The sequence below is a fragment of the Dermacentor silvarum genome, chromosome 1 (assembly GCF_013339745.2).
Source record: "Dermacentor silvarum isolate Dsil-2018 chromosome 1, BIME_Dsil_1.4, whole genome shotgun sequence".
Lineage (NCBI taxonomy): Eukaryota > Metazoa > Arthropoda > Arachnida > Ixodida > Ixodidae > Dermacentor > Dermacentor silvarum.
In genome coordinates this window covers 76828393-76900481 of record NC_051154.1, presented here as the reverse complement: position 1 = coordinate 76900481, position 72089 = coordinate 76828393, and the positions used below count along the sequence as shown (strand labels likewise).

Sequence of the window (72089 nt, the reverse complement as noted above, 5' to 3'; positions counted from 1 at the left end):
CTTGCTTTTTCTCTCTCTTCTCGCTTTCTCTCTACAAGAGATGTGTAAAATTGACATTCACAATAATGTTGGGGCCTGAAATTTCGTTTCCTTAGCTGCAGTTTTTTAATGCTCTCCTGTGGCTTTCTTTTTTTCCCCATTGCAAGTAGGCTGGATGCTACAGGGGCAGGCAGGACTGTAATGCCCGACCACTCTTGTGTAGATGCTTCACCTTTTTAAATATTTATTTATTTTTATGTGCTTTTGAGCATGGGCTATTCTTCCATAAAATGAAGTGGGCAGTAGTAAATAATTAAATATGCCTAAGATTGAAGTACAGGAAAGGGCAGACAAGGGTGCTATACTTTCCAGCACTTTTGCAAGGCAGTACTGATTATGGCTCAGATAAGATTGAAATGTTGTTTGACACAAATGCAAGAACAATGGCAGAAATCGGCTCATGTGATCAGCAGTTACTCAACCAAGAAATTGCCAAAATGCAAACCAACAAGAAGTTGTTGGTTTGCATCACCATTATTACTCGCCTACTATCAGCTAATGCCAAGCACCCATCACATACATGTGTAGAGGGAAGTTCACATGCCATCATTGCCTTTTCATTGTTGTATGTTTCTACAGGCGTTGATGGCACTGTTGCCACATAGTCACAACAACCATGTCGAGTAAGCTAAAAGAATGTTTAAACATCAGAAGTGAGCACTTGCAAGAGAGGACAGCTTGTGGGAGCCACTTTTCTTTCCTGTCTGGTTCTCACACACCTGCTCATCTCCTCTGGCCATTCTAGCCATAGAGTTTCCTACAGAAGTGACTTAAGAGAACTCTGGCACTGCGATCATTCAGCTGCCATGGCAGCAATGGGTAATATGCATGGATTTGTGCAGTCTTTGTGCTTGTGGCTTCAGACATGCTTGTGACGTTTTTTTACGCTTTGCCTTTCTCAATTTCCAAGCAACCATAGTTTTGTAAACTTTGCAAGGAAGTAAGTCATTGTGCACATACGTAACCATAGTTACATAGTTACATTTATAATACTTTGGCTGTGTTCCAATACTCGCCGTAGATGGCAAAGTAGATGGCTAATCTTAAGTCTTGTTCCAATTCTCACGAAGACGTCAAAATAGACAGCTTCGCCAAGACAGAATCCAAGTCAAAACGATGCAGGCTACTTTCCTGCCCAAACAAGATGGCGGCTGAGCGGGCTGCTTGGAAAGCCGACAGGAAGTATGCGCACAAGAAAATGCAGACACACTTTCCTATGCCCTTAATGTAAGTCACATTGTGTTTTGCATAGGTTCCGGGCGCAAAGACCTAAAATGCAGAAATAATCTGTGCTTTTCTCAACTTTTTCTTGTCGCTGTGAGGTGGCGTCAAGTTGCAGACGCATGTTCCATACGCCTTCTAGACGGTTCGAAATGCTTTCCATTACATGGCCTCGGAAGTTGTCTCGGCTGTCTGCTTAGCTGTCTACGTAGGCTGTCTCCGATGCTGGCCAGTATTGGAACACACCCAATATAGTGTTAAAAATTATCAATTAGCAAGTCACAAAGCGGTTAGAAGCCAGAAGGATGAAGTTGAGGCAAATCCATTTCCCGCTCATCATTTCCAGGCTGGTTGAACCGGCATGCTTGCGGCTCCCATAGACACTAGTGCCAGAGTTCCCTCTAGTAATGTTTGTAGGAAACTGATATTCTAGCCACTCAGCCTTCACACCACCCATGTGCTCTTCCTTCACTGGGTAATTCGATTCATTTGGAGGAGGTCATCCCCAGTAATTCAGCGAAGATGTAACAAAGCCCACTGTGGATCTACCAGAGTATCATTTGCAACCTTTGTAATACTGAGGTTGAGAGAGCATTCCACAGCCTGCTTTTTCCCTTCAGTTGTTGCAGGGTACACTGAACCCAATGAGAGGTTGTGTGTAGGCTTGATCGTGGCTGTGAAGTTGTGTTGCATGGTTGTTACAAGACACAAAGAAACATGATCACACACAGAGAATCCTGTGTGTGTGATGGTGCTTCTTCACTCCTGTCTTGTTACAATTATGCAGTGTAACTTCACAGCCATAATAATTTACAGCATGAACCCATTTCACACCTAACCCACCTTCACATTCCAATGGGCAGCTGCTCTATTTGTGCAACACTAGTTCACCTAGTTTTGCTGCCACCGAAGGTGCTGCAACTCTGCACAGATTTTGTTAAGTTTTTTCCCTGTTGACAATAACAGGTGCATTTTTCATGGCTGGGGCCGTATTCTGAAATGATTCACTTCGGCGATAGTATCGCCTCGGCAATAATATCGCCGTGAGGCGCTGATTGGCTGGTTGAGAAAAATTGGATGACGTCGTGCTAAACCAGCCAATCAGCTCATAAAATTTTGCTAAAACAGCCAATTAAAGCACGCCTTTGGCCAAGGCAATAGTATCGCTGAAGTGGATCGTTTCAGAACATGGCCCCTGCTTTTGTGCACATGCAGGTGCACTTGTCTGATTACGAGTGCAAATGCAGTTGCATTTAATAAATGGCCACTTGTGCTTTTAGCACTGCACTGCACACACTCTTGCTGCCACGTCTTTTCCGAGGACAAAATTTTTGGCGACTGTGCAGCTACCATGCTTACCAAAAAAAAAAAGCCATCTTAATAGAAAGAGCTGAATGCAGCCTTGGATTTCTTGCTACCCATCACGATGGTTCAGTGGCTATGGCATTCTGCTGATCAGCAGCATAGTGGCCTCCTATAGACACCCTGCCTTGCTTTCGTATGTTGAACCCCAAGATTCAATCATTGCCTGCTAAGCCCATGTAGGCTAAAGGCTGAGAGGTCGCATAGATGCATTTTTCTCATCACTTATGTGTGGTAAGGAAACCTCGCATTTATTTTGCTTCCTTTTAGAAGCTGCCAATAAGAATGTGCTATGCACACAGTCCTTGTTAAATCAAAAGAGTAATGCAGGCTTACTTTGCTAAACTAAGAAAAAGAATGTGTGCTTGTTGGAGTTTGTTAGACCACAATTTCATTGCATTGAGGTTCATTATGTTGAGGTTTGACTGTGTCATGCCTTGTATTTTTTCTTTCCACCAAAGATGCATTATGTATAGATTTATGCACATTTTTTTTTTTTTTTTGCAAGATACAAGAGATAGTGATTGAAGAGATTGCATTCCGTAATTTGTATGCACAAAGAACATGTTCCAAGAAGCATGTTCAAAATTCGTAGTCATGACAGTCTTTCACAAATTGTTGTTGGCATAAATTGTGGCCTGTAGTGCATTTATGTGTACAGTATAAGTTCAGGAAAAATGCCCATGTTTAGGCTACTATTGTTATGCGGTAGTTTTTATTTCCCAGCTACATTAGTGGACAAAACTTTTATTTTCAGAAGCTTCCTTTGAATGGGTGCAAAAGCTTTCTTTTCCACCACTTCACTGGTTTGATCTTCATGGCCTCTGGTGGAGGTGTTAATGTGTTGTGGAACTGTGTTGGTCTACTACACCTGGGATGCCTTTATTTTCTGCATGACTTTTTCAGCATTTCTATATCCAGACAAAAATTTTATTTCAAGCACAGATTTAATACTCTACAATGTAGCTCAGCCTGTGTTAGTTGATGCAGACAGCTGGGTTGCAGTTTTAAAATCTTTTGGATTTAACCTTTTTGGGCCTGCTTTATAACATTTATATTTTTGTGGTTTTTACCCTGCCAATATTTGTTACCCAATGTGATATTTGTTTTAAATAAACAGTATTTTGAAAGAATGTGTAGCTTCATTTTGTGATGCTGTACCCTTAAGCTGTCAAACCCATCTCACGATGAATGTCAACGTTAATGCATTAGCGTTGAAGCATTGTGGCGACCCTTTATGGTTAACACTGAAATGTGTATGCAGCTGCACTCCTCTCTCGCATTTTCCACTGCACACGCTGCGTCATCTAGTGCTGCCGCCACGAAATCCGCGTGTGGCAAGCGTTTGTGCCAAGCACCGGATAAATTTTAAGAATCTTTTTCAGTCACTGAAGAGCAGCACATACGCATTGGCAAATACCCAGTTACTCAAATTGGCGTCAAAGAGGCTAACTGAAGAGTGGCACATACCCAGTGCACCAAGTTGGCATCCAAGAGGTTTATTGAACAGCGGGGCATACCTAATGCCACATACCGAGTTCCCCAAGTTGGTCTAGCAGATTGTTGCGAAGTCGCCAAGCAAGCCGCCATCGCCCTCGCCCTGCTAGACTGTCGTGGGTCTGAGATCTACAGCGATTCCAAAATGGCATTTAGGGCTTTTCAGAAGGGTCGCATCGCCGAGCAAGCTGCTCGTCGTCTTAGCGTTTCCAATCCGGATGCTCTCGCGCATCATTCGATTCACTGGTTTCCCGCTCACGCAGGTTCAGCCGAGGGTGCTCCCCCAAACCTCAATGAGTCGGCTCACGAGGCTACGCGCGACCTCACCGACCGCGCTTCCTCTGTAAGGAGAGCTGACACCCCTTCCCGCTACGGCCACAGGGATGCTCCCGCTACTCACAAAGAGGTTACAAAATTCTTCTACATGTCTAGAAGGGTCTTTCCACCCCCTCACCCCAAATTGAATAGGGCGCAAGCTGTTTCGCTTAGACTTTTACAGACAGGCACATATCCGTGTCTGGCAGTTCTGCACTAAGTTTACCCAGACGTATATCGCGACGACGCCTGCCCGTCCTGCGGGCAGACCTCCACTCTAGCACACATGCTCTGGGAGTGCGGGTCGAGATACCCCAAGTTCAACAAGGATGAGTGGGACTCGCTACTGCGTAGCCCTGCTCTAGACAAGCAAATCCTGGCTGTCCGGCGTGCCTGCGACCGGGCCGGTGGGCTAGACTTGCCGGTCCCGACGTGGGACTAGCCGGGTGCACGACGAGTTCGCGTCCTCACCGGACCTCTAATAAAAGTTATTTCACTCATTTCGAACCGTCTCCTCAGCACAGAAGCCCAATGTGCTACCCATTAGACAATGGACTACCTACCCAGCAACTCAAATTGGCGAGCAAAAGGTTAGAGACATAGGCAGGCAGACAGACAGCCCCCCAAAGGTTTGCAAGTACCCCAAGAATGCTAATTGCATTAAAAAAAAAACCTAGGAGAGAATCAGTAATTAACACTTTTAAGACCTCAACTTAGAATATTCGGTGCTGTGATGTGGAGAAAACTGGCCTCTGATGTCCATAGAGCATAAAAATGCATGGTGGCCTGCTATCAACACGTAACACTACACCTGTTACTGTTTTTGCTTCATGCTGAAACATTTAAATTTTATTACTTAATTATTTTGTCGCATTATATATATATAAATCGAAACTTTGAATTTGGTGATTTGAGGAGGTATGGCCTTGAAGCAACTGGCAAGGTAACGCTGACAGAGTAGGGAAGAAGCAGTGGAGTGTTGCAATGTAGAGAGGCATGCGACAGCAGGAGTGGCCGCAGTTTCACAGGTGTGTGGAAGCCATACTAGATTGTTGAACGCTCTTCACCACACTGCTCTGTATTGAGGTAGTAATGGTAGCGGTGTTCACATAAGTATGCATATGGTGTTTCAACTAACTTGTGTACATGCTATGCAACTAACTCTAGTGTTCACCGCCCTCTTGAGCAATTCAACGCATTTTTTATTATGAGCATAAGTCCTTAACAAAAATTAACAAACTTTTAAAGTGTTGGTGTAAATGAAAAACCTTCAAGAGAGAAATTGTGAGCCTACTGAGAAATATCCGAGTGATTTCTTTCAATGGAGACAGCTGCCGTTTTTGTTTTCTTGGGGCTCCAAGAAAAGCACTCGAGATCTAAAGAAGTTAAACCTCGATATAACAAAGTAGATAAAATTGGTAGTTTGTTATATATAAATTTCGTTATATTGAAATTCGACCTTTGTGCAAAGTACAGTAGCCGACGGATTTTTAATTATTCTTTTTTACATGGAAGGGGCCGTAGAAATTCCATAATTATCAAGCATCCAGAAAAAACATTTGAATCGCCCCAAAAAAATGTCATTTTATTGAATTTGAGAGTCGGCGACCAAAGATGCGGCTTCATGCCATGTCGATGATATCTTCACATTGGCAGTACAATGCGAAGCCTGCAAAGCTTTCGTGTCCACTCCGCCGCTGCAGCTGATAGTGTCGCCCACAGTGGAATGAAGCTAACGGACCACTCTCCAGACCAGTCTGACCAGTGCAGCTTCAAAACCCATTGGACGCCACAAAGAAAGGTTCGCTTTAAAATCTTAAGTAAGCTAGGTGACGGGTGACTATCTGTTGTTCACAGCCGCCATGTATGTTCTTGTAAATTGACGATATTGTGTGGCGCATGGAGGAAGGACAAAGTTTGTTGGGCAACAGCGGAAAGATGACAAAGTGCACTGTTTCAAATTTGTTTCATTCATGTTTATTTATTCACAAAAATAAAACTGCAACAAGCAGCGACACGTCCAATGAACCTACCAAATTACTTAATTGCAAGTTCCTCCAACTCATCTTCAAGTTCTTCAAGATCTTCCAAGTCATCATCTTCAAAGAGTTTCTCGTCAATTGGTACAGAAGTAGCCATAGAAGCTTCTGAAATGACAACAAATGCTTTTGTGAGTGCCAGCGAGGTCGTGCACAAACATGCATTAAGTGTCACAGCATAAATGAAAAAATCAAAATCATGAAGGGAATGTCGCTGAAATTGACTTCTGTAGCACAAAATATTACCACACACACTATAAGATGTACCTCACTGTACCCTCTGACACCCACATAACTGGAGCCAGGCTTTTAAACAGTCGCAACAGCTGAATGGGTGAAACAATGCTGTGTTCGCTGTCGCCTTGTGCAAGTCGGTATTTTTTGTGCCCTGCTTAATTTAGTTGGTGAATGGCTAGCTTGCGGGGTGCAGGAGCAATGCTTCAACCCTATTGCAAACAAACAAGTCGGACCTTTTTGACAACATATAGCCGCATCAAAGCCAAAGGAATACCTGCCAACTCTCCCGATTTGTCTGGGAGACTCCGGAATTGTGACCAATCCTTCCGATTGTACGAACACAGCCATAAATCTCCCAAAAATCTGCCTCTACTCCTATGAAAAAATTTATAAATAAACACGCAATGCAGCACAGTCGCATCATGATTGCCATTATGCGCTAGGTAGCTAGCGGAAGTCATATTTAAATTCAAGCCATTTGTGTGTAAGTGGTGTCGGCTAAATCAGTTCGCTTCATATCAAGACATGCATTGAGAAGTGCGCTTGAGGCAAAGGTCTAATACAGTGCAGTCTACTTATATACCGATTATAACGATGAGTTGACATCAACTTATGCTATGAAGAAAAAAAAAAAAAAAAATTAGGGGCAGCTTTACACTAGAGTGGAGCGAAGACTGGGCAAACAGCGGAGCTGGCGACCCCACCTAGCTTTATCTCGGTTCGGCCAAGTTTTTGCGAGATTATGCTTCGAGACTCGTCCACGTTTTGCGAAAGATCACCCCGGAATTACCGACAGCCCCAGGAGTAATGAATACTCGGTCATTAAAGTATCTGGATGCTTCTGGACGCTCAAACACGTTTGCTCGGTTTCGCGGGCTCGTAACTCCAGATCTTCTGCGAATCACCAACGTGGCGGCGCGATACTCAGGATCGGACCAAAGTTGTCTCACTCGCTCTCAAATAGCGCGGCAGCTTTTGCGCCGCGCTTCCTCTTCTTCGGGAGTGACGCTCTTCTTCAGCCACCCCATTTTCGCACTGATGTGCTTGGCGTGGAGACGGCGGGGCTTTGGTGTCGCCGCGGCAGCGACGTGGAGCTACATATCCCGTGCGTCGGCGCAGTGACGTCACGGCTTAGCTCCGTGTCTGCACAGCCACGGCAACCACTCCACACAGCGCGGTAATGTCACGGCTCGGCAAAGCTAAGGGAAAGCGATGCGGTGCGCGCGATGACATCACGGCTCACGCAGCTGTGGCGAGGCTGGCGTGGTCGGCGCAGCTGGGGCAAAGTGTTTCTAGGCGACGCAAGGTGGCGTTATCGCCAGGCAGAGGATTTTGTGGTGTAAACTCGACGGACCATCCTCGAGTTTAAACAGCTTCGCTAGTTCACATGGGTATGTGCCACTGCGCTTGGACCCTTTCTGCACTACCTGCAGGATCAGCCCACATTTTTTGTTCACACTACGTGGCCTAACCAAGAGCTTAAACAGCTCCATTGTTAAAACATATACAGGGTGTTTCAGCGAACACTTTCAAAAATTCTTAAAGGTTGCCTGTGGCAGATAGCACAATTCTAGTTCATGAGCAGGTCTACTCGAAGAGGCGGACATTACTTGCACAAGAAATTGAAATGCATAATCGAATAATTTTAAAAAATTCACTAATTAAGTTTTTAACTAATTACCTGATGGCCCATATTGCAATTTATAAATTGTAGTCGTGGAGTTCGCAAGGCGATCGGATCCACTTGGAATTAATTCTCGGGATGGCTCCAGTTTCGAGATATTAATCCCCGAACTTTGCGGAGAAATGCATTGGCGTTTTTTGAGCTTCAATGCATAAAGTGACATTTTGCTGAGAAACTAACTAGAACGCCAATGCATTTCTCTGCAAAGTTCAGGAATTAATATCTCGAAGCTGGTGTCATCCTGAGAATTTGTTCCATGTGGATCCGCCTTGCTAACTCCACGGCTACAATTTGTAAATTGCAATATGTGCCATTAGGTTATTAGTTAAAAGCTTAATTAGTAAATTTTTGTTAATTATTCGATTATGCATTTCAATTTTTTGTGCAAGTAATGTCAGCTTCGAGTAGACCGGCTCATGAACTAGATTTGGGCTATCTGCCACAGGCAACCTTAAGAAAATTTTGAAAGTGTTTGCTGAAACACCCTGTATATAGATATGTTATGACCACATGTCGGATAGAACGATCAAAATTTTGCCTTCTGGACAGCATTTTCTATGCGGACTGAGCTTGCCACTTGCTTTTCTAGGTTCCCCTTAAAGGGACCCTGAAACGATTTTGACGATTTTGTACAAACGTACCGAGTCGGTAGAGTAGGCCCTTCTGATCATTAATTGACGCATCTAAGTGCTCCACGTAAAGCGTGTAATTTATTATAAGGTGTTAAAAAGGTACATCGCTACCATCGCAGCACGCCAAGCAGCTGAGTTTTGTGATCAAGTGACGCGATTTGACCATAACACGTCACTGGGCCACCTATCCGATTGGCTGCCCAAGGCGCCAATCGATAATTTTTTCAACATGATGGGGAACAAACGTTGCTCGTATTAGTTTAGATGTTAGTTAATTTGTTTCTATAAGAACTAAGTAACAGAAAGAGAATTCACTAGGACACGTATCCCTACACTAAAAGCACTTCCGGCCGACAGCAAGTGTCGTCTGCTTGTGTTAAAACGTGCTCCGTGTTGACGAGAGCTGCGCGGTCAGTGTTGGTCTTGTTCTTTCTTTTCGCAAGCACCATGGTTCGCCCTTGTTACATTTTGGGCTGCAAACATAGCGATCGGCGACATGTCAGCTGCGACATTGTGCCCCGCTGCAAGGCAGCAGACGCATCGGACTGTCGGTATCCAAACGGCGCCAGCATCTACACGTTTGCGACCATCGCTTCACGTCGAAGAATTGCCACAATAGAGTTTAGCGTGTCCTGTATTCAGGTAAACGCAAGCTCAAGTGTACTGGCCGTTTTACCACGTTTTACGTGATGAACGGAGGCGCAAATGTGAAATGCTTGCACGGTGCAGCCACCTGGCGGCACAAAGCTCAACCAAACACACAGTTAATACAGCAGTAACCAAGTTTTAAATGCGAAGAATTTCTTGGTGAACATTTGCTACTTTGACAGCATCTATATATTTATCTATCTATCTATCTATCTATCTATCTAGCCACCTACGACTTTGTGCTCTCATTGTCGTTTCGTTAACTTGGTATGTACCAAAATTGGCGAACCATGACAAGAGTATATGACGAACACAAATGATATGTCATGTCATGTAGGTCATGAAACAGCCGCCTACATCTTGGTGCTCTCATGGTCGTTTCGTTAAGTTGATAGGTACCAAAATTGGTATAGTATGACAGGAGTGTATGACGAACATAAGTGATAGGTCATGTAGGTCATGACAATGACCCAGCGAAAAAGATTAACACTCAAAAACCACTGAAGTGGGTTCGGACGTGGGTACTAATGAAGGAAACACTAAAGCATGATGGTCGAAGTCAAAAGTCATGAGCATGACTCAACAAAAATGACAATGAATCAGCGAAAAAAGTATAGCACTCAAAAACCACTGAAATGGGTTCGGCCGTGGGTACTAGGGGAAGGAAACACTAAAGGATGCTGGTAGAAGTCATAGTCATGAGCATGAATCAGTAAAATGACAATGACTCAGCGAAAAAATATTAACACTCAAAAATCACTGGAATTGGTTCGGACGTGGGCACTAAGTGAAAAAAAAAAAAAAATTATGGGGTTTTACGTGCCAAAACCACAATCTGATTATGAGGCACGCCGTAGTGGGGGACTACGGAAATTTGGACCACCTGGGGTTCTTTAACGTGCACCTAAATCTAAGTACACGGGTGTTTTCGCATTTCGCCCCCATCGAAATGGGGCCGCCGTGGCCAGGATTCGATCCCGCGACCTAGCGCTCAGCAGCTTAACACCATAGCCACCGAGCAACCACGGCAGGTGGGCACTAAGTGAAGGAAACACTAAAGAATGATAGTAGAACTCATAGTCATGAGGATGACTCAGCAAAAAAATATTAACAATCAAAAACCAATGGAATGGGTTTGGATGGGGTACTAGGTGAAGGAAAAGGCTAAGGTTGTTGGTCGAAGTCATAGTCATGACCGTGACTGAGCAAAAATGACAATGACTCAGCGAAAAAAGATTGACACTCAAAAACCACTGAAGTGGGTTCGGACGTCAGTGCTAAGTGAAAGAAACACTAAAGGATGGTGGTAGAAATCATAGTCATGAGCATGACTGAGCAAAAATGACAATGACTCAGCAAAAAAACATTAACACTCAAAAACACTGAAGTGGGTTCAGACTTGGGTACTAAGTGAAGGAAACACTAAAGCATGGGTTCTCAAAGTGGGTTCCGCCGGCCCCTGCACGGGGTTCCGCGAGCCACTGATAAATTTTCCGTGGTCCCGCGCTAACCAAGTAGCTAAAACGGCGAAAATGAGGTGCGCTCGATCTACAGAACCTCCGTTACTCACGCCCGAGTGTCCAAAAGCACTCACAGCGCGTAACGGCAACGCGCGAACTGAGTAATAAATTCGCAAGCCGCTTGTAGCCACCCAACCTCCGAAAACGGGCATTACGCCTAAGCTTTCGCACTTAAATCTCGGAGGCCGTAATTTACCAATATGCGCATTTCTGCCGTTTGTAGATAGCGTAGGTGCCGATTGCGTGCGCACTGACGTATACGTTGGAGGAATAAAAAAAAAATGAAGAAAAAAAAAATGCACGGAGCATCGCAAATACGCGCCGCAGAAGAGCAAGAACGGCGCTAGCGCCCAACCGAAACGAAGCGGCGCAGTCCGCATCGCCACGGTCCTCAGTGGCAAGCGTGCGCGGCACGTGATTGACAGGAACGCCGGAGCGCTTCGTGCCTAATTGCGCCCTTAAGACTTTATTCTTGCGTTTATCGCCGCGCGTAACACCGCGTTGGCGGCATGCCGCGTGCCTTCATAAGTGCGTAGTTGCGATCCATGATCGCATCGATAACCACCGCAGTTTCGTCCACAGCAGTTGAGGCAAACAGTAGTTTCGTTTTCACTCGGTGCGCGCGTCGGCTGCGTGCCTTCACAAATGCGTAGTCACCAACCATGGTAGCGTCGACAGCGACCGCGGTTTCATCGGCACTTCTTGCAGCGAACGGTAGTTTCGTTTTGACTTGGTGCGTGCGTCGGCCGCCTGCCTTCTGAACCGCAAGGTCGCCGTCCATGATCGCGGCGGCCGCGGTTTCGTGCGCAGCGGTTGCGGCAAGCAGTAGTTTAAAGCTGTCGAAGATTAAGAGCCCCGGCTACATCGCGATGGGCGGACAATTTGTTGGCGAGCAGCTGACTGGCGAAAAAATAATCGGGATGTACGCGCGCGAGGCCTTCGCCGCTGCTAGCGCAAATCAGTCATGAGATGCCGAGAATTTCAGCTTCTGCACTGGTCTTGTGCTAAATAAATATAAACAGAATTTGCTGATTCATTGAGTAAATAAAAGCGTGTTGATGTAGTTAAGCATTTGTTTATTGTTTTCTTGATACCCTCGATAATTCGACATTTGGTTAATTAAGACATTTTAATTCGGTTAACTGGGGGGGGGGGGTTCCTTGGCGCATCATGGAGCTTATCAGGGTTCCCTGGAACGAACATGCTTGAGAACCCCTGCACTAAAGGATGGTGGTAGAAGTCATAGTCATGTGTATGACTAAGGCTCTTGCCCCAAGGTCTCTTAGGTGTGGCTAAAGGGACTCCTGAGGACTCGTGACATGAATGTCATGACATGCGTGTCATGTAGTTTCTGAAAGAGCCGCCAACGTCTTGGTGCTCTCATGGTCGTTTCGTTAACTTGGTAGGCTCCCCGTACACTGCTTCGCATAACATCAATTCCCACAGGGCGTGGGATCTGCCGCCTTTTTTCTACTTTGCTGCTGGCTCAAATTTTTGGCAGGAGCATAATCTTTAACATGTTGTCTTTTTATATGTTTAAAATGTTTTACACTTGGTTACAGGAATATTAGCTCTGTATTTGGCTGGTTAAAGTCTGCGCCACCAGATGGCTGGAACGTGCATGATGATCGGGCGGGCTGCTCACATACGTCTACGAAGCTCCTTCATCACAGCGGTATGGAGGGGCTTTAGTTTACGCCTCTGCCTATCCGTAAAAACACCCAGCTCGCCTGTGGTTACCGGAATACCGGACACACTCGACACTGCGACAGAACGCTTCCAACGCACGCTGCTTGGTCGCTCTCGTTGGGGATTGATGGCCGGGTGGTTAGCGGAGAGGTTGGAGAGCCTTCGCGCGCTGGCTCCAAGACAACCGGAAATAGACAACACGTCACAACATGACGTAGAGCCAGCGAAGGCGGAGCTTAGCCCTGATCACTCGGCGAACGAGTTGAGGAAATGCATGGCTAGGGAGGAGGGTAACTTGTAATCGTCCGTAGCTCTCTTAATATGAGACGCTTCACTTAAATTGTGACGCGAATGTTTTACTGTAGCTGTACCTTACGCGTCTGCAAAATTTGTCCGAACCGTTTCAGGGACCCTTTAAATGAACGATGCCGAGACGGGGTGAAAAGTTTGTCTACGCGAGTTCGTATCTGCTCCCATTACTGTGCAGCGCATCCTGCCTACGTGCCGACTGCGAAAGCCACAGAGAGCATCGCAATTTGGTGCAGCGGCGCCAGCTGCTTTGCGCCTGAGTCGACCATGATCGTAAATCGCATTGCGACGCATGTGACTGCACCGATTTTTTTCCCACTCCAGTCTCAGCATGTGAAACAGGCTAAGATGCGTCCAGAGAAAAGAGAGAAAACAATAAAATAAACAAGTGAAAAGTGACGCAGCACGGTGGTGCCTGCCCTTTCTACAATCTCTGTCCCTCTCTGCAAACATGGAAATGCTCTGTGGAAACAGCCCAGAAGCAGCGGACAGCCCAGTTTGTAGAAGATGGCGCCGACAAAGCAGCGGACAGCCCAGTTTGTAGAAGATGGCGCCGACAAAGCACAAAGTTGTGTTGCTTGGGACAAAGCTGCAAATTTTGAAAGACTCGAGAAAGTATGAACCCGTGCAGTCAACAATATCGACAATTGTGAAAACTGGGGACGCTGAGATCATGAAGGCTGGAACCAGTGGCCATGTCGATCAATAAAAAAGGCGGCCTTTCTGCACCAGGGCGAAACCCCCTATGATAGTGAAACCAACACGATGGAAGCCACTGACATTATAAAGCTCTGGGAGGACGTTGTTGGAGGATGTTGTTACTGATGATGAAACGGGGTGCTTCGATGAAGGAGTTCCTGGGTGCAGGTAGTGCTGCCTCATTCTGCAAAGAGATTTCTGACGAGGCGATCATTGTCGTGACAGACAGCGGCGTTGTGCAACGGAGGCGACGACAGCAGCGGCAGTGCACAATGGCCCGTCTTTGACCCCGATGTTCACACAAAGTGTAATGTCGCCAATCGAATTGCTCATTGATTTCGTGCACGCTTAAGGATTGCCATCAGTGCTCGCGCAGCAGCTGGACGCGATACACACTTTCAGGTTGTAAACCTGAAACTGCTAAGAAAGCAAGTGCATGCAGATTTCTGCAATTGCTGCATTTGCTTGAAGTGCAGTGCAGGCAGCCATTCAGAGCTGTTTTTGACGTTGCTGTGGCCCAGAAATAATAAAATAAAATATAATAAAAAAAGAAGAAAGAAAAAAAAAAAAAAAACTGAATTTCTTTTTCTTGGTCCCTCGGCGAATCTCACGAATTTAGAGGTCCCCAGGTCGGTAGGTCTGCAAAGAGTGGTCAGTTATGCCAACCAGCAAGAAACTGTGAAGATTAGCTCTGTATTACTTGAAAATTTGGCTGAAGCTATACGGGGTCTTCAGTATAGTGAGATCAGAATGTGTTCAAGTTTTCTTGCTTGCTTTCTCGTTCAAGCTTTCTTGCAAGCTGCAAGCTTGTAGGGATGCGTAACATCAGAAAGAATGGGATTATGCACTTACAAAAAGCACACAGTGACAGACATGACACTGTGTGACACTGTGTGCTTTTCCACAGTGTCACACAAGCCTTGTTTCGCTTGTGTGACACTGTGTTTAATGTTTGCATCCACAAATGTATAAATATGTCTATATCCCCCCCGCTGTAATGCTCTTGGAGCGAATGCGGGTTTTTGTAATAAATAAAATAAATATGGACCAAGCTTTCTTAGTAGAAAATTAACAGTGGTCAAACAAGGGATTTCACTGAAATCTAGGTTTCAACAAGGAACTCATCTTTGTACAAAGACAAGCCCCCTTTTCGAAACACTGGTTCAAACTACAAGCTCATATTTATTTCTAGTTGACAACCACAAAGAGCTACGTCTATACGAGTCTCACCAGAAGTGTTACAAACCAAATGGCACAATAAAAAGGGCATAGTCCATGAGCTGATAGCATATTCTGGTTGTGAGCAGTTGCAATAATCATCACTTTGATCAGACAGAACCTTAATAAGGAGGGGCTAACAAAGTTTCAGCACATCTAAAATGTTGTAAACCCTGTAAAAGTGGCACAACTTTTCCTTCATATCAACTAAGAGCTGGACATGTCTCAGTAATTTTTTGCTGTGCCACTGTTTGACACTGCAGTGCTTAGAGAACATGAAAGACTAACATTACCTATTGGTGAGGCAGCTGCAGCTGCCAGGTCTCCACTTTGCAGTGACTCTGCCATCAAATTTTCCAGGGTGATCTCTCTTATAACCTGGTAACCAGAAGCACAAAGAATATAAAGAGCCATGACACAACTCTGCAAGACACTAATTTTATTAAATAGTGGATAAACCTTAAATGCCAAATTTTTTTAATTTGGTCTTACGCGATAAATGCATGTGCTACCATGTTCTAAAGCAACAAAATTTGTACATATGTCACATGTGCAGACACAATGGTTATTGAGCATAAGCTTACTGCAAATGCAGAGTGAAATTCATATAAGAATTTGACAAGCACAGAAAGAAAGCAAAGAAAAACAACAAACAAAGCCTCTCACCTCAACATTATCTTCCTCACCATCAAACCGAGACAAGTCATATGCTTCTTCACCCTCTTCATCCTGGCCATCATCCTCTGCCAGCTCAGGCCGAAATGTGAACATGTCCCTGCCACTCAACTGGATACAAAAAAGTATAGAGTCACAACATTGTGATGAGTAGCTCTTTGCCAATTCTCGTTTAATTGGCATGATCAACTAAAAGACAAAAAGATCACAAAAATTACAATTAAATTCTGGGGTTTTACGTGCCACAACCGCGATTTGGTTATGAGGCACGCTGTAGTGGGGGACTGCAGAGTTACTTTGACTACTTGGGATTTTTTAACGTGCACTCAATGCACGGTACATGGGCGTTATTGCATTTTTCCCCCATCGAAATGCAGACGCTGTGGCTGGGATTTGATCCTGTGGCCTCGTGCTTAGCAGCACAACACCAAAGCCACTAAGCAACCATAGCGGGTAACCACAAAAAGCTCTGCAAAAGGTTTTCAAAGGTCCTGCATATTGACATCCTGTGCAACAGGACAAAAAGAATGCGAGAGGTTTCACTGGCCTTTACACTAAACTTTAAAGTTTTATGAACAAATGTGTCATTGATGCAACACAAGTTGTCTACAATTCTGATAATCATGGGTAACTGTGACAGCCCCACAATCCACTAGTATCAAGACTATAAAGACACTGACAAGAGCTCCATTTCCCTGTTACCAATAAAGTTTGATGCCCAATGGTTCAGTAACTCAACAGCACTACCTATGATGTGTGCACTCTGATGGAGTAATGTTGGTGCAATGGCCAGCCTCCACAGAACACAAACTGACTTTCATGGATGCAATATTCCTGCCCACTAAACAAGGACCTGAACTTTAAGCACCCATGATTAAGGAACATATGCCTGTTTAAAATGAGCGATGATGGTGATATCATTACATAAACAAGCAGAGATGAGGACTAGCTTGCTTCTGTTGGTGATAAAAACCTGCATGTGCACACATCCCCCCCTCCAATTCAATATCCCACTCATTTCTCTATCATCACTATGAAATTGTGCCGCACAGGCATTTTCTACTATAGTACTAACATAAATACGGCTATGAGGCGAGTACAGTTAAAGGTAATTTTAATAAAGCTGATGGGACTGGAGAATTATTCAGTTAAATAAAGAACTTCTGTAAATCAAGAACACAACAGCCATGCAAATAGCATATTTACTTAAAAGTGAAAAAAGATGTAATTTCTGTCTGTGTGGGCTTTGTCTGCAGCAGGAGCAAGCATTTATCAGACAGTAAGCCCGTTGAGTATATCTTTTGTTCCTTCATGGGAGCCAGCAAATTTTAACAGGTCAGTGGCATCCACCACTTGAACTGCTGTCAGCATGGGACATTTGGAGGCATCATTACTGTTTGCATCTTTCAACCATTCACACATGCAGACAACCCTCATGACTTGATCACTCAACAGCTGATTAATGTGGACATCATCATGAGTACTTAATAACTGCTGAAACTTAGGCATACTGGTGCCGCATCGAGCCACTGAGGATACTTCCATGAGCAAGATATGGTCTCTTCTTGCTCGTGTCCTGGCTCATGTCCAGTGCTGGTTTATCATTTGACCCTTCAAACCTGACATACTCATATTTTCCCTATACGTTCCTCAGATATTCTCCCAAAACTGCAGTTAAATCAGGCGAGACATTGAGTTCACTTCATTGTTTCGAGGTTTACAACACATTAGGCTCTACAAATATTTGTTGGGAATCAAAAGGCCTTCATTAAATAAAAAAACTCGCAGTTTCGCCCGAAAGGCAAAGTATGGATTGCGATAGCAAATAAGTAGACAGCCAGGCAAAGTAAGGGTAGGAGTTTTATCGGCCATATAAACTTGTAAAATACATTCTTGTTTGCTTGTGCGCTGCCTCAAGCAAACATGAACACATCTCACTCGATGACCATGCACACTCGCTGTCAAAACGCTGGAGTGAGGAAGCATGGCAGCAGCAGCGAGCAAATTGACCTTAGTGCTGCCTCTCGCTTCAACGCTAACTAAGCGGCGAGAACACAGAGCACATGAAGTTATCGGCACTCGGCGCACCCCTCGGAGATAGCTTCCAAGATCGGGCCCATGTGGCTGCCCCATACGCAGCCGCCGCCTGAAGTAGAACCCCCTCCCCTCAGTGCCTTGAGCATGGCGAAAGACGGCGTACTTACCCCCAGTTTTGCTTCCTTGCACTTGTGAGTTTGAGCCACCATCATCAGCTCACCCTCGCACGCTTTCACTAGCACATACAGCATACGGCGTGCAGCAACAATGTTATCGCCCTTGGACTTTATACTGAACATCACAGCGACGCCGACGGCAGAAATTCGCCTGGAGTGTCCATATAATTGCTATCGCAATAAACGTTTCATAAAATTGGGCTTTGTTAAATCAATGTTTGACCTGCTTTCCATAAATATCCTGTTTATGATTTGTGCTTTCAGGAGCTATTCATAAGTGCTGCACAGCAGTGACTGGTCACATTTATAACAGTATTCTTCATTTTTCCAAAGCTAATAGTGGTTACCCCCAGTATACATAACATTCAATGAGAATGGAATCTACAACTATGAAATCTATGCAATGAGGTAGCAACAAGTGTAATCATCGGTGCTACGGCCTTTGTAAGGCAATTTATAGCCTTTAGCCGTAGTACCAGAGACAATGCATGTGTCTCAAACCCTCCCTTTAAAAAAAAAAAAGGGAAGTACACAGTAGAGAGTAGAGTGCACTTTTAAGTTCCAGGACATACTCATCAGCTTCAAGAATTTTTTTTTTTTTTTTAGCAGCCATGCTCTGTGAACTTTTGTGGCTGATAGTACAAAAGTAAAAGGCCTTACGTAAGGCTGAAAAGTTGTGAAATGTACCAAAAATACTTACGCCAATGCTGCGGCCAGCCTTGAATTCATCTCGCTTGCGATCTCGCTCTTTTTGCTCCGTGTCCTGCTTCTCTCGAATCTTAGCCTTTTTCCATGCAAGGAAACTCTCCAAAGTGATACGGGGAAGGTTGCCACCTATCTTTGCTCTCTGCAACAGGATAATTCAATTTAAGTCATTACATCAACTAGGGCAAAAAGGGGAAATGGTCATAAAAGAGGCAAGAAATGTGTACAACACAGAAGAGGTGGGCCAATACATGCAGCCACTTAATAGTTTAATAATCATTGTTCATAACAGTTGCTTGCTAGGCAAGTTGATACATACAGTCAAGCCTAAATATAATAACCCCATTTAAAGGAAACCTTTGGCTAGTAGTATGAACAGTTCCTCAAGACACAAAGAGTTTCACAAGGAGCATATGAGAAAGCCCAGTTTGGTCACAACAAATGGAATAAATTGTGGAGCCACAGCATCTCAATGAGCCGGGGCAAAGGAGAAGGCTGCAAGGGCAATCACCACTGTAAAGGCTCGTGTATAATCCAATGGAACCTTGGCACACATGTGTGCGCATGGACGTTACGTTACACTGGGGAGAGATGACCACTTTGTAGTCCAGCGCGTAACCGTGGCTGCCATTACCGGCGTCTGCCGGTGTGGGGAGGCGGCACTGACGTCGAGATAAAACAATCTCACGCCAAACCCCAAAGCTTGCGTTACCCAGAATGCTCCACGCACATGACTGGCAACCTTTGTGGGCAGCAGAGTAAGAATGGACCTGTGGCCATGGATGAAGGAAAAAGTCACTTTCCTTTCTCCATGGCTTCAGCAGGGAAAGCAGCAGCTGGGCTCACGCAAAGCATGAGTCCCCCAGCTGCTGATGGCAGATAAAACACTAGACAGGTGAGCATGCACATGTATGTATGAACACCCCAATTCGAAAAAGTGCACATAGCATCTGCTTATCCATCGCTGCGTTATCGACGGCGGTTGCGGTTGGGTGACATTAGGCAATAAAAACAGTGCACTTGACATGGTGGACTTCAACCAGCACTTTTTTCCCCTCTCTCCGCTTTCTTGTGGTTTTGTTGATCTAAGACTGTCAATACTGCTGAATAGCATGGACCAATCTACTTTTGTTTCTGTTGAGGTTTTCAATTCAGTTTTGGGCTGCTGTTACCGTGATTGATGCTGCTGCTGACGATGGCATAGATGTTTTGACAAACACCTCTGATGAAGCAAGTACTGAAGAGGTGCAGCAACTTCCAGAGAAGGAGGCCTCCAGTGGCGAGGATGGCCAAGAAACTTGCAAACCTCCCAGCTGTGCCCCACAATTGTCAGGAGCTTCGCTTACCACGTCAACAACTTGACAAAGTTCGAGTGTGTGATTTATCTGGTTTACACTACTTAAACTTACTTAAATCATTGATTTGTGCCAATAAAAGTTGTGCACATCAGTTTTGGTAATAAAACATCTCTTCTGCACCTTGTTAAGTTCTTTATCAATAGTTTTGAGGGCAAGCCCAATTATAAGGAACTCATGATACAGCAAACACATTTTGTGCAACGAAGGTGCTCATTGTATCCGGGTTTGACTGTAGTATAACGGTGCATGAACCAGTGGAAATACCCACAATGACTATGTACATGAGATATGCTAGACTTGCGACATACAGAGTTAAGTACAGTTTGTGTCCCATATATTTCTTCTAGTGTTGGGTGTTTTCACTGGTTCAACCACAGTTACAAAAGCACCATTTAAATGGGCTATGACACGACTGTCCGACTGTTCTCAGTTTATCATTGTAAGTGATAGTATAGGGCGCAATATGGTTATACACATAGAAAAGCTGGGCTCTCAGCACACATTCTAACTAGAAATTTCATATCTGAATTCACTGCCTCTAAACCCCTCCCAACAAAAGCGACCACCATTTTGGCATGGCTGTGTGACGTCAGGAAATGAAGGGCCACATTCGAGACCACATCGAACGTATTTCTCTGCACACTCGGGCGCCCAATGGTGCAGCAAGGGCATTGTCGTGTAATTGTACCGGCATTTCCTTCACTCAGTCAATAAAATGCAGCAGCAAACTGCCGAGATGCACATGCAAAAACAACGCATGGTGGCCGTGACGTATTTCTAACTCCAGCAGTCACTTCCGGTATTTGCATTACACAAAAGCATGTCCTTCAAGATCGACTTCTGTTACCCAAGGGAGCCATTTCCAAGGGTGCCAATTCATTTTGTCACCACCCAGTGTCACCAGACTAAATTAAAGTTTAACTGTGACAAGAAAGTTTAAATACAAATTTTCTACTGCACTGAATGCACTCAAAGTTTGCCAGCTTGCTGCGGGATGCATACGGATTAATATGCAATGGATAATTAAAGCTAGAAAATTTAGTGTCATTAATGTGAGTTGCTGGGAGGGACCACACACAGCCACGCCCAACAAGAGGTCTTGCCAGAGCTGACGACTATCCCCTTATCATCTCCACACTCGATCAGCCCAGGCTCTTCAAAACTTCAAAATTGGAGTTGCCTCATCTCCACTTTGTTCGCACTACAATGTCAGAGGTAACACTGCTCATTAGCTGCATAGCCTGTTGCTATGAGCAATGTGTTATTCAGAGCATTGTAGCATAAAAATTACCACTCCTAAAGTAGACCCTGAACTGATTTTATGGTTTTCTTCATATTTTTAACAAAGAAGCATGGCGGTAAGTAGGAACAAAATTACTTCCCAGCCTCCCCCTTCCTAATCAAAAGATACTTAAATCCCCCTATGCAAGCATTGGTCACAAAGACATTTTTCCTTATGATGAATATGAACAAGAACGTAATCCCAACCTCGCTACAATGAGAATTTCTTGCTATGCACTTAGCACCATTGCATTTATTAATGCTTTTATGCTTCAATGAGCGCATCAAGCAAGAACAAGTGAACATGAGTCATGCATGGAGTTATGGGAAACAAGAATGGTTTCAGCACACAATGAGGGATATTGCACACTGTTTCAAAGTGAAGTAGTGCAAGAGATGCAAAATGCAGCGTGCCTTTGATTTACAACAAGATAACTTATTGATAAGGATGGCTTTGTTAAGTAATCTTATGCTCGGTATTCCTAAACTCATGTGCCACAGCCAAATGGAAGACTGAAAATGCATTTGCAAAGAGTGCTTGCATTAAATTTCTTAATGCTAATCACATGACAATGTAATAACAAGTGCCTACCTCTGTTTCAATGAGGTCTTCTATTGTCAAGGTATCTTCTGTTTTATTCTCCTCAACATTCTTCTTATTCTTCTTCAACACAAACCCAGGAGGCACAGCGTGGCGGTAGTGGCACTTCTGTCCTCCGTTCGGGCATTCCCAGAACCAGCCATACTTGTTCTGCTCCAGAGCATCTAAAAAGTGCTTGCAAATCTACAATACAGGATACCAAACATAATTTTCTGGTGAGTTGAAATTCATTATTACTTTGTTTTAGAACATCAAATTTCTTATATAGTATGCTGAATAGTTATTTCTTCATACTAACAAGTGTTGAAAGTTAGTTCACCTGAAACCGTAACTATGCACACCATGCATATAAAACAATGGGTCTTCATATGTAGTATCAGGCATGATTACTATACACAGCATATCTGACTCAATGAAGAAATCATAGGAGTGCTTGGTTTGGCTCCTTTGGCCATGGTCAGGTGGAAGTTGTATCATCATTTTGTGCCTCTGCTGTCAATGCTAAATTGGTGTTTTTAGCCGTCAACTGACAGCAAAGGAGGTACAATCTCTCTTTTCTTATTCACCGCATGTCTACAAAACGTATTAAAAATGCCAGATTGTGATTAATACAGGTTAAGGATTAACGGGAAATACCTCGGCAACCTGTGGTTTGCAGGTGACTAGAGTTGCTATTTGGACTTAGTACATTGCACCACACATTGCACACAAGAACAAAAGGAAGAACAGCAGGACAACATCCTATTAACAACGCTGGAAATGACTTACAGCAAAGGATTTGTTACAACGACAACAAAGGATTGACTTACAACAAAGGAACTGATCCAGCAAAGGTTAAAGATAGGTTCGAAGATTAGTACCCGTCACACAAGGAACTTTCAATCACAATCGAGCCCAATCAGGATCAAATTTCTAGATCGCGATTGACTCCCTTTTGCAGCCTGTGCAAAGGAGCCAATCACGACTGATAAATTTGATCCCGAGCAAAACTGCTCTGTGTGACCGGGGTATTAGATTCAAAAAGCTAAATAAACATTCAGTAGACTGGCGAGGATGGAGGAGTTTGATAGGCAGTCAGCTTCTTAAAAGCAGTAAACAAGTACACGCACCTAGGCCAAGTAGCCATAGGGACCCCAATCAAGAAAACATGAATAAAAAAAAATGAGCTGTACATTACACTTGTGTAGACTGCGAGTGCAATCTACAAAAAAAGTAGATTGCACTCGTAGCACAGTCTTTAAATCTCCTTCGTAAAACACTGCAGCTTGGTTTTGAAGCTTGATATGATGTAACTTCTTGACTTCAATAAAAAGTGGTTCAGGGCCCCTTTAAAGGGGCAGGCCCTGAACCACTTTTTATACAAAATGCACAACCACTTTTTATTACAAAAGGCACCCTGAAGGTAAATGTCCTGCCAAAATAAATATCTTAATCTACTGCACTATCTTCAGGGACTTCAGTCACCCTTTGCAGAAATCCCTGGTTATGCATGCAACGTTGGCTTTCTCAATTTACACTGAGCATACATACAATGTCCGTTTTTGGCAACCGCCTTTCAGCTTCTCCATGCTTCTTTTCTACAACTTCTGCAAGCTTGGCTTCATCCCAGTTGTCCATGGTGTCTGAAATGCATATTATACTATTTAGAAGTAGCCCTTCAAATTTGCTAAGAGGCTGTGGCCGAACACAAGAGCTTACAAAATTGCATCATAATACTGCATCCCAATTCTACTTCTCTCTGTACATAAACAAGCTACGGATTTTAACAAGAGAGCTGCTGCCCAGTATGTAAATATGTGTAATGCAACATTCCGTACATAACTTTCCGCTTCCTTTCCAATGTGTCCTAAAACCTTAAACATAATGCACTTATTAGAAAAATATGAACCAGAACATAATGTTGCTCTTTAAATGTGCCATATGAGCACTGCTACATGCTGCTGACAAGGGTCCTGAATCTCTGTATACAGTGAAACCTCGTTGGTATGATTCTGCATAATACGTTTTTTTTTTTTTCCTTTTCCCGATAATGTGATTTTATTGGATAATTCGTTGGATGATACAAATTTCGGATGATACACTTTATTTGCCGGTTCCCGTGAAGATCGTATCGAGACTCCACTGTAGTAGGGCAGCACATAATATAGCACTTAATTCTCCATATAGTAAGTTGGGCAGCACTTAACGAGGGGTTAAACGATAGTACAATATAAAAATATACACCGCAATTATTTCTAAAAATTTTGCTGTAACGGAAAAGTCAATATCTAGGGGCAGTATAGCACAAGAGAAAAGAGTTGCATAAAAATTATGCTCGGGAATGACAATTTCAAACGTTTATGTGTGTAAACAGCAACCAATTAGCACACATTTGCATAAAGAGGGTCTCTAAAAGTGCATCTGCATTTACTACAATCATAATCAGTTTGAAATGAGGATGAAACTAAAGCAAAAAGTAAACACTCAGTGATGATCAGTTCAATACCAAATCAATTTGCTGCAGTTTGTACACATTTAATAAGACAAGTGGATCCTTCTTACAGTGAACTAGGGCGCGATCTTGTATGCGTTCCATAATGGAACGCGTACAAAATCGCGCCCCTAGTTAATACTTGTACAGTGCTCATCATCAGATATTTAGATATGATCATCACAGCATATGCATACAACTATTGAATATGCTTCAGCTTGGCACTGTCTCAATAGCACTATCTGTATATTGGGGTGGCATTCTTGAATGATCACTTTCGATGATACTTTCATGAAGTTTCACATGACTAGTGGCAGACATATCGGCATCTACAAATGACGGCATTCCTGGCACAATGCCCAGCATGCTGTCTTAGCACAGTTGGCACCGTGTCAAGAATGCTGTTACCCATAGACACCAACAACGTCCAGCGCCAGACATGTAAAATCTCGCAATAGTGAAAGTATCCTCGAAAGTGATCACCCAAGAATACCACCCCTGGACAGACACCCAGAATTTCTACTGATTCAAAGCATCCACACTAAGGCCATGAGTTACACTGACTTGAGATACCGCACATATTACTGAAAAGCTGGTAAAATAGGGCATGACTTAATTTTTTCTACTTCATGGGAAAGAAGTGGCTGATATGACATCTATGGCAGATATTCGAAGTGTAGTTCTGCAGAGGTTACTCTGCAGAACTACACTTCGAATTGAAGCAGCTAGATGTGCTTAAATACTAATGAAGTGTTCTCCCAAGAGTGTGCAATCATGTACACACACACCCCTGAAAAAAAGAAGTACAGAAGCCTACAAGCGAATAATAATAATTGCCTCCCTTCCCCCAAAAAGCAAAAAAATTTTCGGATGACTCAAAAATGCACACAAAAGTTCGCAAAAAAAAAAAAAAAAACTATGCTGCACACTCACACAATTCACTTCACAGCTGTAGCATACACGTTTCAAGGGCAACAAAACAGCCCAGCATTGGCTGAAAGCAACATACCTTGGTCTCTCATATCAGTGTAGATATCCCTCTTTTCCGCTTTCCTCTCAATAGTTAGATCATGAGAAAATTTGCACTTATCACCTTTCCCACAGGTTCCTTGCTTAAAGAATGCACAAAGCACTGACTTTGGATCAGCCCCTGCAAACAAAATGTTTGTAATAAGGAAATTTACTCAAGATAAACCATAGATGCACTATAAGCCAAGTAATGACCACGTACTCAATGTAATAAATACTTTATGATGTCCAGACCTTGTAAATACCCCAATATTATTCCAATAAATTTCAAATTTACATGCATGCATCTTAGTTCTAAGATTAACATTGATTTTTCCTTACTCATTTATTCAAGTTTCATGCCTTGATTCATTTACAGCTTTAAACACTTCTGGGCACTGGAACACAACAGATATCATGATCTTCGAGGTTCACTTTATCATCTCTGAGCCATCTGGGAAATAAATTCTGAGAGATACGATTTATTAGCTATTTTTGCCGTAATGTAAGCTGTTGCAACACACTATAAGGACATCACTCGATGAAGAAAGAATTTTGGCCCACAAAAAATAGCAGCATACCTTTCTCTACCTTTTGAACAGGCCTGAAAAGTAGCTGGTTTAAGTCTTCTGTTTCAGTTTTCTTCTTCTCATTCTTTGCTAGTGCTTCCACCTGCAGGAATAAAAGGGGTCTTGAATATGTCCACCCCGATAGTTTTACCTGCCCTGGCATAGAAATCACCCCAGGAGACATGGTGGTGCTTTGTTTCAATATCTGGCTTATGTTTTGTTAAGACAAGACCTGATGCTGCATACAGATATTTTGTGCATTTTAACTACCACAATTCATTTCAGATTTAGGTCAACTGATTGATCCCAATGTCACGAAGCTACATTCAATCTGTAAGGGTTGTCATAGTGGAGGGTTATTGACTAATTCTGACTAGTTAGAGGAGTTTTCCAATGTGCTCTGGTAGCTCTGCATGGTTGGGAATTGAACTTGCAATACAGTGCTACTTTCAACTTCACTAGCTGGGCAACACTCTACGGTAGTAAATTCCTTGAGGAACCCATATTCGAATCCATATTCGATTCACGTAATGTTTCCACCTAAAAAAACAGGTTGCACAAAGGGGTCCAAAATGAAACAATTCAAAAAGTTTTATCACTCCCTCCAACAGAAGTCTATTTGTATTTGAAACATCAGTTGAGCAAGAAAAATAGAACTGTTATAATGCAGCGTACCAGGACCAGCTGCTGCACAATGTGACAAAACTGTGTCCCTGGATTGCAGGATATACAGGGTGTTTCAGCGAACACTTTCAAAATTTATTTAAGGTTGCCTGTGGAAGATAGCCCAATTCTAGTTAATGAGCTGGTCTACTCAAAGAGGAGGACATTACTTGCACAAGAAATTGAAATGCATAATCGAATAATTTTAAAAAATTCACTAATTAAGTTTTTAACTAATAACCTAATGGCACATATTGCAATTTACAAATTGTAGCCGTGGAGTTAGCAAGGCGGATCCACATGGAACAAATTCTCAGGATGACACCAGCTTCGAGATATTAATTCCTGAACTTTGCAGAGAAATGCATTGGCATTCTAGTTAGTTTCTCAGCAAAATGTCACTTTATGCATTGAAGCTCAAAAAACGCCAATGCATTTCTCCGCAAAGTTCGGGGATTAATATCTCGAAACTGGAGCCATCCCGAGAATTCGTTCCATGTGGATCCGCCTTGCTAACTCCACGGCTACAATTTGTAAATTGCAATATGTGCAATTAGGTTATTAAAACTTAATTAGTCAATTTTTCTTAATTATTCGATTATGCATTTCAACTTCTTGTGCAAGTAATGTCCGCCTCTTCTAGTAGACCAGCTCGGGAACTAGAATTATGCTTTCTGCCACAGGCAACCTTTAAGAATTTTTGAAAGTGTTCGCTGAAACACCCTGTATAAACCTTTACAATAAAGGTAAAGAAACTAAAGCTATCAGAAATGGAAGCACAGGTATCAGAGAATTTTCAAGCTTTTTATTATGCAAGACTGTACAGTATGGTTGGTACAATACCTTTTTGGCAGGCTGATTGCCAAACTTCACCTGGTGCTGAACCTGCTGGATAAACTTCTGCGTTTTTGCTCCCTTCTTGTTTTTGAGGCCAAATGTTTTGTCCTGCAGTAAAATGACGAAAAAGATGAAGAGTGCAACGTCACAGATATATATATATATATATATTTTTTTTTCGCGCTTGCTTTTCACACTTGCAGCCCCATCCCCTTTGAGAACAATAATAAAATCCCTCCCCTCCCTCACATTTCAAATTTTGCTTTCACACCATCTGGTTAGTAAAAGTGTAGTGCTGTTACTAAATAAAGTCTTGAAGAAAATGGCAGCATAGCTAGTTAAGTGAAAATGCAGCTCAATATAAGTGCCATAAAAGGGTGGGGGGAGGTGAGGCTGTAGACTGTTTACAATAGAATTCTCCTCCCTCTCAGTGGAGCCTAGCCATGCATGGAAACAGCCATGATGCATTCTTTCTGTATATAGTTTTGCTTGACATGGCTCTCCACCCATGTCTCCAAACAAGATGCTATAAAACTATTTATGTGATAAAAAAAAATATTTATGGGGCTCTGTGTGCCAAAAGCATGCCGTAGTGGGGACTCCAGGTTAATTTTTACCACCTGAGGTTCGTTAATGCGCTCTTGAATCTAAGTATGTGAGAGATTTTGCATTTCGCCCTTATCGAAATGCAACCGCTGCAGCTGGAATCGAACCCACAACCTCAAGCTCAGCAGCACAGCGCTATAGCCACTAAGTTACCCCGTGGTGGGTTACATGATACTTTCGCCAGCAAAATCTTGCAAAGGAATACCCGTGTCACACGGGCACACTTGGAAGGCCTTCCAGTCGACGGCCTTCGAAACGCCACAACTCGATCGACTCAAAGGAGTTGTCGCGCTGCTACATGGCACTTCTGAAAGGCCGTTGAGTGGTTCAGGCGTTCCTTGCAAAAATCGTGTGGCGCTGCAGATCTTTATTTTCGTTTTCATGTCACCAAAAGTTAAATAACATTAAATCCACTTTAAAGCACAATACTTTCTTTTCAATTTGTTTAAACATTTTAATAAATTGTTTATACATTGTTATACATATACATTCAGTTTTTAAGTTGTTGAGTAGTGAAACTGTGGGAGCGTTTGCGCCGCTCGATGCAGCTGCCATTGCTCAAAGACCATTGGGGTTTCAATAGAGTTGTAGGGTGCTCCATTGACTCGATAGACTATTGACTCAGCGGCCTTCAAAACCGCCTGTGTAGCAGCTCGAACTTGACCTTTGAGTCAACGGACTATCGGTTGGAAGGCCTTCCAAATGCTTGTGTGACACAGGTAGAAGGCTTGTAGGATACAACTATCTCCTGCGTTAAACATGTTAATGCCAACAACTCATTTAACTGATACAATGATACTGATACAAACTGATACACACCAGGCAAACAGTTCATCTAAAATTGCTTTTCTTTAGGTAATGGTAAAGGATTGTCATGGATATTCTCTCATAGACGTAAAGGACGTTATAAATCACTGAAAAAACACAAAGACAAAACACACACACACCAAAAAAAAAAAAAACAAGCTGTGACATATATAAGAATCACAGAGTCATGATTTCAAGATTACAGTTGTGTTTCAGAACAAATAAGAACAGCAAATAAGCACTAAATCAGTCCAGTTGACTCAACTCAAGGATTGCAACCAGCAGACAATGCACACACATTAATTTTTGTGTGCACTTTGTCACCAGCTGGTTGCAACTATTGACAGTAAATCTTCCTTAAGCATAGCAAAACTTATTTTAAATAACTGTAGTTGTTGTGTAAATGACACTGTTACTTCATTTACTTCACAACAAAAGCAGAGTGGAAGAATTGCACAGAGCTTTTTTCCAGTCTCAGCTAAAACAGCAAATGGAGTAAGAAAGTAGGAATGCTAATTACAAGCACGGTAATATTACAAAATCAATTTGGTCAAGTTAATACAGGCTGCTGCATAGAAACTTTTTGTAAGTAGTAAACTTTAAAAACCATACTATGCGCACGTGTTGCCATCAACCATTGGTTTCTGTCACTTGTCTACCACAGTATCTTTTGAGGCATGGTGTAGGTTCTCGTGTTTTCTATTATGCACGGCAAAAATCTATAAAATATTTAGGCAGCAGCTATGCATGCAATTTTCGCTCTCAAGATTGAATCGTGAACCAGCCCGATTATTGGTAACCCAAGTAAAAAACGTTCACATAATTTGTGTTGCATATCGCCAGTCACGTTTTCAAATGACAATGCTAAACGTTTCATAAGGTGGTAGCCAATCAAACTTTCCGTCAGCCACTTCAAGGTTAGCTTTGCATACAGTACCCTGTTAACAAGAAAACGGTCGAACAAATGCAGCTAAACGCTGAATGTCCCAGCACCTTGCACGATTCAAGTTCGTCTAGAAACAGATGTTATTTGAATTCGCACACTTATCGCGATTTCTTAAATTAGGTCATTATTCGCCCTACTAAGTCGTTAATTGCCTCGTTGTAGAACATAAACATATACTAAACTTAGTAGGTCTGGAACCTCCCGAATATAATATGAAACACGAAAACCAGCACACCATTCTAGGAACAAACAATTACAAATGTTGTGAACATGTTGCAGGACTACCTTTATAATACACCTGTGCGTTATCTATTTTTCTTAGTAATCATCTGTACGTCATGGGTTAATTAAAAAAAAAAAAAAAAAAAACACGCACGTTTTCTGTGCATGAGCACATTATTGTCAGTCCTTGTCGCGCATCTAAGCGCAATGCGAATGAAACGTTCTCGCTATAACAATTCAGTAAGAGTAAGATAGCAGTAGGTTTAATGGATAATTGCGCTCCTTGTAGCAATTTATTCGATCAATCCGGAATGTCTCGCTAACACGGTGTCCATGGAATTGACGTGATGTGCAACATACATAAGCCTCGTCATTGGCTTACCTCAATTACTTTCTCTTTTTTCTTCATTTCAGTCTTTTTACTCGGCTCAGGTGCTTTCTTCTTTGGAGGCATAGTGAGTTTTAATTTAATTGCAAAACCTAGAAGGCACCGTAACACACGGCGAAATGGTGGAGACAGGGGAGACTATGGAACATAAGTAGCCGCTGTTTAGCATTAACAAAATCATTGACATAAGTACATATTGTAGAAGTAATTTGCAAACCTTGAATATTAATAAATAAATGTGAAAGTAACAGCAAATTATTTAGTAACTGTAGAAACTTTAGCGCTAAAATTTGCTGCAAAAAATTCCAATCAAGCTTATTGCGAGCACGGTTTTCAGCCAAATCTAGTCGACCGGATGCTAACTGTTTATATTTTGCTTTCCGTCAAATCGTAGCATCTTTCTTGTTTGCGTAAGGCAATGTCTGTGTTAGAAAGAGAAGCTATACAGAAGCAAATTCAGCAAGACTGGGCAAACAGGGAATATATTGAAATCATTAGCGGGAGCATCAAGAAAATCGTGGATTTTCTTACATCGTTTGGTGAGCATGCGCGTTTTTGTGTTCCTGCGTTACGTGAGCATGACTGTTCCTCTTCTGTTTCACACAACTGCACCTTTTGCAATTACAGATATGTCGTGTAGGGCGAGGCTCGCTACCTTAAATGAAAAGCTGACGTCACTGGAAAGAAGAATTGAGTACTTGGAGGCCAGAGTAAGTAATACCAGTAATACATAGCACAAAGTGTCTCCACGCGCTTAGAAGTCAAAAAGCTCAACTCGGGTGAAACCTCAGCTGGTTTGAGAAGGAATAGAACTTACTTTTTTAGCGTTAATTGGTATATGTGCTAATGCTTCACGGCCAAAGCAGCGCCAGAAATGTCCGTGAGTTCTATGCTGTAGCACTTACATGTTCAACGTAAATATTGGAATTCCGAGGCCAAACCTATGTTTAGTGCCGTTTAAGCACCTTGTGCTGTAGTGCACAGGGTCGCGGATTCGATTCACGACCGCAGCGGCCGTATTCTGGTGGAGGCGGAATGCGAAAATGCCCGCGTACTGAAATATCGGTGCACATTAAATATGTAGAAAATCCGAAACTCGCCACTATGACGTGTCTCATAGCCTATGTGCAGCTTCAGAACGCGAAGCCCCGTTAACTTTTTCGTTACCGCGCCTTTAGAAATTTATCAGTTTGATCGACAGGTTTTCAACGCGTTGTTAAACATTTGTTAGAATTCTAGCAACATTAAGTAAGCACCGTCTAAAATTATGACTGAACTTCACTATTTGCCAGGTTTGACCATTTTTTGGCAAATTCGGGAGTTTGGAAAAACTTCGACTGGGGGTATCTTTGAAACTAGCCTCCAGTGCTCCTAGAACTTTAATAAAAACGCAAAATTCGTGCTTTGTTTGACTCTGCATCATAATTTTTTAATGACAGCCGGAGTGAAGACGAGATGCATCTCACGGGTTGTCAATTTTCTGACCTAATGTATAGGCTGTTTTAACAATGTCTCAAACAATGATAGATGCTCACGAGTGTGTGTTATGTTCATAACCGTGTTCGACTAATATCAAGTGCAAATTTATTGTTCCCTCTGTGGGTTGCTTCTATCCATTAGTGTATGTACAAAGTACTACGAGCAATAGTTCCCATTGGGTGGGGTTTTCACTCTCACAAGAGCACGCAGTCACTTGAACACGGCCTGTGCAAGTGCCCTTATTCATTACTGTGCAGCACTGTACAGGAACTGAATGAAGCATGTGGAGGCTCCAGTGCCAGTTGAACATCCACTAGACCACCTTGCTTGCACAGAAAAGCTTCTTCTTCTTTCTGGGGTTTTACGTGCCAAAACCAGTTCTGATTCTGAGGCACGCCGTAGTGGAGGGCTCCGGATTAATTTTGACCACCTGGGGTTCTTTAACATGCACTACAACGCAAGCACACGGGCGTTTTTGCATTTCGCCTCCATCGAAATATGGCCGCCGCGGCTGGGATTCGATCCCGCTACCTTGTGCTCAGCAGTGCATCGCCTTAGCTGACTGAGCCACCCCGGCGGGTAGCACAGAAAAGCTGATCGAACGCAATAAAGTATGAGGAGGCTTTTGCGTGCTCCCCGATGTGACAACCATTGCTTTGCGAGTCTAAATAATGCAGTAAAAAACAAACCAGGTGCCTGCTGCAATGAGTAAAAAATGCTTCCTGTACAATAGGCACTTATGCGTTTTCGCATATGTGAAGTTTTCCCGCATAGTATGGGCATCACTATTACGAGTATTGATGCCAACAAATCTTCATAATATTTTTGCATTATGCGACACACAAAAGTTCGGAACTAGGAACCAGGTGCATATTTTGTATATCACTCTTTTGTTACTCGGTACTTATACTAAAAATAGCAAATTATTACTTTCATTCCTGTTCCTTGAAGTGCTTTTTTGAGGTTTCATATAATTCTCAAAAATTGTCCGAGACTTCTTTACTGCTATACGTCCATTCAAAACACCATTGATGATGCTATAATTTTATGTATTGCAGTATAGGTTGCGACTACTAAGTCTTGAAATCAAATGTTAAATCATGAAAGCACCGAAAATGAGCACATTTCAGCGGTAACAAAATATTTAATTAATATTAAACGTCGTTTTACGACGTGATCATAGAAAGCGTGCTCAAATTACTGTTTGGTCATTCACGAATTCTGTTATGCTGCATCCATATGTGGCATTTCAGTGTCGAGTTTGTCCAAAGCTTCACTGCTTCATTCAAATCTGGAGACAAAGGCGTCTCCGAGCCACCTTTCTTTCTTTTTCGAAACCAATACTACCATGGTAAAATGCTGAGGCTCAGTACTGACGACCTGCACTACTCACTCTTTTTATTAACACTGTTGCAAGGTCTTTGGACCATCTAAAGCCAATTTCTTAGTGGAGAAAATGCATGTGACTAGATTATTTGTAGATTATTTGGGTGCAGTAATTACTCGACAGTTGTGGGCTTCTTCCTCGACTGAAAAAACCCTAGGAAGTCGCAAAGCATTCAAGTTGCTTGTTTCGATTGATATATTACAGCAGCGGTGCAACTATTTGAACCTTGCAAAATTCTTGCGATGTGAGTAGAAGCACTCATCCATTGCCTCGATATAGGAACATGGTCAGAAATGTTTGTGCAGTATTAAGTTCATTTCCCACATGTATTAACAACTGTGCACATGTATTGAATGTATATAGCAAAGCTTTTACCTGTTAGACCACAATGGGCAGAAAAAGTCAAGTTACAGTATGAGTGGAACAATCAACTTTATTTAAAATGTTCGTGCCACGCATGCATTTTTTTTTTTTGCTTAATTGTTGTTTTAACCCCCCCCCCCCCCCATTTTTTTATTGCAGGTCACAAAAGGAGACACAACATTCAATTAATCACTGTGTGGTTATCTGCAGACTTACTATGTAGGTGTTTTTGTACATGCATGGTGCGAGTCGGTGGCCTGCCACATTCGTGAACACACCATGACGGACTTATTTCATTTGTGCGTGGCATCAACTAGAGTGCTGAAGTGGACTTGTGGAGGTGTATTTTAGCCCACAAACTCCCATTGCCCAAGCATTGTGTTTACTAACAAATATAAAATTTGTAAGTAGTTGGAGTTCTTGAATTAATGGATTAGTTACTCTTGTAAAAATTGCTTGTAACTGCCATTAAAATGCTTTCTAACACTCCTTGGTACTTTTCATTCTTTAAATCCGTTAAGATTTCAATATTACAAAGCAATGCTCTGTGCAGGAATATGCCTTTTTTCTTCTTTGAAAATTTTACCAAGGGGCTTTTCAGAAGTCTAATTCCTCTTAAAAAGCTAAACAGTGTCATAATACACTTTCTGTATAAAAAGTGAGCTGCACCTTCTTTTGAGTGTTGCACTAGAGCAAGGAGTGGTTTGGTGTTCGTCTTCTGTCTGTTGTTGGTAGCACCATTCTACATGTCAATGCTTTTTGACCATGGGGCTTCTCACGCAGTAAAGCCTCTTTAAAACGAAGTTAAAGGGGAAGCCAGAACTGCTTCGATGTATCAATTATTACGTGTACTGCAATATGAATCTCTATGGGGATTTCAAGGGGAATTTCACTTCAATATATCCTGCTTTGTTATAATTAGGTTTGACTAATTACCTAGAGGGAAAACTGGAGCTGTTGTATACATGGGAATGCTGGGATGCGAGGGCTTCGAATTTTTTTCCCGAGGAGTTAAGACACTGTGAACACTTGCATCTGGCTAACAGCATTCCATCAGTCAAACAGTTCATTCTTTACTGCAACGCGTAAAATGCCTATTTCTTAATATGTAGAACCACGAGAACTCGTGCTGACCTAGTACAATTATTTCTAATGTGAATGGTACCAGCAGCTGCAAAAGTTAATTAAAAACTACAAGGTCTGTGCTCACTCTGTTTCAATTGTATGTTATTTTCCTCACTTCTATTAAGCATGTATAAACAATGATTTATTAGAAGCAAATAAAAGACTTCATATGGCAATTTCATTTTAGAAACACATTATGTGGAGATGACTAAGCAAAGCCTTATTCAAGACAAGCCTTGCACATTCGCATCCCGGCATTCCCATGGTGGAACAGCAGGTGTTGTGGCACCATATTTTCCTCTAGTTAGTATTGTAAGAAAATCTGTTTCTGCTTAATGAAATGTTTTTTTTTGTTTTTTTTTTTCTGGACAACACAGGCCATCTCAGTGAAAAATTCAAGCACTTACAAACCTGCAGTGAACACATTTTGAACTTTTTAACATGTTCAGTTAAGCATGAGGCTTGCACTATCGTCCAATACAAGTGGTAGAGAGCTGATGTGCGATATGCGACTTGCATAAGCACTGACATATATGCAGGAAGTGGCAGAGAAATTAACCCTTACCCTACCGCACCCATTGGGCATCATTAGCCCACTAATGATGGTTTTGAATCCAGTCTTCAAGAAATTCTGCATCACTCATGACACACTGCCCCATTGGACGTATAGTAGAACTAAACTTGTTTCTTGTGGCTTTGGCATTTTCCCCGCTTAGTGGCAATTTTTGAACAAGTTCCGAAGAAATACGAGCGCTTGTTGGAGTTGAAAGCAGCTGTCTCCGAAAGTGGCGTGCACCGTTCCGAAACATAGCATATCTCCCGATTCCACTGTGTCTGTGGCCGATTTTATTGACGGCTCAAGTTGCAGCAAGTTGGAGGATGCTGCCTTTTCATCTGACCGATTGTGCGACGACAACGGAAATCAACCCTGAACTTGAGGATGCACTGCTAGTTTGTGCTTTTCCACCAGCTGAAGCCATGCAGCTCTAGTCAGCTAACTAGGCATACCGAAACTGCAAGAAATGTTATAACACCAAAACGTAGCAGAAAACAGTTTGCTGCATGGCACACCCAACTGTATTGCTTCCAGTTAAATTTTTGTAGCGCTAGTAGATTTCAAGGAAAAATACCATTTCTTTGTAGGTAGTGGCTATAACATAATGACACATCTTGTATATTTGAAAAAATTTTCATTTTTTTTTCAGATGCAAACATGTTTTACCAGTTTTGTTAAATTTTAGTCTGCAATCTTGTTCTTGGCAATTTATGTTAATGAAATAAATTTCATTAATAAATGTATGCCTGAAAAGCAGAGTCATTCTGCTTTGCTGTCATGTATTGCATAAAATTTTGAGTACAATGGTTTCTTGGGGGGGGGGGACTTCTGTAACCAACAAACACGACTGTCTTCCCCCTTGGTAGGGAAAACGTTAAATGAGCAACAAGGAAAAATCACTGAAGGTAGAATATTTCTGTGGCCATGAAAGGTAGTACTAGCTGCCGGTGTAATAGTCAAACCTCGTTAGGTATAATGAAGTTTCATTTGACATAAAAATACCTTTGTTATAGCCAATCATTTGTTGCAGGTGTGATGTACAGCAAGTGTTAAACATATGCAAATCAACGTACAAAGATAGGTACACAGAACTTCACTCGCTTGCCACTATTTCCCTTGTTGAAATGTGAAGACATTTTTTTCCCACAATTTATCAACATGCTAATGATCATTCCAATTTATTATCATAAAAAATTGTCAGACAAATTTCTTTAAAAAAAAAAACAGTAGGCCATAGTGGCAAATGCCATCAAGTCTAGTATCGATAGTAATCCGGCTTATAAGGGCCTTCAGAAGGAATGCCAAGGTAAGAGGACTGCTCCTTGGTAAGCTTGGAAAGTTTCACTCCAAGGTGGTTGAGGTGAAGCGCTGCAACTTCCTCATCAAGCTTCTTGGGCAAGAAATAGACGTCCACCTAAAAGAAATATAGCAAGTTACCTTACTGCACTTTAAGGATTACATTTGACACACATTGCAAATATAAAGATTTAAGCCAAGCATTACAGCAAGTTTTAGTGCCCACACTGTTTGCTACAGTCATGAATGCATTTAGACTAACAACAAACTTGTTACATTTAATGTGCTCGGTAATGTGGTGGTACTGGAATTTTCTAGGATTTTTCACTGCCCAAAGCCTATGCCGTATAAATATATGCTTCACTTTAAGCTTGCAATCGTGACTGTTGTACACTCATGTCACCCCATTTTGATATACTAAACTCTGTGCAAGCAAAACATGCTGTGCTTTTGCTCTACCTTGGATTACAACTGATAATTCAGACACGCTTGATTATTTGGACAGCTTTGCGGAACTGCCACTGGCCCCAAAGACGATGTATATGGATGACCAAAACTTTGGGCATCCTACAACGCACCGTTCAATACCTTACTCCGCCTGCATGGCTATGTGCTAATTCAGTCAAATGAGTCCAGTAAGAGTGATATTTATGTTTTGAAACATCACCAGTACCTCAAAGCTGAAACTAGCAAAACTTGAGACGATCCAGTGGTCACCAAGTTGTACAGGCTGCATTTGCAGTTTGTCGTGCCAGTTCCACGCATCCAGCGTCTCTTCCTTAACTAATGAAATAGCCACATGGTCCCAGGCGACTTCACTGATTGTTGTTGCTCAGAATCATCAAGCAGCTTCAAGTGAAGCCAACTCATCGTAGATGTCTGTGCTAACGAGGGCAGAAATTAAGTGAGGGAAATGCTGGACAATAACTGTTGCGAAGAAACCTGCAGTCATTTGGATATCGGAGCACGGTTGACCTCTGCGGAGATAAAGATTCGGTGCATGCGTTGACTTTACTTTCGTTTATTTGTAGCGACAGTGCAACAATGGTCAAAATACGAACAGACCAGGTCCCAGGCAAGTGTATGTATGTGTTGAAATGTGTTTACAACTTGTAGAATAAAGTCACTTCATTTATGGTGAACCCGATCGCAATCCTGATTATTCAGACTTCTAGAATCTAGACAGTCCTCGTTGAATCCAAAATGTCATTTGGCGACTATATATGCAGAAAGTAGAAGGGGGAGTGGCAAGCTCCTCGCATTGTCCAACTGTTATGTTCTTTTCAGAAGACATCACTGCATGTGTAAGGCATCCACAAATCCACAACACATTTTGCAGCCTTAAGAGCCACAAGCTTTAGCTTGTGGCTCTTATCTAAATACATGGGAATGAAGAATTGTATTTCTTGGCAACCACTGCACCGAACTGTACGAGGTTTCTTGCACTTAAAAGAAAAAGTTAAATTCTAGTGAAAGCAGGAAGCAGATTTTCTATATATGCCACCAATTTTTTTAACAAAAATTGTTGAAAATTGCAAAACTTAAAAAAAGTAGTATAAGTTTACAATTATTTAACTCTGCAATAAAAACCAATATCACAATTCTGTAAACTACACCTAATACATCTAAGCAGAAAAGATGTACATATTATGCACCACTCTAAAATATACCACTAGTTTGCGAGTACAACTTTTCCAGAACCCTCTTAAGAATCATAACAATTTCACCCAAACTGTAAATTCATGTATCACATTGATCCACTTGAGATGCTCTAACAGATGTAGAGTTACGAATATGTAAACTTCGTGCTTCAAATTTTTTTTACACTTGCAAATTTTTACTTTTTTTGAACATTCAAGGCCATAAATCAAAACAATGCTTCCTAGAATTTAACTTTCGCTCTCTAATGACACAAATATCATTCAAATCGGTCCAGCAGTTGTCTCATACAATAATTTCTGTGTTTTGCATGTATTTGAATAGGAAAATAGAATTGACCTGGAGCTTAGCGTCCCACTTAAATTCTCATGTCCAACAATTTTTTTTAAAGCAATTTTAAACGAATACAGGACAGGATAGATGCTTATTGACATCTATTGGGAGGAAAATCGGACAATTAAACAGAATACCTTGTACTGGTCACTTTTAGTCCACAACTCAATCTGAGCAAGCACTTGATTTGTGAAAGAAGTGCTCATGACGAACGATGGGTGTCCCATAGCACAACCCAAATTCACGAGGCGACCTTGAGCGAGGCATATAATGTGATTGCCATTCTTCAGCTTGTAACGGTCAACCTAGGCGAAAACATGAAAGGAAAATAGAAGGGATATTAGACATCAACTATACTTCTGGAGAGGTACACCATTTCTTTCCATTTCCTGATGGCCATGTTCTGCTGTTTCTTTCAAAAAAAAAAAAAAAAGGTATCCCTTTCAGTAAATTGCCCCACAAAAAATGTTACAGGCTACTATTTTTGGCGACGAAGGAGACCAAAAGGCAAGGAGGTTAACAACCCAGATTGCTACCCTACAATGTAGGAGGGGCAGTGACAATTACAGTGTAGACCGCTTATAACATAAGTCACCAGAGCTGCAAATATCCACACTATAAGAGGTACCGCACTATAACCAAAACAACGATTTTATTGCGAGAGCAATTATATGGACACACCAGGCGCATTTCTAGCTGCCGTAGCTGTTGCCGCGAGGTTCCGTATAAATTTCAAGGGCAATAAAATCGTCGCCGCACGCTGTATGCTGTATGTGCAAGTGAAAATCACGTCTAAATCTCGCGCACGTAAGGAAGGAAAGAGGGAAGGAAGCGCACCATCTTCCGTCGCGTGCAAGGCTCAAGGGAGGGGGGGTGCGTTTACTCCAAGCGCACACACCTGCCCACAGGGGCCGCTGTATCTTGAAAGCCATCTGCGACGGGGGCACAGTCCACCGTGCACTGTGTTTTCGGGGCTTAGTTCAATTCGCTCACTGCTGCTGCTGCGCTTCTTCACCATAGGGTTCTGACAGCAAGTTTCCACGGTCATCGAGTAAGATGTGTTCATGTTTGCTTGTGCGTGCGTGACACCATGCTTGTTAATGCACAGAGAGCCGCAGCGACAGACGTGCCTTCGCACGCTCCCGCCACTGCGTCATTCTGCTCGCTCTTCGCGAGGAATGCTAGGATGCGTGGCCGGCGCAGCTTGGTGCGCCGGGCGAAAAATAGGAACGGAGCTATTCATGCGCCAGCAACATTGGAACACGCCCGACGGCGCGAGACGCGCCGGTTGTTCGCCACCGTGACGTCACGGAGCTCGACATGCGCACTCGCGTTACGTTGAAGTATATCTGCGGCTTGAGGGGAGCGCTCGCCGTCTCAGTTGACTGCCGAACTTCCAGGCAGCCAAACTGTAACCGGTATTTCGTCTCTCGCAACTGCACGGTAAGCGATACGTGTATACATGAAGTGCTATGGGAAAATTAACGGGAGTCTGAAAAGACCGTACTAAATCCGGTCCTGCACTATAAGCGGTTACGTTATAAGTGGTCTATACTGTAGAATGTATACAAACACGTTTGGTTAAACTAAAGCCAAACAATATAAACAGGCTGTTTCAGAAAATGAAACTGCTAAAAAATGAGGACCATGAGATGAACAATTTCATCAGGATTGCTTCTACAACAGCAGCATACATTTTAAAATGATTCAATCTACGAGGTGGACAAACAGGAGGCTCGCAGCCTCATGACAATATAAACTAGACTAATGAATTACCGTATTTACTCGAATCTAACGCGCACTTTTTTTCCGATAAAACTGGTCCAAAAATCGCGTGCGCATTAGAATCGAGTCTGACCCTAAATCTGCGTTACCATATCGCCATTGGCATTTCAAAATGGCCGCCTCGTACGCGCATCGAGCCTAGCTACCGTAGCTTCCTCCATGTGCTGTAGTACGTGTGCTTAGGCAATAATCTACCATTTGTCTCCCTGTTTTCTGCATTTGCTCTATCAGCACGAAGTGCAGAATTCATCGTGATGCCGCATTAAAAAGGAAAGTGATCATGTGAGCAGATACTGAGAGAAATTGGGCCACGTCACGGGAGTACGGAGAATCCGAAACCTGCGTGCGGGACAGGCGCAAATGAGAGGATTTTCGCCAGCAAAGCAACGCGGAAGGGTTTCAGTGGCCCGAAGCAAGACGATCCACTTCGGAGATACAATCGCCTCGGCCCTATCTTGGAAGCGATCTGCAACGGGGAGTCCGCGCGTGCTGTGTTTTTGCCGCTTACCGTTCGCGCTGAAGCGAGAGCTGTGCTAGCGCAAAGGTGAATTCGCTCCCCGTTGCTGCCGTGCTTCGCCCTTCCAGTGTTTAAACAGCGAGTTTCCGCTGTTTCTGCGGTCATCAAGCGAGATGTTTTCATGTTTGCTGGTGGCGTGCGTGACACCATGCTTGTTAATTCAGTTAGTTAGCGAATGTTAATAAGTTTATACGGCCGATAAAAAGTACTATCATTACTTCGTATACCTGTCTACTAATCGATGCTCTGCGTTTAGGGCGAAACTGCAACATTTTTCTTTTTAATTCATCGCAACTTTAGTGCATTGGGAGTAAATGTTTTTTTTTTTTTTTTTTCCAAACGAGACAAAGCTTAATTTCTGTATGAAAGCATGAGGTGCACGGTACTGTCAAATTTTTTTCGTCTTTTGGTCACGGAAAACGGGTGCACGTTACAATCGAGGACGCGTTAGAACCGAAGTAAATACGGTAATATTTTAGCTAAAAGAGTCATATAATCCATCCTAAAGCAAGATGCAAAGCCCATTGTCTGAAGTTTGAATTTGTTCCTAGATTTGCATAAATTTGACACTGCTAAATCCTGCACAGCACTGAATTCTGGCCAAATTCACCCAGGAAGTTCAAATTGAAATGCACATGAACGCAAATGTCATGCTCCTTGCAGACACCCACGGGTGACGCGACTGCTTCTGTCTAACCGTCAAGCAAGAAGGAGTAAACGTCCTTATCAAGCTGTAAATCACATCGCACAGCTTCAGATAAATCAGGACGAAAGTACTGTTTCCCGTAATTGTCCCATAACTGCTGCCACAACCAGTGCAGATTAATCCATGATCGCAGAAATAGTAATCACAGAGTCCTGTAGTCATGCAGCCAATATGGTGGTGTCATGTGCCACAAAACACAAAAATAGAAAGGAACCACCACAGTGGCTATGGCATTATGCTGCTGAGCACAAGGTCACATGTTCAACCCAGGCATGGTGGGCACATTCTGATGAGGGCAAAATGCAAAAATGGTCACATACTTAGATTTAGGTGCACATTAAAGAATCCCAGGTGGTCTAAATGATTTCAGAAACCCGCACTATGCGCGCTCCTGGAACCCACACGCTTTTGGGACATTGAATCCCGCATTTTAATTTTTAGAAACAAATGTTCAAAGCATTCCTGCATGTCTGTTGCAGTTCTTTTTCAGAGTAACGGTTGTAGTGAAACATACTTGGCTGCTTTGTTACTGTTTAACGTTAGTGCTGCATTTGCATCGCACATTTGGAACACTTGCTGCACTCAAGGGCCCAATGTGTGGCCCAGTACCTCTAAATTGAGAGCTTGATTTTAGGGTGCTAAAAATGCACACGCAAGGGAGAAACGCACAGACACACAGAGCACTATGTGTTCGTGTTTCTCCCTTGCATGTGTCTTTTAAGCACCCTAATATCATGTTTTCCAAATCACACCAACTTGCCCAAAAAGTTATTAAAATTGAGAGTTTGATGTCATCGAATAATGCACACACTTAGCAAGCGGGACCTGAAGTCCATATTGAGGCTTCACAGTAGTATTAACTTTGATGCATATTTAACGAAAAGTGAGGCATACTTCTTTTTTTTTAGAAGTACTATATGACTATGCCAGACTGCACTAATATAGAATTCCTACCTGAGGCTTGATCTCAATCTTTTCTACTGCATTCTTTTCCAGCCACTTGATATCAATTTCAATATCAAAGTGGCCAATGTTGCAAACAATGGCATCATCACGCATCTTCTCAAAATGTTCTCCTCGTATAATATCCCTGCATCCAGTGGCAGTCACAAAAATAGAGGCCTTTGATGCAGCATCCTCCATGGTGGTGACCTCAAAGCCTGCAGCACAAGTAAACATTCACTGTAGTCACAAGCACAACAGTTTGAGAGAAAAGAAAAAAATAGTGTAGACCGCTTATAACGTAAGTCGCTGGAGTCGCGAATATCCGCACTACAAGCGGTACCGCACTGTAACCAAAGCAACAATTTTCAAGGCCCACACAATTTACAGTCGAATCTCGTTAATTCGAACCAAATCACGCGGCGGCGCCTCGGACCGGCATTGCTCCGGCACCGCCATAGAGTAAAAGCTTAGGAGAGACCCCTCAATGTCGTGCGCGAACAAAAAAAAGAAAGAAAGAAAGGAAAAAAAAAAAAAAAAAAACGCGGCGGAAATTTCACCTTCTCTCAAATGGCAAGGTCGCCGATTCTGCGTTGAGCCGGAGCATACGTGTACGTGCCGACGTCTCAGCCACGCTACCGTAGCCACGTGTAGAAAATGACAGTGAACCCTTCTTTCTCCTTTATGCTTCCTCTACTATCTAGTTGACCTTCCACGCTGCGGCTACGGTGCAGAGGGAAGCAGCGGCGCTGTCCCAGGCCGGCCAACGAAACTGCCCACGCTGGCAAACGCCTGCTTCCCGATAACGGCAGAAAACGAAACTTCGGGGAGCTGGCGCCGGTAGGGTGGCTAGACCCTAGCGCCGGGCCGGCTGGAGCGGCGGCAGGCGCGCACGGTGACAGTCGAAAGTGAGGGAGCTACGAGGGAGGGTGAGGGGAGCCACCGAAGCGGCAGAGTTGCCGAGGCGAAATCCGCTTCCCTGCCGCCCTCCTACCTCACATTCCACGGTTTCCGCGTACGCCCTTCGCCGTGCCGTGCCGGCGCCGCCCGCTCCCTGAAGTTTCGTTTACTGCCGTTATCGTGAAGCCGGCGTTGGCAGTTTCGTGGCCCTCGCTCGCTATGCGCGCTGTGATATTTCACGACTCGCACTCAAGATTCTGGTTTCAGCCTCACTGGCTGTTCGTTCGCAGCACGTGCCCTTCTCCTCCACTTCGTCTCTCTTTCTTCCTCGAGCACTCCTTGGGGCGCCCGTTTGAGGGGAGCGTTCGCCGTCTCCGCTGAGTTCCGTACTCCCAGGCAGCCGCACCTGTAACCGGTATTTCGTTTCCCGCAACTGCACTATAAGCGATACGTGTATACATGGAGTGCTATGGGAAAATTAACGGGAGTCTGAAAAGACTGCACTATATCTGGTCCTGCACTATAAGCGGTTACATTATAAGTGGTACAGGGTGTTTCAGCGAACACTTTCAAAATCTATTTAAGGTTGCCTGTGACAGATAGCCCAATTCTAGTTAATGAGCTGGTCTACTCGAAGAGGCGGACATTGCACAGAAAATTGAAATGCATAATCGACTAATCAACAAAAATTCACTAATTAAGTTTTTAACCAATTACCTGATGGCCCATATTGTAATTTACAAATTGTAGCCGTGGAGTTTGCAAGGCGGATCGGATCCACTTGCAATTCTCATGATGACACAAGTTTCGAGATATTAATTCCCGAACTTTGCGGAGAAATGCATTGGCGTTCCAGTAAATTTTGTGATTCAACGCATAAAGCGACGTTTTGTTAAGAAATTAACTGGAATGCCAATGCATTTCTCCGCAAAGTTCGGGAATTAATATCTCGAAACTGGTGTCATCATGAGAATTAATTGCAAGTGGATTTTCCAATTTTTGAAAGTGTCCACTAAAACACCCTGTCTATAGGGAGGGGAGGCTTTGTGCAGTTGTTTTCCCTACAGTTTTTTTTCTTTGCTCGCTTAATCGCAATCCAGACAGGTATTACTTCACAGACCAACAACCCCCCGCCCTCCCCCACCCCCAAAAAGGAGACAAATGGCATCTGCGGATGGTCACTGTGATCCTTCCAAATATGAGTGGATGGATTCCAGAAGCACTCTGGGTCCAAGTCTGAGATACCAAGCAGCAACCAAACAGCCAGCTCCTTTCCGGAGCAGTAAGAGTGAAGGAAGGAAAAGCCGAGGGAAACTTCGAGTAGCGTGGCCAGTACCACCGTCGCAGGCTGCGTTTAGATGTGAAACACGGTGGCGATGGTGGCGTACGTGGATGATAATTGTCAATGACACAACCAGAGCGAGAGCCCCTCTTTGCCAGTGCAACCACAGGAATGGGTGGAGTCACGTGATTGAAAAGGACCATTCAAATTGGCCTTTTGGGAGCACTTTAGAGCACTCAAAAACGACCATTCGAAGATGCCAAAAATTCGTAGCACGGCCACACTTATGCAAGACAAAGGCACTGCTATGAATAGCAAAGTGACGTGGAAATCCCAAAAATGCAATTGCCACCGTATTCTTGACTTTTCACTGACCTAGCGTTTGTACACAGAGATGTAACTAGTTGGCAACAATGCAGTGGCTTGAAAGCAATCTTCAATTACAAAACCCAAGCCAAAGCTCACATGCCCTACCAGTGAATCACCTCGCAGACACCTCAAGATGAAGATTAGCCAGCTGACTGCACATAGGATGTGTGGGTGTGTGTGTTTCGTTTCTAGTAAATGAAGGTCAAAATGTTCTAAACATAAGAAATACTGGCAAGTGCCAGAGTGCTTCTAAATAATTTACTATGACGCTTGTTTCTATGAACTAGATTCGGTACCCAGGAGGTGAATGCCGTAATACAGCAACTAGCTCCATTCCTGTGATCTCTGCAGCTGCCATACACGAGCACGGACAAAAGCAGCGCAGAAATACCATCATAACTATCCACATTGCTATACAATGAGAAACTTTTGCTGTGCATCATGACATCACAATACTGTCAATGACACCAGGCCTGGCATTTCGAGACAGCTTTAGTGTTGAATTATTATATTCAACACTAAACGTTCACACTTGCTAAGAATGATCCTTTAAACGTGCAAGAAGCGTGTGGTAGAGATTCAACAACTTTGAAAATATGTACCAGTACTCCTTTAACAGAATGCCACTAGATATGGCAGTCACTGTCAGCATGCAAGGCCCAGCATCTATTCAGCCTACATGTACCCTAGGGCGCCATACCCCCGAGCATGAAGAGAAGGCAACCAGCACAAGTGCCGACAAGGTGCAGAGCCAGCAAAAATACAGTTAGGGGCAAGATATACAGTGAAATCTCAATGATACAAATTTCACGGGGTCACGAAAAATATTCGTATTAGCCGAAATTCGTATCATCGAAACACAATTAAAACTAGCTAAATTAAAGAGTCGGAGGTGAACTCACTCAGGCATGCGCATTTACAGTATTTAAAAAGTATTAAAAAGCATTTACAGTATAGATCACTTATAACGTAACTGTTTATAGCGCAGAACTGGCTAGAGCGCGGCCTTTTCCAAGTCCCGTTTACCCTCCCATAGAACTCCATGTATACGCATACCGCTTACAGTGCAGCCGCGCGAGACGAAATACCGGTTATAATGCTGCTTCCGCTGGAAAATCTCGCCGACAAGGACGGTAGCGAGCACGCTTCTCAACGAGGTGCGCCCACCGACGGGAGAGGAGATCAACGAAGGCAATGCGGAGGAGGAGCATGAGACGTGGAGCATGAGTCCAAGGGCGATAAAATCGTCACCGCCCGCCGTATGTGCGAGTGAAAGCGCACCTTTCGCGCGGGGGACGCGCGCCTTCACGCACGGAGAGCGAACGCACAGCGGAGAGCAAACGCGACTTCCGTCACGGTCGGGCGCGCCAGTCGAGCCCGGCCCTGCTTCCGTCGCGCGAAAGGCCGAGGGGTATGGGAGGGAGAGAGGGGGGGGGGGGGCGACGTTGTGCTGCGGGGCACCAAATGCGTATCTTGCAACTGGGCGCAAGGGTAACTGGCGACGCAATCTCCCACCGAAAGGAGCAAAGCGGGAAGGCAGCGCAGGAGGGAGGGAGGGAAGGGGGGGGGGGGCGGCTTCTACTCTGCCAACAAATGCGTTCTTGTACTTTGCGCCTGTGCCGGCTGTCGGGGTTGTCGCGCACACCGTATCTTGAAAGCGATCTCCACATGGCTCTGACCTTTCTATGCGCTGTGCTTACGCCGCTCAGTTTCCATTGAAGCGATAGACCGCACGAACCTTCGCTCGCTGCGGCAGCCGCGCGAAAAAACCAAGAAAAGCGCCACCGCGTCAAACTCTTCGCGCCCAGTCGCGGGCTCCGCGCTGTCCGGCGCCGCATCCGCGCCTCCGCACCAAAAGAGAAAGGAAGAAAGCGCGTGACTGCGCGCTGTTCTTTTTCGCGGCCGTCGGTGGGGCGGCGTTTATTCGTATCAACCGACGCGGGTCGAAAATCAATTCGTAACAACCGTTCTCTAGCACGTTGCAAAGTAATGGGGCTCAGCTGGGACCACAAAAAAATTCGTATCATCCGGAAATTCGTATTAGCCGTGATCGTATCATCGAGATTCCACTGTAGTCCGGCGTAACACGTGCGCGGTTAAGCAACACCGGTGAAAAGTGCACAATCTACAGTCTGGCGTCACGGCGTAGCCGGCGTGCCCAGCTGTGTCGGGCGCGCTCAGCAGTATAAGGTATTTTGTTGTGTTTGCGTATGTAAAAAGTCACGATATTTTATGCATGACTGGTTATTCATGTTTGTGTAAGCGGGTGATCGACGCTCTGTCAGGCTTGATGTGCCTTTACGCTGATCCCCTAGGCAACTATGTATGTTGGCTGTCTGAAGTGTCTTGTCTGGTCAAAAAAAGCGCGCACAACTCGGACGGCGCGGGCACATGCTGTCAGAAGACGAGAATGCGCATGCGCCATGGCAGTATCTGTTCACACGGCCGTGAAGTTGCGCTCCCACACACAGAGATGGCGCTAGCCTCGCACGGCGTGCACGCCGAACTGTAGAGGAGGCAAATTACTTCCACAGGCTGGCGTGGCTGGCGTAGCATATCCGACTTCGCCTGCCGCGGCCTGGCGCACCGAGAACGCTGGACTTTATCTTGGCCTTAATGTATTTTTCTCACCAGTGGGTTTTTTTTTTTTTTTTTTTTAAATAGTAAATGCCAGAGAATGCAAACGCTACATACCTTCCATAGCAGCCTGCAGGGCATTGATGGGATCAACCTCCGTGATGAGCACACGGCATCCAAAGCCACGCAGAGACTGTGAACAACCTTTACCAACGTCGCCAAATCCGGCTACACAAGCCACCTTGCCAGCAAGCATTATGTCTGTTGCTCGCTTGATGCCATCGGCAAGCGACTCGCGGCAGCCATACAAGTTGTCAAATTTGCTCTGGAAATCAAAGGGAGTAATGCATCACTGTAAAAACACTTTAACGATTCTTTCGATCACATCGATCATTCGTTGGTAGCATGTTTGAAGGAGTTAATGCCGCTGTGCGCAAGCACCTAGTCACATAGTACTTTTTTCAAATCTTGTAAACTTTTTTTTTTTGTTTACAGCGCGGAAAAATAAAAACTTCAGCAGCTATCTTCGCGAAAATAAATTATTCGGATACAACTTCTGCACTGAAGATGTTGCTTTCAAAGTAATACTTTAGAAGTTGGTAAGTAATTGTTACTTAATGACATAAGCTCAAAGTAAAAAATAGCCGAGTTGCTCAAGAGGACAGTGAACAATACTAAGTTGATTGCATTCTCGTAGCACACATGTGGATTTTTAAGGCTTGGCACAAGTTCGCTGAAGCAACATCTACAGCACTCACCTTATACAGTCGAATCTCGATAATTTGAACTCGAAGGGGCCCAAAAATTTGTTCGAATTAAAAGAAGTTCGAATTACCGGAAGGACGTATTTTTGAAGTATTCGAGCACAATAACACGAAGAACAAACGGTGCGAGTCAGGAAATTTCGCGGCGCGCAAGCGCATAGCGAGTGCGCCCACGCCGGCCAACGCACGGTTCCCAATAACGGTAGAAAAACAACTTCAGGGAGCGGACGGCGCCGACATGGCGACGGGCGCGCGCACGCGGAGACCGTCAAGGGCGGCAGAAAAGCGGATTTGGCCTAGGCAACTCCGCCACTTCGGTGGCAGTGGCTTCAGTGGCTCCCCTCGCCTTCTTTCTCAAGTCCCTCGCAGCTCCCCTTTGACTGTCTCCGTGCGCGCCCGCTGGCACCGCCGGTACAGCCGGTTCGGCGCAGATTAGCCTCCTTGAAATTTCGTTTTCTGCCGTTATCGGGAAGCGAGCGTTTGCCGGCGTGGGTGCCGACGCCGCCGGTCCAGCTTAGTGTACGGCCACGCTAGCGGCAAAAAACTCGCGCGTCATGCCGCGAGCGGCAAGTTGCCCCACGTCAACACCTTGCCGCAAGGCCACCGTTACACGCGCGATAACATCTTCCGCGCTCTCCGAACGAGCAAGCAACACCACGAGCGCTCGTTGTTTCATGCGAGAGACGACGATCGTCGATTGAAAATCCGGCGCGGACCAGCGGCGGTCCGGTAGTGATGGCTCCATGACATCACCCTCGTCGCTCTTGATTGGTTCTTAATCGCGCGGCACGCGGCATTTGCCGCAGAAATGGGTCTCGAACCCATTTCGCGCGGTATGCCGCAGAACTCCCGATTCCTGCCGCTTTTGCCGCCCGTGGCATGACGCGTTGCCAGGCGTTTTTGCCGCTAGCGTGGCCGTACCCTTAGGCCGCTCCCTGAAGTTTCGTTTTCTGCTGTTATCAGGAAGCGAGCGTTTTCTGGCGTGGGCAGTTCGTTGGCCGGACTGGGCCTCCGCCGCTGCATGAAGGGGTCTTTTCCTAAGCTTTTGCTCTATGGCGGTGTCGGAGCAATGCCGGTTGGAGGCGCTGCCGCGTTATTCGGCGCGCTGCTGAGAGCATTGTCGGTCCGCGGTATGTTCGAATTAACCGCCGCAAATGCTTTCGCGTTCGAATTACCGAGCGTTTTCGCCCATTGAAATACACAACTTTGATGGGACCAGAGCGTCAGTTCGAATAAACCAGCAGTTCGAATTAAGTGTGTTCGAATTAACGAGATTCGACTGTAGTTTATTAAACCTCCAAGAAGTTTAAAATATTCATAAAGAAAAAAATGCTTATGGGTAGAAATATTCTGGCAAATTACCCATCACAATCTTGCATACTGACAACACCCAGTGCATACAATGTTCAAGTTGCCCACTTCGCATACTCAAGTGTGTCGTTCTTGCGCAAGTGCCATTGCTACCGCCCTACCCACAGAAGAAGATACTCCAGAACGCAGACTTTCCTATCTCACAATCCATTTGGCAAATATATCAATAAGTGTCCTAGCACATTTTTTTTCGCCCTCCGTTCCTTGTTCGTTTGCTCGTTTTGCATCTCCTCTTCACACCGCCCACGTCGCTCTGACCTCGGCCGGTGCACGTAGTTAAGAAACGTGCATGCTGCCTTGCGTGTCTGCGGTATTCTCCAGCAACCGCATTATGACCGGTATTTCGTCTCGCGCAGGTGCATGTGTATACATTGAGTTCTATGAAAAAATAAGTAGGAGTCAGAAAAGCCCACATTACAACCGGTCCTGCACGAGTTGTATAGTAAAACCTGGCAGCGATTGCCTTACATCCACGTTACAATGGATGTGAGGCATGATTTTAGGAGACAAGCTCTAAGCAATTGTCGCAACAATACGGCTCGGTCAAGTTTGGAGGCACTTTTTTATCGAAATGAATGCTATCTGCAACAGCAAGGTGGCCACAAGTTTGCACTACAAGTTTATGAATGCTGATCCTTAATTTGCGCTGTATTTCTTCATGTCGTAGTTCTAGTGCATAGTGATGCACAGATCTAGTAGAGCGCATGTACTCCAAACAGCCTAATGAATTTCTTTCTTTCAGGACTATACAGGCTTTTCTTAAAAAAAGCTATGAGTGCAGTGAATGTGACATTTCTGCAGAGAAGTTGCTAGGTGATATGCTGGTATTAAAATAAGCTTGAAAAGGAATTAACAAAAATGCGTTAATGAACTTCTTCATTACAAACTCAAGAGCAGTTGTTTATATGGTGAATTTGGGGGTGATCACATTTCAATGCACCCACCTTTCTTTCTTTTTTTTTTTAATCTTGAAAATCGCACTTAGAGATATTAATCATAATCATTACGAGCAACAAAGTTTGAATTACTGCATGTCGTGGCAGGTACTGATATGGCATGTGTTGCCTTTCTGGAACTCCCGGCGCACTCGGTTTTGATATTGCCTGGATTGAGCATTGTAATTCAACAATGAATATCTCTAATTACACGCAATTTTCAATGTTCTTAAATACTAGGCTGCATTGAAATGCGACTGCCTGAAGATTCGCCATATGAAACACTGTCCCCAAGGCTCTATAAAAAGGTTCATGAACAAATTGTTGTTCGGAGTTGTCAAACTTACATTATTTACGGCAAAGTATATTCACCTTGCCTTGCAACTCCTCTGAAAAAACACCGCGTTTGCTATGCTCATAGCTGTTTTATCAAGTTGCTCACTATTGTTCAACTAATCATTTCGTACTTAAAACCCATCTAACTTAATGGTTTTCCAATCACCACAGAAACATATACGGTAGACTCCTGTTGGATCCAGAACGAAGGCCCTGGCCGGCGCCCTTGCATTTCTGTGGTCCAAACGTTCGTTATTTAAATTCTGAAATTGGCCTTCGCCGGAGAATTCTAATTTGGCTGGTCAGCACGCACGCGCCTGACCCCAATGGTGACCCCTGTGGCGACTCGGATAGCGGCAATGGCTGCGCTTAGAGCAAAGTGAATGTGCCGAGCACATGTCATCTCTCATCGAAAACGTCTCATTTCGGCCTGCACCAGGAAGGTTTTAAAGCGAAAACGGTAACTTACAATGAATTATGACAATATTTACCCAATTCTAACACATACCTTTTTTTCCAAGAAAATTCGTACGAAAATTACCTGTATGGTGCAATACATTATGAACCCAAAACTGCATTCACAATAGTCTACCGTCAGAGCCAGCCTAGCTAGAGTCACGATTGCCATCACCGAAAGGCAACCATGGATGGTGACAAAACAAGTTATTGCAAAGCATAACAATGACAACGCACCACTTCCAATTTTATTACAAAAGCACATGTTTAAATGATAAGTTACTTTATATGTTAAGCTAGCGGCAAAAAGCCGCATCACGTGTTCTTGGCATTCCTGATAAATGCATGTGTCGCAGGACAATCTAGCGAAGTCGTCGGTCTAGTCACGAGCCACCATCCTGTTTGCGATTGTTGCAGAATTGTTTGATAAGTGCAGATTGGTGGACCGTTCAGAGGACATGTTGTGGCTCTTCACTTGATGGACAGCGATAAGGTGCTGTCTCAGAGTGATGACAATGGTCATTAAGTGAATAGATTTCCATTCTGTGAAGTTAAAGTTTGCTGGTTTCGTATTTTATTATTGCCAGAATCGGAGGCAGGCTACATTTTTCTTGCTAAAAAATTGGGTGTGCATTCAATTCTTACTTTGTTTAGGGGAGCTAATGTCATTTCTATGTTATTTTTTACTTTGAACACATAAAAAGTGGGTGCATGTTCAATTCAGGGATGTGTAGAATCTGGCAAATGGTACTGCTAAATTAATTACCGGTGCTTTCCTACTTTTTTTTTTCCCCTCCTGCCTCTTGTTTGATTTGACCCAACGCATAATTAGACCAATTTGGTCGGTCCCATCAGATACAATTAATGGAAGTCGACTGTATTACCACTGGCACCAATTTTGTCTTGGCACAAATGCATAACATGTCCCAATTGTTCACCTTTGTGACAGAGTCGTTCACATTGATGCAAGGAACTTTGAGTGTCCCTTCCTTTTTCATCTTATAGAGTTGATGCACGCCAGTAGTGGTTTCCTCTGACAAGCCTCGAATGCCTGGTAGGAAAGAAGTAAAACATTACAAAAATAAGAAAATGAGCGGGAAGACAGGAGCACCGACAAAATTTTTGAGGCTCTGTTTTTTGCACTTAATCAGTAGCTATTGACTCACTAATCATGGTAAAGAAACTCATTTGCTCCAGCATGCAGCGACTGTTTAGTTATATGCTCGTATGTTACGACCAATCACGGTTTCAATTTCAACGAGGACTTCGTGCCACACGGCGTATGAGGCATGCTTGTAAACAGCGATGATCACTGCGCATGCTCGGGAGGCTCCTAGCATTGCATGAGAATATAGCAAGCTATCAGTAACTTAGCAACATATAAATCAAGATATACAGTACGGTCTACTCTTATTAAGCGGAACTTCAAATTAGTACGCCAGCACTGAATACAGCTTAGTTCTAGTATATGAAGGTCTGGAAAATATTTTTTTTTTTATCGACAGAATTTCTGTTGAATAGAATCAAGTGCTTTTTCCCCTCTGAGGCTAAAGATTTAGTGACATTATGTTGCACTGAATACCAATGAGGTTCTCAGTTTAATGATTCCAGACTCTCCACTGTACTTGTATTGTACCGTGTCAACCAACATAGTGGACCTGCGTTTTATGGCAATCTTTTATTGCATACAGTTTTGCTTTGCAGTTTTCCCTCTAAAATGCAAAAAGGCTTTCCCGTCTTTACCGAATGTGTGTTATCCTAAGGCTAATCTGCACAACAGATGAGCATGCAGACCGCGCATCACCTGGCTCAACCACTGCTCCGCATGTAGCTATCGTTGGCGCTAGCATCGCTGTGCTTAACATTGCCATCTGCGGCAACCCTTCCGTGCCGAAAACAAAGTGAGCTGCTCTCTTTTGCAGAACCAAGCATGGGGGGCATCGCGTCACATGCGAGATGCACTGTGCAGGTCTCTACATTGAATGTATTGAATATTCGAAGAATCTAATAGTAGAGATTTGGTTCGTGAATCAAATTATTTGAACATTTACTACGCATTTGATTTAATGATGTTCGGTTATTCTCTCACACCCCTAATAAAATGTGTTCCTTACACATGCACGTACTCGCCGTCTCCTGTCACAGTACAAACACCGAGACACCTAATATAATTGTACTGACAGGCATTTAAAGCTATTGAGGACGTAGCTGTGGCAATTTAAAGGCATGCATTCATTTTTTTCGGACTGCTCGATTTTTCTGACGTTTTTGCCGTCCCTAAGAGGTCCGAAAAGTCGGACATTGACTGCAGTTGCCTTACAGCGATTTAAAAGGAAGGGGCAGGCAAAATTTCAGTAGGCTGACTACCAACTAAATCACTAAAATAATTGTTTTAACAGTACATACCAGAAAGGTACTGGGGATACTTGGTATGGACAAGAGCTGTTAGGTCTCCTCCGTCATCGAGGATCATGTTGAGTGGCTGGCCATCCGGGAAAACAATAGTCTGCAAAAAGGCACACAAAGAAATTTCTTCAGGGATAGAAGAGGGAGCATCAGCCACATCCTGTAAAGAACAATGTTCACTGCTGGAATACCTATGTAACACAGTTAGGTTTATTGCAGTGGAAAAAAATTGTCAAACATGTGAACTGTAGGGATGCGCAACTTTCATGTGTCCCCCGATGTTGTTTTCACCGCATGGCTTCCGTCTCCTGTGATCCGGCTTCCCGTGTAGTTAAGCGCCGGCGGCAGTCGGCGTAGATGTTACGAGAGATGGTGCTAATGTTGCGCTGCTAATGCCACCTAGCGGCGGGGTTACTTGGGTGCAAAAGGAAGAAGGCGCTGGCTTCTCGGCTCGGGGGTCGGCGAGCAGCAGGCACGGACTGTTTGCGCGTGCGCCGGCCCGCTTCGCGAGACCATCCCGAGAAGGCTTAAGAACTCGCCACCGTTCGCGTGACCGTACATATTCGCTCGCCATCCGGTTGCGGTGAGTTGGACTTCTTGATTTGTCGCGTGCCCATGTGAATGTTCTATTGCGTAGTAATTCGGCTAGCGTGTATTAGTCTATGAAAGGTGAAATAAATGCCCTTTTGATTGTATGCACTACGGTGTTGTCGTTCCTTTGTCCCAAGAGCACATGTGAGACCCCACAGAACAGATGCAGGTTGCAAGAGGAGGAACCATATACAAAAGATTGTGTTGGCAACATGGCTCTACAGGTGCCATTTGAAACACCATGCAGGACCTCACATGATGGCACATTTTACAAATAGGCACAAAGAAAAAGGAAGGACAGTGACCCGATATGTCAATGAGTCTACACAAATGCACATGTGCACAAGATTTGCAAGTTTCGGCAATGGAAGTGACATTATGCATATTTTTCTTCAACCAGCTACAAGACTATCAGTCTTTGCAATATTGTTAATTGTGGCAAACACTGGCTTTATATAAAAAAAAAAAAAACACCAAGAGACACTGCTAGCTAAGCATCACATAGTGGTGATCACAGCCAATCATCATGTGGCCTCACAGCTTATTGCATGGGCTTTTATAAGCCAGTGTTGTGAAGCACAGCTGCTGGTTGCAGAGTCTGCCTGCTAGCCATTTGTGTATTACACCGTACTACAGCTATCTGAATAGTGGTTCTCATCGCCATCGTCAGGAAAGGTAAATTATTTTCTGCAAACCATAAAAGTAGTAAGAAAACAGTAGAATGAAATCGCATCCAACACAAAAATATCTTTATTATACATCAAGACAAGAGTTCAGCATTTTCAGTTCTCATTTTTCAAAAATTCCGTATACCTTTTTCAATCTTTACTTCCACATGAAAATTCTCTCTTCCCCACGAAAATGTATGTGAATCCAGCAAGCGAGATCGCAGCATTCGTAGCTGGTAACTAAGGACAGCACGAAACATAGAATCTCAACTAAATGTGTTTGCTTGCCCTAATTTGTTTGCATTTCAGTTGACTTCTTTCTGGAGTTTTACGTGCCAAAACCAGTTCTGATTATGAGGCACGCCATAGTGGAGGGCTCCGAATTAATTTTGACCACCTGGGATTCTTTAACGTGCACTACAACGCAAGCACACTTTTTTTTTTTTTTTTTTTGCAGGCGAAATGCGGCTGCTGCGGCCGGGATTCGATCCCGCGACCTCGTGCTCAGCAGTGCACGCCTTAGCTGAGCCACCGCGGCGGGTGCATTTCAGTTGACACAGATATTACAATCAAGACTGCACAGTCCTTATGTCACGGCATGTCTTACGGTTCCACCTGGTTCACCCATGCTCCCACCTGGTTTCCCTTTCCTGTATTTGTTTAGCAAAGCACCCCACAGACGTAAAGCCCTTCGTAACATTGTGAACAGCTCATTTAAGTGCCCACTTGTTGAACAGCCATTACATTTCTCACCATTACCACTACCAAAACAAACCCCAAAGTAGCTTGTGGCACAATTTGAATGGATGTCATTCCATCCCGTCATTCCAGAAGCCACAGCACACATCAGAGTGTGCTGTAATTAGAAGCCATAATGTTGCTACATGCTATCTTCAAGTCCATATCAAGATATTTTCTCAAGAACTTTTCTCATTATTACTCCGTCAGAGATACTTATGTACACTGAGGAATCAAACAACGCAAACATCTGAAGTATGAAATTATGTGTCAGTACTCCTTTAACTATGTGCCATTCCTGTAAGTTTGGTGCTAGGCCACCAAACTTACAGGTGGCAGTATTTTTGCATAAGCTCTGCAGCTGCTCTAATCATATTAGAAGCAGAAAGAGGAGGCTAAAATTAGATTATGTAAAGGTAAGCTCTTGGCAACGCCTCACAACACAATAAATTGCATATTTCAACACAAGCATTTCATACCTGCTCAATGCACCAGATGTATTCCTCCTCTGTTTCACCTTTCCATGCATAAACAGGAACGCCACGCTTAGCAATGGCTGCAGCAGCATGATCTTGGGTAGAAAATATGTTGCAGCTTGACCACTGAACCTGAAGGACAAAAAAATTGTTCAACTTTGATACAAGTACTGTAGAGATAAAAATAAATGGCTTCTCATTAAGCAACCGCAGTTGTAGCGATGCGATGGGCGACCAAATCAAGTACTTAAGGAGCCAGTTGCATCCTAAATTTGAAATTGTAACTGAAGTCCAGGGGGGAAAAAAAAAAGGAAGGGAGTGGGGGAAGACCATTTCGAGGATCGTGGTATTTTACATTCCACCACAATGTCGCTCAATATTGCAGTGGAAGCTTTCAAAATGGTCCAGGGCACCTGGAATTACTTAACACACCAAAATTTTCTTCCCTTCCGCTCACTTATACAACAATGACAAAAGTTTCACATTCACTAGAATGGTTTACATGAAAAAATAGTGTAACTGCACTTCAACCCCTTACCGCATGATGTAACTTCTAGCACAACAGAACCAAAAAGAAAGAAAAACCTACATATGCACGTGGGAATTGATGTCCTCTCTAGCAATGACATACATAGAGACTTTTGCACTGAAAATAATGTTCGAGTTATTTTTCCTTAAAAAAATATATGGTGGCAGCACGTCACACGAACAAAAAGTTTGCAAATAAACATGTTATTTTTGCAATTTATACACTTCAAATGATATATCATGCATGCTGTATCATATATGATACAGCATGCAGTTATGAGTTGTTTGGTAGAGGACAGTAGAGATATGTTTCCTCACAAAAGAACAAATCTGATGGCAAAATTTATTGTTTGCACGAGCTTTACTTTTTTTTTAGAACCATTATTGGAATGATATGTAAGGAAAATGCCAGTAGTGTTAACCATGAAGATAGTGTGCGGCCTGCCACTGCCAAGGAGCTAATAACAGAAGCAACAAATAACCTAGAATAGGAAGAAGGGTTTCTACACAATGAAAACTGTAGGCTTCTTACAAAGAAGCGACAAGTTGCAAACACGAAAGAATGCATCTATCTTTATCTAAGCATTTATCTTTTACCAAATTTATCTCATTGTACATATTTTTACTTTGAAAGCTTAGTGCCATGCACCTGAGCAGAACAGTTTTTACCGCAAAAGTGATGAACCTTGCAACTTGTGTGACCAAATGTGTGCAGCCACATGGTTTTTCTTTGAGTGCTCACCTTCGCTGCTTCATTTCCCAAACGAGAGCCAGCAAGAACACCAATGCCTTACTGTAAGACTGTCAGAATCCACTAGCTTCTCACTTAAGCATCCCCATCCCAATTGAGGAACTTGCTGAACCACACTGCACAGCATTTCAGACCTTGCAATAAGATTTTTGCCGTAACAGTTAAATAATTTGCATGCCGCTCTATCAGGAATAACAAAAAATGAAATTATACTGAATACCCACAATTAGAATTCATATTTAGTTGTCAAAGCAAAGCACCAGTATGGATGGTGTACGACACTTTCCCATACCTTCTCATTTTTCCATCCAGTTGCCCTCTACCCACAGTGCTGCATTCTTTCCCCTACTAACCACACGTCTGCCTCCATTTTTATAGTTGCATCCTCCCCTAACTTGAGGAATGGTTGACATAGGTATCATTAATAATGATCTAATTTTTCCTACAGTAGCTGACACTTGATGTGCTCTGGTTACGCACCAACAGCTAACATGCTAGTGAGTCATCTCCAGCATCCTTACCTCAGCTCCAAGTTCAAGCAAAGTTTCAATTAGAACAGCAGTCTGAATGGTCATATGCAGACAACCAGCAATCCGAGCACCCTTCAGTGGCTTTGATGGTCCATATTTGCGACGCAGTGCCATAAGCCCAGGCATTTCATTTTCAGCTATGATGATCTCCTTGCGACCAAAATCAGCCAAGCCAATGTCGGCTGAAAGAAAAGGAGAGCAAATATATTCTTTGCATCTTACAATTTTTTGTTGTATTTTCTACAGAAGTGCTGACATGAGCCCACATGCGCTTCCATTTGAAAACAGACTCGGGTGAAAATGCCAGACTAATGTTTTAGTTTTCATGGTGTCCGTGATTAAAAGTTTACAGTGTGGCATCCAGTGTCGCCTTCCAAGAGGTGCAGTCACCTGATCTATTGTTTCATGTTCCCCGCAAGAGAGACAGTTAGGTGAGGAAATTTTAAAATGAATGCACCTCGGCTTTGTCTTCTTTTCGATGGCATGCCCATGAATCCAGACAATACGATAATGAATACAAACTGTTGCGTACAATACAGAACAATCAAAATTGTGAGATCATTGCATCTAGCATACCCACTTGGCAATACACTAACAATACACAGCCATCCACTCCCCTGGGTGGATGGCTGGCAGGCGCTCCGCGTACGGGTTTGTACCTATCTGCCACGCCTAGCACGACACCCAGGGCGATCCCCCTCTTTCTCTTTACTCCTCTCCCCTCCCCCTTTTTTTTTTTCAAGTGCAAATAAAGATTATTATTATTATTATTAATTGAAATATATATCTGCTGAAAAATTTATATTTTTACGCCCTCGATGCTGTCTACAAGCTTCACATGAGAGAAATGTTCCAGGTAAAATTTAATTGGTACAGGGCATTGACATTTTCCTACTTTCATTCGAACACACGTGTGAAGTTTTGTTACAGCTGGCTCAAAAAAGAGAGAGAAGTTCCCATATGCTGACTGCATAAATGCAGCTGGCACAGCCTGGCAGCAAAGTGCACAAACAGCAAATCAGTAGTCATAAGCCAGGAGGTTGCAGTGAAAAAAAAAAAAAAAATTGCCCATCAATACAACACTGCACGAGAGGAAACAGGAATGACGGCACCATGATGTTCCCATTCGACTCGTAAGACTGTCTGGCTGTCTGTGGTGGCCTAAAGACTAAAAATAAAACTAAGGTCTGATTACTATACGACAACCAAACCCATAAGCAGATATAACATGAAAAAAGAACCAATTTTTTATCAATTGTACTTGAAGGCAAATATTACAATCTTCAAGCCAGAACTCGAACCTTGCAGCAGCTTATAACTACAAGTTTGTTGTACATTTCTATTTGATGTCTGACTAGCTTGAGCTCCAGAAACATTTGACATATTCTGATATCCAGCTTTGAGGTCCATGGACAACTAATAGATAATGGTCAGCACAGGCAGATGGAGCAAGATGAGTAATTTTGATATGTCTCTGCAATGTATCTGGTGTCTAGAATCAGGCTGTCAAAGGATCAATCTCTCCCTCTCCCTCTCTCACACACACACACACACACACACACACACACACACACACACACACACACACACACACACACACACACACACACACACACACACACTGTTCACCAATTAGCAGGCCAGGCCACGAGTTTCAGGTGAAAAAATAAAAAAAAAATAAAAATCTGTCATAAAGTAAAGTACACTTCAATCCTCAAGCAAGGACTTCTACCTCACAAAAACACATGGAACGGATGTATGGTTGACACGTTGCAATTGTGCCGGATGCGTATCAGCACAGCTGTGGTTGTCACTTTAACTCAGACATGCAATTGGTGCACCGAAGGCACAGTAAGCATTCATTTGGCTTCGCTTTCACAACCAATGCCCAAAAGCTTCAAGGTAGCTCAATAATTTTTTTTAATGATGACGTGGTCTAATGAAGAACTTGTGAAATTGCACGTATTTTTTTTAATTAGACAAATAACTGTGGTAATGTTTACCGAAGTATCTTGGACAATAAAGGTGCAAAAACATTTACTATAGAACCTGTCAAGAGGTATGCAGAGACAAAAGTACTTTCTACAATGAAATGTGGTACCATACCAACAATATTTTGCAATAAAAATTCCACATATAATTGTGCCCATTACATCCGCATACTGTTCACAGAACAGCTAACTTCAATATGACATTTTTCACTTTTGATCAGGAGTCTTCAGGTCAGCATTGTACTCCGCTGTATAGCATGTGCAACCAATTGGTTCACAAATGAACCAAACTTTGTTTAAAGAGCCTAAAATGGCCAAACTTGACAAGACAGTTTCTTGGCTTTTATATATTTTTCTTGCAAAGGATTGGACAATAAGGGGGAAAAAAAAACTATGCTGGGAACTTCCTTTTTTTGTCATTTTATTCTCAGTCACACGCTTGCTGTTTTCAACTAACGAGGCAAATTAAACCCACACCCTAAGAGAGGAAGAGAAGACAAAACATATGTAAAGAAAAAAAAAAGTTTGAATAAGAGGGCTTGCGTAAGAGCAATGTACGAGTAGAAAAGGTGTTGGCCTCCACAGAATTCTTGCATGTTGCACACATAAAGAGCTTCCAAGATTAATACATGATGCAAGGCTACAAGTACCTAGGGGGTTGTAGGTTAGGGCTCAAGTGTGTCCTAAGAACAAATGTATTGCTCCAACCTCCAATATAAAAATGTTAAATAGGCACTGAAGCACTTTTTGCTATGAAAGTGCGAGTCAAATATTCCGCTGCACACAGCAGTGAACCTAAAATCTTGCATAATAGATCACCTGCTCTCCTCTGTAGCTTTCAAAGACCCCGCTTTTTTTTCCCCTGCCCTAAGCGACAACTGCGATGGTCCCCAGCCAGCCAGCCAACCATTGGGCCATCATTTGGGACCATGAATTAGTTGCGAGCATAAGCTCATGCATGCACACACACCCGTCCAGATCTAGGAAACAGGGAAGCGGTAGTTCTCAACCCCTACCGCCCTATCTGTCAATGCTCCTTTGTTTTAGGCACTTTGTCAGACGTCCACTTCGGCGCGAAAACAAGGAAAAGTAAGGGAAAGACAATAAGGCAGGGCAATGTTATTGGTGCCGCCCCAACTTAAGAGGAACCAATGAGTTAAGGAGGAATGGGAATGTAAACATTGCACTCATTATGTCTCCGCTCATATTAGGTCCTTTTCAAAAAATTTATTTGGGAAAATATTCTTTAAAAGAATATTTTGATTCCAGGGATAACAGATTGCTCAGATTTCAAGAAAACTTGTTTCAGTGCTCTTTAAGACATCTCACCAATGCTCCGTTCGCTCTTTCTTTTCAAGACCACCAGTGTCCATAAATGGCAGTGCATTTTATTCTCAGAATGTTTGCTTCACTTTCAGAAAACGTAATGAAGCTAATAGAAAAATGAAACATTTATCAGGGTACAGATAAGGCGCAACTTAAGATAACAGATGCACCCTGCTATTGTCAACCCATTACATGTGCTGAGAGTACAAGCAAATGGAGGATGTAGTGGGCAGTAAATATGGATAGCTCAGCGCTTGTACTCTGCAGCCTCATAGCTGCCCTGGAGTAGACTGTGCGTGAACCATTGCCACATGATACTATTTGAGGCATGTAGTGACTACGAAGCACAAAGAAAAGGGTTTGGAGTACATTTCCCTTCCCTCACCAGCTGTATAACTTTCTATGAAGAACACTTATACACTTGTACTTTTCATACTTAGCAGGCAACAATGTGGAAGCTACATGTAATACCCCCACTGGGGCCTTTAAAGTAATAAAGTGAAAGTAGTGCGGCCATACAAGTCTCAATACTCAAGTGCAAGTGCAATACTTCGCAATGCACTTGTTTTATCTGAGACGCTTTATACAGAATAAAACACCTAGCTCATATATTACAACTGCATCTGGACATAAGACTACGTGAAATCGGACATTATTTGGCCACCCTTGTGCTTCTAGTGTGCAATGTACTATGTTTTGGTCGTAGAAGCAGGAAGGTCGCAGAAAGGTGACTCTCCACTTATGGTGATAAAACAGGTTCAGTTCTGCACCGCCTTCCATGTAATAACTGCATCATTTTTTGTGACATAAAGGTACTAAACTTAATGCTACACCAAATACCCTGACACATACCCATATCTCTCATTCATATGTGACATTATTTTTTGGTCACGAATGCAAGCAGTGAGAGAAGCCTTTGTACTATTGACTGCAATGTATGAAACGGAGTATAGTGCTTTAGCGCTTCAAAGTTTTATCCACTATCACAAAGCAAATACAGAGGTAAGTAAAAGGAAGATATCTTTATTTGCCAAATTTTCTATGGAAACCAAGTACCCAATTATTAAAATTGACCAAATGATAGGTACTACACCTAGTCTGTCAGAGACATAGTGGAGGGCTCTGAAGCCATATCACATAACTTATGCCCTCTGTCATTGGCCTTCATCGCCAACATCAGCCACTCGCCGTGACAGGCGAGAAGAAACGAATAGAATCAAAGGAAACGAATCTTTACTTAATCTTTACTTAATACGGTTCTTGGATCTTGCCCACTGAGGTTTCATAATGTGCATCAAAAAATCAGCACATGGATATTTTTTCATGTCACTCTCATAATGAGAATTGACTGCAGCTGCCATGATAAGAGATTCAATGCTATGGCTGCACAACCTCCATGGTAGGTCAATGAAAATGGACTGGCCCTATTTGCTAGGGGGAAAATGTTACTCCTTTAATTATTAACTTATTTCTTGAAATAAAATTTAATTTTTTAATAATTTTCAACACGCAAGCTACACTTTATATGAAAACATGTAAATTCAGCTCAACCATACAAGCTGATAAGTGACAAACTGCAGTGACAAATGCAGCCTAGGTTGGTCTTTTCACACTTGAGTGAATTAGCTGCAACATTTTAAACTGAATGGTGGCTAAAATTAGGACTGTACTGTTTAGATTCCACCCTTATTACTATAAGAGCTAACAGCCAAAAAGTTTTGCTCTTGTTGTGCACCAGAACTTTGACTACATACTTCAATGAGATTTCTAAATCATGTTCTCTGAAACCTTTAAAAACACTACAAGGTTACAGCTGGCTCCTTTCAACACTGCCATAAAATTTGCTGGACTTGCTGGGCGGTTTCAAGAATGTTTTCATTCATATACTCGCCGATGGCTGAACCTCTCCAACATGTGAAATCCACTCGCCAAAACCCACATTTGTAAAGACAACCTTCTGAGGAAGGATTTTCTTTTCTTTATTCGTGCACGTACCAAACAGCCCGCAAACAGTAGGTACTTCAAAATGTTATCTTGCCAGGACACTCACCGTCCATCGGAGACAAGACTTGGAGAGTGGCACGGAGAACAATTGAGCACAAGGGCGCTATCTTAGCTTGTACAGCAACAGGCCCCGACGTCAGACAACCCAGCATTGACCCGGCATCAACATATATGAACAGATCGTACTGCACCTGATCGAGAGCTTACTGACTACGGAGCGACAGTGGTCCTTTCCTCAAGCAATATTGGGCCCATGCCACAATTATTTACTCAAGCAGCTGCGCGAAAGTTTTCCTAGTGATATAATGTGCCCTATATAAACAAAACTAAATCAACTTTCTATACCTTTCTAGACGTCAACAAGTGGCACCTGACAAAGTTCAGCCTGCTCCTTTACCGAATTAGTTTTACAGCAGATAAACCTTAACAGAAAGTGATCAATATGTTTGATTGTAGTCTTTTTCCCCACCACCCGTAAAGAAAAAAAATCAAATTTGGTAGACGGATGAATGCTGCGGCCGGGCTTAGAAAAGTTACCGCTCAAAATTTTGGTACCCCTAATAATAATAATAATAATAATAATAATAATAATAATAATAATAATAATAATAATAATAATAATAATAAAATAGAAACAGTCACTTTTAGGAAATGGAGACAACGCAAACCTTTTAAAATGTAATGAGTGCTAAGTACTCTCTTGCGGCACTTTCGCGCGCACCTCGCGAGTGGCATAAAGTGCTACTTTCGACTTATCACGATCTCTGATGTGTGCAGAACATAAGCTGCAGCTGTGACATCGAGGTTCATAGAGCAATACTTCTGTTCATATTTAATTAGCTCCCCGTGACCTGTGTAAAATTTACGGAGAACCACGGCGCACGTGTTGAGTAGATAAAAAAATAATAATGCAATTAAATCATAACAATTTCCCGCCCCAAAAAGAAATGTCACTAACTACTGTCCACTCTTGGAAGTAAGTACTCCTTAAAGCGAACCTTCGATGATTCGACTGAACTATCCCGTGAAACTTCTTGGTCGTGCCAATTCAGACGGATAAAGCTTACCTATTTTGTAAGCTGGCTTGCTTGCAGACATTGTGAGGCCTGATGCGAGACCGATGATGCGAGACCGGGTACAACCGTGTAAACCTACGTGCGGCGGCGAACTGACTTTTATACGCGCAGAGCGATTCAAGCGCAAAAAGAAAGAACTTCAATTTACGCAAACACGTGCGCTTCGTGTGCTCTCGCCGCGCCGCTCTCCCGCCCAAAGATTACTGCGCCGCCTACGCGCAGAAAAAATACAGTTTGCAACCTCGCCTCCGGTGATGGCGCTACGGGACGGCTACGTTTAGAGTCCTCTATAATTACGTTTAGCTACGTTAGCTCCTTCCAGACGGCACGCTATGTCAGACGGATGTCTGATTAATAATTAGTACCTTCGAAGCAGAGTAGGAGCATCGATCCGCCGGACCTACATTATGCGTCCCCAAGTGGATGGCCTGACAGGCATGTCCGCTGGAATGGAGGAAGGAAAAAAAAACTCAGAGTGTTAAATAATAACACGGGGCCCATAACACGGGGCCCAAAATAAATACGCGGGGCCCATTGAAAAATCCGTTTATCTATATATATATATATATATATATATTATATATATATATATTATATATATATATATATATATCAGTAGCGCACCGAGGATCTCTGCCAGGGGGGGGGGGGGGGGGGGGGGTTGACAGTTTGCCGATGCCATCTAAACAGCACTAATTTCGATTTCTTCACGGGCAATTGTAAGGAAAAAAATGCGCTTTTTGCGAGTGTGCAGACGATTGCGCGTCTTACATCTTAGTTGCAGTACTCAAATGAGTAAGGACAGAAAAGGGGTTCAACAAAAGGGGCGGTTAAGTCGGCCTCTGGGGGGGGGGGGGGGGGGGGGTTTACAACCCCCGAATCCCCCCCCCCGTCCGGGCGCCACTGATATATATATATATATATATATATATATATATATATATATATATATATATATAGTAACTGGATTTTTCAATGGGCCCCGCGTATTTAGAAAAATTAGAAGCACAATTAACTTCGCCATTATCTTAGGTTTATTTACCCAACAGTTTCGGTCGGTGGACCGACCTTTTTCTAGGGATCTTGAATTCGCAAGAATTAACACTCGATTACAGGGTGACAATATAAACCCCCAAAGGGTGTAATGATTTCTAGAGTTTAAACCCTTTGAGGCTTATATTGTCCCCTACACTCTAAAAAGAGTTGCACACTTTGGGGTGCATTTTTGCCACACAACAACAATCGTCATATGTCTTGCTTGCGTTTCCTATCTTGAAAACTCTGCACTTGCTACTTTCCTGTTGAGAACGCTGTGTCACGCTGATAACGCTCTTGTCGTTCGTGACCGAGAAGTTCCGGGCGCACAGCGTTAAAGAAAGGAAAGCCACGCAAGTCAAATGACCATTATCGTTCTGTGGCAAAAATACGCCCCAAAGGGTGCAACTGTTTTTAGAGTGTACGATAATCGTCATCAATCTTGCGAACATTTCTTTCATTTAACACTCCGCGCTCGCTACGTATACCTGCCCGGAATAAAGCGCTGATAATCGCTCAAGCCGTTCGTGACCTGGAAGCATCGGGAGCACAGCGTTAAAAAAATATCCTTGGAGGACAAGCCCAAAGTGCAGGGATGGCTCCAGGGTCCTTCTGTTTTGGGGACATATGATCCTCAATTGTCTAGGGTGTGCAGGAGGGCACTGCTTCACTTGGCACTTCATGGCACTATTGCAGCCGGGCGATGGGGAGCAGGAGGAAATGCTGCAGAGAGTCGGCCACTCCCCCCCTATACCTCGCCTCCCTTCAGAGCTGCCCTGCCCAAAGGGTCAAAGTTTTTCTTTTGCATATCAAAATCAGGGACGTCCAAAGGATAGAGTAGGAGGAAGGAAACTATTTACACATCGTACAATGAGATAATAAAATAAATAAGTAAGAGAGAGAGAAACATGCTTTTTGATATGCTCAAATAATAACCCAAAGCTGGAATGTATGGCAGTTTCAAGTTTTACGATAACAGTATGTACTCCCGTGATTTGTAATTAAAAGGTTACCGAGAGCCGGTAAGCAGGGAGCTCATTCATGGGCGTCGGCAGGATTTTGTCTTGGTGGGGGCAAACCCGCTGCATCGCAGCGAGGAGGGGGGGGGGGGGGGGGGGGGGGGGGCAAGCGCCCCTCTTGCCCCCCCCCCCCCCCCTGCCGACACCCAAGAGCTCATTCGTAAATGTGTTACCAAAAAATATTCCCAAGTCTCCAACATTAGTTTTATTATTTACTTAATTAATAATGCCTTCGTTGAAAAACCTAACCTTGTGTAATATTCGTACATATTCTTATATTAGCCCATAAAAACCATGCCAGAACTAATACAAAACATATTAGACTAGTGCGAATTTCTACAAGGCCAATAAAGCACTGTATTATAAGACTAATAGAACAACGTGTTATAGTATAATATAAATCTCTATTTTTGCTAGGGTATCTAAAAAAAAAAAAAGATGTGCGAGAAAATTTAGGCATATAAAAACTCTACAAGAAAATTTTGTCTTGCTCTACAAATAATTGTGGCTGCGTACGTGAAAAAGGATTGTTTCTACTACCGTACATGGTGTCTCTCCATTTCAGTTTTCCTCCTCCCAACAATTTCAGTTTCAGTGTGTGCAGCGGAAGCAATAGCTAAATGTAGAACGAGGAAAAAGCGCACAGGCATGACGCACCGCGAGACGTCCACGATTGAACGTAAATTTCCGCCAAGCTGTGCGCGAGCTAATACACAGCTCGTCTAAGGGGAAGCTCGTAGGCCCTATTCAAATACAAGTGAAACGCATGACTGCTCTCGTTATACGCTACGGAAGAAACAATTTTAAGTGAAATATATATTGCTCGATTTAAAAAGAGCACACGCGCCGTCGCAACTTCTGAACTGCACTGTAGGCAGCCACGCTGAAATCCTTTGCGGCATTCCCGATGAAAATTTCTGCGGACGCGCACGTTATGCTAAGACGATCTGTAGAGATCTGTAGATCTGTGCAGCGCGCAAAAATTTTTGCAGATGCATCGAACCTGAACGCAGAAGATAAAGTAGAAAACATCCGATACAGTACATGTGCTGTTGCTGTACTTTTGCGCACACAACGCGCCTTGCGGAAGCCTATAGCATGTGACGATAACAAATATACAGGATGTGTCAGGAAATGCGTGCGAAATTTCTTTGAAATAAAAAAGCACGTTTTCCTCAGATTTTCTCGGGATTGCTTTTACCACAAGCACATTGCGTTTTAAAATGACTCGTAATTTAAACTACCATTTTAACCAAAAGAGTCAAACAATGGATTCTAGTGCATTATATTTGAACGTAGAAAAGTGACGGATTGGGCTAGTTGGTGACTTTCCATGGTGACTTTCCATCGAAAAAAAGCCTTCGACAACATCGCGCACACTATACCATACTAGACGGTCTCACAGCTTGGATGCGTGGAACGCACATTCTATTATGCCTCTGCGTTCCTTGGCAATCGCAAGGCACAGATTGGCATGGCCGGCACTACCTCACCACCATACGACATTAATTCCATTGAAAGGCATTCCCCAGGGTTCCATCATGTCCCCATCCCTCTTTAACATCGGGCTCCGGAAACTAGTCCTACAACTGGAGGATATACCGAACCTAGGCTGTGCCTTTTACACGGACGACATCCCACGTACTATGGGCAAACAAGGGCTCCTCTCTATGGAGAACGGCAAGATGTACTGCAAACCGCTATAGACAATATTCAAAGCAACCTTCGGGCAGCAGGTATAACCTGCGCCCCAAACAAATCGGAATACCTGCAAATAAGACCACCGCGCACCCAGTCGAACCATACATGCACCCCCCCCCCCCCACCCCCTTCACCTGACGATTGCCGGACAGGGCATCAACAGAACCCAGGTAGCACGAATCCTGAGCATGCATGCACGTACAATACAATAACAGCGTAAAGACGGCAGTAGACAAACTCAAACAAACACATCGTTAAGAGTATTACAACCCTCATAGCATGTAGAATAGCAAGAAGTAAAGATGGGATGACAGACGTCGAGACACTAAGCCTCGTACAGGCCTTCGTCCTCATCCGAATCACCTTCGCCCTACTCTTCCAAGCTACACGCAAGACCGAAATAGAACACATCGACAAGCTCATAAGAATCGCATACAAAGCTGCACTCCAACTTCCGAACTGCACGAGCACAGACAGACTCATGTCGATCGGCATAAATAACACACATGAAGAACTGGCAGCCGCCACGCTAATCGCACAAAGAGAACGACTCAACACCACACACCAGGGCAGAAAACTACTGCAATGACTGGGATACGAAACGGCCATCGTACCGATGCACCTAAGGGCTCGCATCATCGTGGAACAGGTCCCCAAGAACATGCATCCGCTATACAACCAAAAGTGCCGCCAAGCGCGAGCACGAAAACTCATCCAGAGAAAGAATAACGAGCCTTATACACCAATCCTGATACTACATTGCCTTTACTCCACAATACCACAAGGCTCCAGAAAACCGGCATACACAACGGCAGTAACCTACCAAAACAAAGTGGTGGTCTGTGCATCTATACGCACCAGATCAAGCGCCACCGCGGAGCCAGCAGCCATAGCCCTCGCAATCAGAGAAGCAGAACGAAGAGGTCGCTCCGCATATATCCTGACGGATTTACAAGCCGCCTGTCGGTTATATCTTAGAGGCACACTTCCCAGGTGCGTCACCGATATCCTGGGCCCCACGCTGACTGAGGTCCATGGGGTCGTCTGGTGCCCAGGGCACACAGGCCTGGAAGGCAACGAGGTTGCGGACTGCGTAGCTTGCGGACTTGCTGGCCGAGCTGCAGAACCCTCTTCGAGGCCCCTCACAGACCACCATGAAGAAGCCATCACGAGCAGGCAGATTTTGGACGACCAACGCTTGACCAGACGGAAGTGCGCTCCTCCACATCCCAAGTTAAGCAGCCAACAAGCCAGGAACTGGGGCCGCTTTCATACCAACACATACGCGCACATATATCGAGATTGCACGCAATCTTTCCAGAGGTATACACAACCAAGGTATATGCCCCTGTGCAACGACCGCACAGCCACACTGACTAACAATACTTACCGCAGTGTACGGAGCGACCAGCCCAGGCAGTATCCAGGCTGGTGAGCTCATCACAGACACTCACTCACAACGTGGTCTTGGGAGGCACGGCTTTCCGAGCTGGCACTGGGAAGCCAACTGGCGACCCTGGACCAGGCAAGGCGAGCCGCCGCGGCCAGTGGGGCTCCACCCGAGATTAACCACACGGAGTCTCTTCGTACAATAAAGTTCATTCATTCATTCATTCATTCATTCATTCATTCATTCATTCATTCATTCATTCATTCATTCATTCCACGGTTCTTGGGTACGTGACGAGGACAAGAGCGTTGACTGTCAACTATATATAGTCTCTTTTTCATTTGCGTTGTACCCGGATACCCATGGCAAGAATATCTGAAGGACGTCATCCAAGGAGTTCATAACCGGTTTGACACATGCAAAAAGTTGACGGTGCTAATATCTACAGAGTAATGAATTCCGGCCAAGTTCGCCAAGAAAACCGAAAATGAACCGTTGAAGAGCGTAACCAAGGCGCGCAGTGCTTAAAGTCAGGGCGGCCCGGGGTGGCCCGGCCCCTCTTCGCTCTGCCACCTGTTTCGCTGTCGGATTCTGATATTCAACGCAGAGCCCCCCCTCTCTCTCTCTCTCTCTCTATATATATATATATATATATATATATATATATCGCATTACGCCGCGTAATGCGAAGACGTGGGTTCGTTCCCCACCTGCGGACAGTTGTTTTTTCATCCGTTTTCATTTTCCATTAATTTATCATTTCTTTAATTCAATTAGTGTGTGCAAGTAATTTCCCGTGTTGTTCTCGGTGTCAATGTTTGTTGGCTTCTTATGATATATATATATATATATATATATATTGTTACAACGCTGGGAACAAGGTGGAAGAAGGAGGGCACGAGCTGGTGGCGGAAGACAACGACGTTAGGGACTTGCCTGCGCTGCAATCCAGAGAAAGAAATGCTTCGAAATTCCGTTCCGACAATTAGGCATCGCTATAAACACTGACAATATTCTATCTTTCGGGGCATATACACTGGGTTTTAGCCACAGGAACGTATGCAGGGCCGTATGCGAGTTCCTCGGTGAAACAAGGAGAATACCAAGTTAATTTACTGATATATTGTTTATTATTATTTTACAAAATTCCAATTTACGTTAATTTACTGATTGATTATTTATTAATTTCGAAAATTCCAATTAAATTGATTGAAATTTATTACCTTCTACCTTGATCTCCTTCCAAAAAGCACACTAATTCCCTATAACATAAAATAAAATACGGCTCTAACATCAGTTAGTTTCATTGCATAATTTCAACCCATCTGTTTAACCACCGGTTTCGCCTGAATGCGTCTGCTGATAATCTATACTTTTTAAGCAGACTCGCCTTGACTTTATCGAAGTCCTCTGCTTCTTCTTTCCCCATGCGGGCTATGATATCAGCTACCTCTCGTGGCAGCAACGTAAGCAAGCGTTGCGGCCACGTGTTTCTGGCAAATTTTTCCTTCTCACACACGCGCTCAAACTGCACTAGAAAAAGACCTATGTCCCCTCCTACTGCGTAGGATGCCATCAAGTCTGTCATTCTGCGCTCGCTTTCTCGTGCCACTGTGCTAGGTCTCTCATTATTTTGAGCCCTTAGCAACTCAATTTCTAGGCGCTTCATTTCGAGTGCGTCGCGTGCAACACGTTCGCGTTCTTCTTTGGCCTCACGCGCTGCCCGCTCGCGCTCTTCTTTTTCTTCACGCGCTGCCCGCTCGCGCTCTTCCTCCTTATGCTCAATGCTTTCTAAACATTCTTTCAGTTCATCGTCGTCTGCCCCGATCGCTTCGATAGCCTCAATGATCTCCGGTTTTCTCTTCGCTTCGGCAATTTGGAGGCCCAACTCTCTGGCCAAGTTTAACAATTCCGGCTTCTTTAGTGCCTTCAGGTTCATGGCTGCCCTTAGTGCTGCTAACTCTTCACTCTATAACAACCTCGACGTACTCCAAACTTCCGTCAACGGTTAAAGAAAATCACTGCTCTGTACTTCCCCAAAAAATACGTAAAGCCTAGTGATATCTCAGTGAAGAAAAGCCATGCACTCACCATATGCAGTCATGAATCCTGACACCTTCCTTCCGAAGTTGTCACCAGGACCAAGAGGACACGATCTTTTAGATGTTATCCAAAGTTGGGGCCTCCAGGGTAGCGCATCTCATCGCTGCCAACCAGTTGTTGTGACTCGCGTTGATGTCCGGTTCCATCCTACCGCGATCCG

General features: G+C 43.5%; 3 protein-coding genes across 5 annotated transcripts in view; 1 reads left to right on the top strand and 2 right to left on the bottom strand.

Annotated features, from left to right (window-relative positions):
- LOC119466650 (biotin--protein ligase) overlaps positions 1–3125 on the top strand; it is a 27100-nt gene extending 23975 nt beyond the window's left edge. For both annotated transcript variants that reach the window (XM_037698355.2, XM_037727172.2), the window contains exon 10: positions 1–3125. This exon is cut by the window's left edge and continues 5042 nt beyond it. The gene's annotated coding sequence lies outside the window, so the exon portion shown is untranslated.
- Positions 3126–6383: 3258 nt separating this feature from the next.
- LOC119430897 (zinc finger CCCH domain-containing protein 15) lies at positions 6384–30607 on the bottom strand. Of its 2 annotated transcripts, none has more exons than XM_037698365.2 (10): positions 30453–30607; positions 27496–27597; positions 26002–26092; positions 25422–25562; positions 23473–23564; positions 21934–22125; positions 18698–18844; positions 15776–15895; positions 15403–15487; positions 6384–6581 (listed from the first exon to the last, which is right to left on the bottom strand). In XM_037698365.2, the coding sequence occupies exons 1-10, from the start codon at positions 30522–30524 to the stop codon at positions 6472–6474; spliced, it is 1152 nt and encodes a 383-aa protein (XP_037554293.1). In that variant the 5' UTR covers positions 30525–30607; the 3' UTR covers positions 6384–6471. The 2 variants fall into 2 exon arrangements, with proteins under 2 accessions (XP_037554293.1, XP_037554301.1); XM_037698373.2 differs by having other exon boundaries at positions 6384–6578.
- Positions 30608–36478: 5871 nt separating this feature from the next.
- On the bottom strand, positions 36479–64884 carry LOC119466639 (adenosylhomocysteinase). The gene is made up of 9 exons (XM_037727161.2): positions 64673–64884; positions 58276–58466; positions 56479–56607; positions 54003–54102; positions 52535–52647; positions 47852–48059; positions 42619–42824; positions 38794–38961; positions 36479–36782 (listed from the first exon to the last, which is right to left on the bottom strand). Exons 1-9 carry the CDS (start codon positions 64701–64703, stop codon positions 36624–36626), a joined length of 1305 nt encoding a protein of 434 aa, XP_037583089.1. The 5' UTR covers positions 64704–64884; the 3' UTR covers positions 36479–36623.
- Positions 64885–72089: the final 7205 nt, after the last annotated feature.

Bases quoted from the DNA above. Each gene is read 5' to 3' on its own strand.
- LOC119466639 (XM_037727161.2), bottom strand. From the start codon at position 64,703: ATGTCTGCAAGCAAGCCAGCTTACAAAATAG. The intron at 58,467-64,672 runs GTAAGCTTTATC...CTTTTCTTTCAG, and splicing joins CAAGCCAGCTTACAAAATAG to CCGACATTGGCTTGGCTGAT. The intron at 56,608-58,275 runs GTAAGGATGCTG...TTTGTCCTTCAG, and splicing joins TGCTTGAACTTGGAGCTGAG to GTTCAGTGGTCAAGCTGCAA.
- LOC119430897 (XM_037698365.2), bottom strand. From the start codon at position 30,524: ATGCCTCCAAAGAAGAAAGCACCTGAGCCGAGTAAAAAGACTGAAATG. The intron at 22,126-23,472 runs GTATGTATGCTC...CCTGTATTGTAG, and splicing joins GGTTGCCAAAAACGGACATT to ATTTGCAAGCACTTTTTAGA. The intron at 15,488-15,775 runs GTGAGAGGCTTT...TCTGGTTACCAG, and splicing joins GTGAGGAAGATAATGTTGAG to GTTATAAGAGAGATCACCCT.